This window comes from Primulina eburnea, chromosome 1 (assembly GCF_022965805.1).
Source record: "Primulina eburnea isolate SZY01 chromosome 1, ASM2296580v1, whole genome shotgun sequence".
Lineage (NCBI taxonomy): Eukaryota > Viridiplantae > Streptophyta > Magnoliopsida > Lamiales > Gesneriaceae > Primulina > Primulina eburnea.
In genome coordinates this window covers 1561388-1632356 of record NC_133101.1, presented here as the reverse complement: position 1 = coordinate 1632356, position 70969 = coordinate 1561388, and the positions used below count along the sequence as shown (strand labels likewise).

General features: G+C 33.4%; 9 protein-coding genes, 2 long non-coding RNA genes and 2 pseudogenes across 13 annotated transcripts; 6 read left to right on the top strand and 7 right to left on the bottom strand.

Annotated features, from left to right (window-relative positions):
- Nucleotides 1-622: 622 nt before the first annotated feature.
- LOC140810095 (1-aminocyclopropane-1-carboxylate synthase 3-like) lies at nucleotides 623-2384 on the bottom strand. Its single transcript, XM_073167906.1, has 4 exons — nucleotides 2241-2384; nucleotides 1962-2093; nucleotides 1693-1853; nucleotides 623-1604 (listed from the first exon to the last, which is right to left on the bottom strand). The coding sequence occupies exons 1-4, from the start codon at nucleotides 2382-2384 to the stop codon at nucleotides 623-625; spliced, it is 1419 nt and encodes a 472-aa protein (XP_073024007.1).
- Nucleotides 2385-3993: 1609 nt separating this feature from the next.
- On the bottom strand, nucleotides 3994-8988 carry LOC140814709 (putative pentatricopeptide repeat-containing protein At5g65820; annotated as a pseudogene).
- A 5295-nt stretch (nucleotides 8989-14283) lies between these two features.
- LOC140841664 (growth-regulating factor 1-like) lies at nucleotides 14284-17041 on the top strand. Of its 2 annotated transcripts, XM_073209364.1 has the most exons (5): nucleotides 14284-14395; nucleotides 14539-14913; nucleotides 15117-15308; nucleotides 15562-15916; nucleotides 16080-17041. In XM_073209364.1, exons 2-5 carry the CDS (start codon nucleotides 14553-14555, stop codon nucleotides 16774-16776), a joined length of 1605 nt encoding a protein of 534 aa, XP_073065465.1. In that variant the 5' UTR covers nucleotides 14284-14395; nucleotides 14539-14552; the 3' UTR covers nucleotides 16777-17041. The 2 variants fall into 2 exon arrangements, with proteins under 2 accessions (XP_073065465.1, XP_073065381.1); XM_073209280.1 differs by having other exon boundaries at nucleotides 14284-14913.
- A 2294-nt stretch (nucleotides 17042-19335) lies between these two features.
- LOC140841518 (large ribosomal subunit protein uL23-like) lies at nucleotides 19336-22281 on the top strand. Its single transcript, XM_073209048.1, has 2 exons — nucleotides 19336-19581; nucleotides 21548-22281. The coding sequence occupies exons 1-2, from the start codon at nucleotides 19480-19482 to the stop codon at nucleotides 22034-22036; spliced, it is 591 nt and encodes a 196-aa protein (XP_073065149.1). The 5' UTR covers nucleotides 19336-19479; the 3' UTR covers nucleotides 22037-22281.
- Nucleotides 22282-22476: 195 nt separating this feature from the next.
- On the bottom strand, nucleotides 22477-25068 carry LOC140841592 (ADP-ribosylation factor-like protein 2). The gene is made up of 6 exons (XM_073209161.1): nucleotides 24907-25068; nucleotides 24393-24503; nucleotides 24158-24268; nucleotides 23831-23993; nucleotides 23133-23213; nucleotides 22477-22745 (listed from the first exon to the last, which is right to left on the bottom strand). Exons 2-6 carry the CDS (start codon nucleotides 24455-24457, stop codon nucleotides 22608-22610), a joined length of 558 nt encoding a protein of 185 aa, XP_073065262.1. The 5' UTR covers nucleotides 24458-24503; nucleotides 24907-25068; the 3' UTR covers nucleotides 22477-22607.
- Nucleotides 25069-33109: 8041 nt separating this feature from the next.
- On the top strand, nucleotides 33110-33895 carry LOC140810090 (uncharacterized). Its single transcript, XR_012113238.1, has 2 exons — nucleotides 33110-33367; nucleotides 33661-33895. It is a non-coding gene; the product is annotated as an uncharacterized lncRNA (long non-coding RNA).
- Nucleotides 33896-36715: 2820 nt separating this feature from the next.
- On the top strand, nucleotides 36716-40763 carry LOC140841448 (ACT domain-containing protein ACR1-like; annotated as a pseudogene).
- A 4717-nt stretch (nucleotides 40764-45480) lies between these two features.
- Nucleotides 45481-45984, bottom strand: LOC140814701 (uncharacterized). The gene has a single exon (XM_073173773.1). It carries the CDS (start codon nucleotides 45982-45984, stop codon nucleotides 45481-45483), a length of 504 nt encoding a protein of 167 aa, XP_073029874.1.
- Nucleotides 45985-49422: 3438 nt separating this feature from the next.
- LOC140810083 (uncharacterized) lies at nucleotides 49423-51869 on the top strand. The gene is made up of 3 exons (XR_012113237.1): nucleotides 49423-50657; nucleotides 50735-50809; nucleotides 51184-51869. It is a non-coding gene; the product is annotated as an uncharacterized lncRNA (long non-coding RNA).
- A 702-nt stretch (nucleotides 51870-52571) lies between these two features.
- Nucleotides 52572-54949, bottom strand: LOC140841398 (uncharacterized). Its single transcript, XM_073208817.1, has 4 exons — nucleotides 54610-54949; nucleotides 53628-54164; nucleotides 53281-53506; nucleotides 52572-53165 (listed from the first exon to the last, which is right to left on the bottom strand). Exons 2-4 carry the CDS (start codon nucleotides 54150-54152, stop codon nucleotides 52729-52731), a joined length of 1188 nt encoding a protein of 395 aa, XP_073064918.1. The 5' UTR covers nucleotides 54153-54164; nucleotides 54610-54949; the 3' UTR covers nucleotides 52572-52728.
- Nucleotides 54950-59657: 4708 nt separating this feature from the next.
- LOC140841337 (uncharacterized) lies at nucleotides 59658-62198 on the top strand. Its single transcript, XM_073208702.1, has 2 exons — nucleotides 59658-60473; nucleotides 61223-62198. Exons 1-2 carry the CDS (start codon nucleotides 59725-59727, stop codon nucleotides 61875-61877), a joined length of 1404 nt encoding a protein of 467 aa, XP_073064803.1. The 5' UTR covers nucleotides 59658-59724; the 3' UTR covers nucleotides 61878-62198.
- Nucleotides 62199-63522: 1324 nt separating this feature from the next.
- Nucleotides 63523-65473, bottom strand: LOC140841270 (putative glycosyltransferase 7). The gene has a single exon (XM_073208591.1). The coding sequence runs from the start codon at nucleotides 65018-65020 to the stop codon at nucleotides 63647-63649; it is 1374 nt and encodes a 457-aa protein (XP_073064692.1). The 5' UTR covers nucleotides 65021-65473; the 3' UTR covers nucleotides 63523-63646.
- A 1443-nt stretch (nucleotides 65474-66916) lies between these two features.
- On the bottom strand, nucleotides 66917-70461 carry LOC140841143 (heptahelical transmembrane protein 4-like). 2 transcript variants are annotated; one of them, XM_073208394.1, is made up of 4 exons: nucleotides 70231-70461; nucleotides 69831-70093; nucleotides 68156-68471; nucleotides 66920-67780 (listed from the first exon to the last, which is right to left on the bottom strand). In XM_073208394.1, exons 2-4 carry the CDS (start codon nucleotides 70088-70090, stop codon nucleotides 67127-67129), a joined length of 1230 nt encoding a protein of 409 aa, XP_073064495.1. In that variant the 5' UTR covers nucleotides 70091-70093; nucleotides 70231-70461; the 3' UTR covers nucleotides 66920-67126. The 2 variants fall into 2 exon arrangements, with proteins under 2 accessions (XP_073064579.1, XP_073064495.1); XM_073208478.1 differs by lacking the exons at nucleotides 68156-68471; nucleotides 70231-70461 and having other exon boundaries at nucleotides 66917-67780; nucleotides 69831-69984.
- Nucleotides 70462-70969: the final 508 nt, after the last annotated feature.

Here is a 70969-nt window from a genome sequence, read left to right as displayed (position 1 = left end):
TTTTTCGTGTGAAAGTGGATTTGACAAACTTGCGAGCTTGGGGTTTCTTGGTTTCTTCCAGCAGCCGAAGAGGCAAGACTTTTGGCAACAACCCTAATTTAGAAAATTACATTCTTTGACTCGTACAACATTAATGCTAATTATCCGGGGCTCGGACAATGTTAAATAAAGTCCATCGGTTGACAAATATTATATACGTATATATATTTCATAAATCAGGGAATTCATGAAGTACAACGTCGGTAACAATGTATTTCTTCATGTCTTTTGCCGTTGATGTCGCCGATGCACTGACATAAAATAGTCTACAAATTAGATTATTCTAACAAATGAAGAAATTAATAAATTTATCAAGAACGATTTTGATTATTTCGAGAAGATTTTATGCACAATTAAAAAGGAGTTAATGAGATTATTTTATTGCGGAGGAAAATACTTTCAAGTTTCCAGTGGAATTAATGTGGAGCAAATCACTTCAAGTCCACATGATGGACCGAGTGCTCTCTTTACATGAAAGATAAATGGGAAAAAAAAGAAAAAAATTATACAAAATTAATTAACTCGTAACTCAACGTGAAAATATTGAGAGAAAAAAATCGAATCGACCGGCTGTTGACACAGACTATCGTTCACGTTCACATTCCCGTTCCCAATCGTTAAACGTTAGCCGAAAAACCCACTTGGCCAGTGACTTTCTTCTCGGATTCCTGCTTGAACTGTAAGAAAAGCCTTCGCTATTTTTACTTGAAGAAATGGTGTCAACGAATGATTTTATACGTCGGATTGCCAGGTCTAGTGTCTCCTCTGACATGTTGGCGAAACAAACCCGGAACCAGCCCGGTTCGTCGCAATGACATGAAGAACCGGGCGAGATATTCAACCCCACTTCGAAAACAATTTTCTTCCATAGATCCATTTCTGCTTCGAAGGTTTTGGAGCTTAAAAGATGCCTCAGGTCCACCCAGCAGAATAATCCGGCATTACTCTTCAAACACAAAATCCCGGAGGTTTTCAGGCCATTAACAAGCATTGCATGCCTGTTTTTAAGCCTTTTCTGATTCTCGACAATGTAAGTTTTGGTAAACTTCTTGTCTGAAAGCATGGCGGTCAGAAGATACTGAGTCTGCGACGAAACCAGCCCAAAACTCGACATTTTGGTGGCTGCCGCCACAACAAGCTGGTCATTGGAGTAGATGGCCCCGACGCGGAACCCCGGAAGGCCAAGATCTTTGGAGAGACTGTACACGATGTGAACCCGGTTCCAAACTTCTGTGTTGACGTAATTCCAGTCCACCAAAACCTCCATGATGCTGACAAAACTCGGCGAGTAAAAAACGGTCCCGGAATAAATCTCGTCGCTGATAAGATGGATTCCTTTCGTATCGATGAAGTTAACCAGGAGATTAAGCTCGTGGCGGGTCAGGGTTATCCCCAAAGGATTCGAGGGATTAGTCACTAATACTCCCTTAACTTTTAGATTACGTTTCTGGGCTAGTTGATACGCCTCTTCCAGTGCTGGTGCAGTGATTTTAAAGCCATTAGAGCTGGTGCAGTGAATCGGTACGATTTCGACTCCCGTTCGCCACTTGAGGTCTCTATCGAAACTGCATTAAATAACTTTAATCAGACTAAATTCGATGTACACTTAGATATCACTCATTAAACTGAGACTTCCATTAATTTTCTACGTACCCTGGATAATATGGAGTGGGGAGAAGAAAAGCCTCGCCTAGCTCTGCGAGGCAAAAAATGAGAGTTTCATTGGCGGACGTGGCGCCTGCGGTTAGTACAAGCTTGTTCGGCTCGAAGCTGACTTTGTTTCCTCTGAGTTCTGCCATAAATTGCACCATTGCCTGAAAAAATAATAATTAAAAAGAATTATACACGGAGTTTTATAATTAAGTATATATGATATATAATTAAATTTATATTTATTTTGTGCTACAGTATTGCATGCTTACATTCTTGAAAGCAGGAAGGCCATGATAATCTTGAAAGAGAGCAAGCTCCCTGAAAACGGATTCTCCATTTCTCTTGAATCCTGCTGCGTCCGGGTTTTCCGCCAGCCATGATTCGAGTAATTGGAAAGAGAGCTACAGAAACGTGAACAAAAACTTGTTCGAATCAACGTGCGGTATCCATAATATCAAGAAAAACAGTACCAAAATCAAAAGAAAATCTTGGTACAAGAACAAAATCCAAATCCCAGTTAAAAAAAAAAAAAAACACAAACATAGTACTTGATTCTCTGCAAGGCCCATCTGTATGATTCCATTGGGATTATTGACCTCATCGTATGGATTCTTCTCGTACTCCTGCCATCCCAGAAAGTAGGAGGAATCTTGGCCATGGGAATTACACGTGGCTTTGCTCGAGAGAGTCATTTTTTGTTTTCTCAACAAAGTGATCTTGAATATACCCTAAATTTACAAGTATGATACTGGAAAATCTTCACAAAATTAAAATTTTCCACCAAGTAATTAAAAGTTTTATACAGAAAGAGAGATGTTAATTAGAAGTGTTGTTTTGTGGTATGTTGCTATGTGGGCTTATATAGTTGTTGGGGGCAGTAAAGGAATGGACACGTCATGTGTCACCAACATGTTTTTGATCGAAGTGTTATTATGTCAATATAGCCCCCAGGGTTTGCTTTACTCTCACTTCATTAAACTGCATTTCTAGTAGTACGTGATTCGTTGCGCATCATTTGGTGTAAGTTTATTTTACCTTCTAACTTCACAGATTTTACCCACGTCTCGAATTCGAGGTCTTGTCTTATTTTGGAACAATAGAAACCCCTGGACCAAGAAATCTGTGATTTAGTGATTCATGGCATGTTTTGGTACGATGGTATGGATAAGTTTAGTGTTTAGAGACTTGATTTATAATGTTTTCAATGTGGGGATAAAAATATATAGGCAATAAATTTGTTTTCTTATATATATAATCCAATTTTTATTACGTCTCTGTTTAGATCAGCAATACTTAGACATGACAGCATTAATATCGATACCATGTCGGAATCCGATATGCTATAATGTTTTTTTTTTCACTTCAGTTATTGTAAACTATATAATTTTGTGGCGTGAATTTTGAAAATAAAATTGAGGTGTTAATTATATTTAATTTGCCATATTCACGCTTAATTTTACCAAATGTTGAAATGGAGAAAGCTCGACCGACAATGAATGAGCCGAGAAAAATACATAATCGGAAAAGTGGGACAAAGCCCATCTAAAATGGGAATTGGACTTGCAACCGTGGTTTGGTCCATAGCATACCCAACTAGGGTGGCCCATTGATCAGAGAGAAAACCGTTGTGCAGATTCTATACAAATTAAAAGAGTGAGCAGAACAAATTATGAAATATATACAAATTATATGTATCATATATGAAATCATTACTCACGATAAAAATAATGAAAAATAATAAAAATAATAACAAGAAGAGTGGTCGAGGTTTTCACTAAAAAAAATAAAAAAAAATAAGGAGAGTGAGTCGAGCTCTTCACAAACCAACACGTCGACCCACCTGGATCGAGCTTTTCACACTTGGGTCGAGCTCCACCCAAGTGTGAGCTGAGCTCTTCACAAAATGTGAAGAGCTCGACCCGAGCTCTGCACGCCTGCGTCTCAAGACAGTGTGAAACTCACGCTGGCTTGAAGAAATAATAAAAAAATTGCGATATCCAGTTACAAATTTGTAATCGGATATAGTTGTGGTACACAAATCAATTATGTGCAGTGGTGAATATTTAGACGGCGGATATTTAAATGATATGGCTTGAATTATAATCATCATTGTGAATGCCTTCAGAGAAGGCTACGAACATGTCATTTTCATTTCTACCAAAGTTAAAACTAACTTATTTTGCAAATTTGAGTTATAACGTGACTGAGACTCAAGCTTGGCAAATCTAAGCTCGAATCGACTCATTCTGGACCCATGCTCTCTCTGTTAAACTAACATAACTTGATTTCGAATTATTACGTCTAAACCCAGTTTATGTCAGGAAGTTGAGTACCGTTCTCCCGGATCATGAGAGGGCGTCTACGGGGCCATCTCTCTCTTCCACGTCTTTTTGCCTTAGCTCTCTCTTTCAAATCTCTTTCATCGCGTCTTTTATACATTTTTAAGGTCACTTCTTTCTGCAGCCATTTCCCTCACTTTCTCTGTAATCTCCGCTGCGAGTTGTCTATTATACAGCTTCCTCAGACCTCGCATAAGCTTTGCAAACGTATCCGGCTGAGGCATCAAGCCAGCATCCATCATATCCAAACAGTAAAAGCAAACGTTTTTCAAAAACAGAGCGTGAATCCAAATCGTCCATGTATACACATTCAGCTCGCATCTTCTACTAGTCATACAACACCATATATCTTTAGCCATTTGAATAATCTCTGCTCTCAAAAGGGAATTCAACAGGCCTTTCAAAGTTCCGTACTGGGGAGCGGCTAGAAGGCCCCTACTGACATTTTTTTGAAGTAATCACAAGATTCAACCAAGCATCCTTGCTCGACGAGCACATTAATCAAAGTGGCAAAGGTGTCAACTCCAGGGCCGAATCCATTTGTCTCTATTTCATTCATATATTTTATATCTTGTTCAGTCTCCCCAAGCTTGCATGCCAGTCGGATTATGATACCATAAATGGGCTACGTCAATCTCTCGCATCTCCTCCAAAAGCTCACGGCACTCCTCCAACTCTCACTTTTTTTCATGAGCTAACATGAAATGCGTATAAGTTGTCTGATTGGGTTCACGCCCTTTCTGTATCATACCATCTAAAAGCTCATACCCTTAATCGTTCTTGCGCCACTTATCAAAGTTGTGTACGTAATAATATCAGCTTCAGACCCAACCTTTTCCATATCCATATATGTTCTCATTGCCTCTACATTTTTTCTCGAGCACAAAGTACCTGAATCACAATGGTATATCAAGTTGCAGTGGGCTCGCATTTGTTCTAAACCACTATATGAGGCTCAGAACCTGCTTCCCTCATTTTCACCAGCACGAATTTTGCTTCTACTAGCTTTCCTTCTTTACACCAACCGTACAACAGAGATGTGAAGTGCTTGATAGTTGGCTTGAATCTAATCTTCATATCCTCGAACAGCAAAGCAGCTTCCTTTACACTGCTATTCTTGCACAAGGCATCCAACAAGCACCCAAAAACAAACTATCCGGCTATCTCCAACTCAAAACTTAATTTAAAATAATTTTATTTTAAAATAGTGGCACCAAATATAATATTTATCTCCAATCCATCTATTTCAAATCTTACTTTTAAAAAAAAATATTCTTGAAATATATTCTTTTTTATTTAATTTATTTAAATTTTTTCTTATTATTTATTAAATATTTATTTTTTAAATTAATGACATAATTATAATTATATTTTCTATTTGATATAATTAGCATTATATTGTTAATAATTACGATAATACTGTTAAATGATTAATTTAATTATTTTTTAAATATATTATTGAAATTTATATTATATAAATTGAAATAGAAAGAATTAAAATTGGTGAAATAAAATTAATACTTGACATTAAATTAAATAACATATTACAAATGCAACTTCAAACATTTGAACGATCATATTCAACCTATAAATTATCAATTAAAATATTTCGTAATATATAGTGAGCGTCTTTGGCTTTTATTTTTATATCGAGCGAGAAATTCACGAAATCTGATATGCTCATTGACAACTATTTCTACCATATTAGTGTCAGTGCTTCTCTAGCCAACTTGAATTGATGCACTAAGATCACGTTCATCTTCGATTATAATATTGTGCATTATAATACATGCTTTCATTATATCATTCAAATGATTTTTCTTCCAATCACGTGCTGGAGTTGTCACAATCGCAAAACGTGATTGAAGAACGCCAAATGCACGCTAAACATCTTTCCTGCATGCAGGGGCGGAGTCACCCTTGGGCTAGGGTGGGCTCCAGCCCCACCTAAATTTACAATTTTTTTTTAGTTTTTACTGTATTTTTTTTTTGCTTTATTTTTATGTTTTGTTACATTTACTTCATTGATGCAAATTTGAAGAATTTTTGTTAACCATGCGTAATTTTTTAAAATGATCTTCTGTAAATACCTATAATCAAATTTGACTTTTACTCGCATTTTACTCAAAAGGTTTAAGAACTTAATGTAAGTTGATTTTTAAAATTAGCTTTAAGTCCCAAATATATTTTTAGACTATATATACAATAGCACACAAATATATTAAATTTAGCTAATATGATAATACAATTATGCAGTTATTACATATTTTATTATATCTTTATTTAATTTCTATTAATACTAAAAGTTTTATAGAATTTTAATTTTTTTAATATGAACTAGTGTATGTTTATCAGAATTGATTTTGAGAAAAATAAACTAATGACTTTGAGAAATTACGCAAAATTTTCATGTGAATCATAGTATGTGATATTATATGATTTAGCAGTGATTTGAATTTTGTGCATAATGACTTAAATGATGTATCAAGTTTTTTGTTTTCTATTAATGTCCATATTATTCTTTGATGTTTGTCAATATTCATTATTTTTTTTTACTATTGGTTTTAAATGATGTGAACTGACTTAGGTTTTTGACCGGAATGATTCTTAAGAGTAAAAAATTTTAAAAATCTTTTTTTGGAATTAAGATAAGGCCATATGGGTGAACAAAATATCGATTTCAACCAATATAACTTATCGAGCTGAATTAATTTAAAAAATCATTTTGTTTAATTGGAATTTTGGTTTTAGTTTTTAAAATATGGTACAGGTCGTTCTTAACAAAAAATGATTCAATCACAGTTGAACACCACTATCGATTTAATGTATTTACAGCTGCAATAAATTTTCAAGTTGAAGATTTATAGTATGAAACGGAGCCAGCCCCAGGTAATTTTGAATTCTGGCTCCGCCCCTGCCTGCATGACTCTTGTTTCATCGCAAAATACTGCTTCTTTGGACTACGCGGATCATAGATAGTTTGCACAATAGTTGACCATTTCGGATAAATACTATCAGCTAAATAATACCATATATCATATTCTTTTGTTCCAATAATATAATGAGCTGGAGGAGCAATTCTTTGTACAAGATTGGAAAATAGACTGGAAGACTTTAAAAAAAATCCATGATTTCAGACTATGCTGCGATCTTTAAAAATCGGGTCGAACTCTTTGTTTGGATCTAACTCTTTGTTTGGATCGAGCTCCACCTACTCTTCATACCTGGGTCGAGGTGAGTGGGTCGATCTCTTGCCACGTTCATGTTTTTTTAAGTTTTTTTTAAATATATCTAATTATTAAATTAATATAATAATATCATATTATTACATAAATAATATTTATAATTATTAATATAAATATTAATAATTAAAAAAAGAAAAGAGAAAAAAAACTCGTCTGCAATTTGGCACAAAAGGAAATGGAGCTGTGCTATGTTGAAGGAAACCTTAACATCAAAATAGCGTTTGATGCTGGGTTTGGAGATGCTCATGTTCATACTTGGGCATCTCGTCCAAGACTTCAATTGCCTTTTTAACCATTCTTGCAGAAGCAAATCTCCTCCATCAGAACAAAAGAAACATCTGGAGACAAAAGCTAAGGATTTTCTTTCCTCATCTCCTCAATTAGAGCCCAAATTGCCTCACTTTCCCTAAACCTTTAATCATTGATTTGTACACGTCGTAGCTATGTCTATAGTACCTGGCTGCTAGGACGCCCACTCAAAGAATCTCTATCCTAAATTCCCAGCATCACCACAGCGGTTAAGAACCCTTTAAGTCAACCCAGCCCTGACCACTATACCAGATTCTTGCAAAGCAAGCTCCCATTTTGGGACTCTAGAGTTAAATTTCCGTAATCTTCTGTATATCTTTTCAACTTCAGCAGAATATTCATCCTCTGCCAAATTTAGCAAATTTAATTTTAGAATACAAATTCTAAATGGCAGTTCCATTTTTCTAATCGCTTCAATAATTATTATATAAAATTTTAAAGAAAAATAATAAATCTTGATAAGCCTTCCACATTCGAGGTATAAAATATTGTGCGAAAAAATCGAACAATATAAATTTTATTTAAATATTGTACGACAAAAAATTAGATATTAATTCTTTTTGCGAAATAATCAGTAAATATATCTTTTACTGCCGTATTGAGAGTGAGCACCATATAATAATTTGCTTTTCCTTTTACCAAGAAATAAGAAGACTAATATTATTTGAGAATTCATATATTTCCTTGATAGTAATATGTACCCAACAAGCAAAATAACAAAGACAGTTCAAGCAAAATGAAATGTCAAGTGCTCGCAAATCATTTGCAGTACTCCACAACATTGTATTATTGTTTCATTTACGTTTCACATATTTAGAACAATAATCAAAACTTTTTGATAATCTGGAGGATCGACTTCAATAGGGAGAAACAGGACCATTATGAATTCCCATATTTGGAATCTAGATTTCAGCGGTTAATTGAATCACCCAATTAATTAGTTGAAACCATTACATATGTCGAATGGATTATTTTATGTTACACCTGAAATATGTCTTCATCTATGATATGATCAAATTTCGACTCTTAGATCATCAACATATATGTCAATTTTCATAAAAATGTGAGAGATTTATATGATATAACGATATTGGAATATGAAGAGAAACACTCATAGTGTAACATAGACTAACCCGACTGATTTATAAATTCATAGTTTGCAATATAGACTTTCGTAGCAGATGTTACATATCTATCTTGATCATCGTTATATACACAAAAATAGTTAATTCAAATTGTCTAATACATAAGTTTAAACCGATAAGAGCAACTCCAACCATTCTCCATTTTGGAGAAAATCTCCAAAATGGAGTATCAATCTTGCTCCAACCATTCTCCATATACCTACTCCATTTTGAAGTGATGAATAGTGATTCTCCAAAAATGGAGAATCTCAACTCCATCTCCATATATTTTGGAGAATGGCATTATTTACGAAAATGTCATTCTCCAAAATTGCAAATACACCCTTTAATTTTTTTATTAATTTTATATATTTAAATGTTTATTTCAATACTTTTACTAAATTTTAATGATTTTTTGGTATTATTTAATTTATTTCAAGTTTTCTCATTTTTTATTATTTATTTATTTATTTATTGTAATTGAATTATTTTGATGAAAAAAACAAATGAAAATAATAATTAAATAAGATTGTGAAATGATACATTACATGTATTTTTTCAACACAAATCGAATTAGTTAACTTGAGATAAATTAAACATGCATACACATTAAAACATAAAAAACAGTTCACATTAAAACATATAAAATAGACGATCATAAAACAAACCAACAACTTAAAACAAACACTCACAAGCAATACACATTGACATATTTTTATTCCACTGCAATGATGACTAAACACTAGTACTCTCCTAGATCGGACCCGGATGGAGAAGTTCCGCCGAAGAACTGACCAAACAGATTAGAAGATCCGTTGGCTCCATCACCTTTTGCTGCTCTTTTCTGCCAAATGTTTTGTTGTTTTTTGAGCAAGTATGCACGGAATGATTCATCAACAGACATAGGGTTCATCCGGAATGATTCATCAACAGACATAAGATGTCAAAATAAATGAATTATGTTTTAAAAAAAATGAGTCACGTTTAATTTAATTTGTTTAATATCATATTACATAATTACTATTTTTATATTAAATAATTTGGAATAAAAAATATAAAAAATAAAAAATTTATAAAATTTAGAGAATATGGGTTGGAGAAGATTTTTTAAATAGAGAATGTAATACTCCATTTTGGAGTATAGAGAATGAAAAAATAGAGAATAGGGTTGAAGATGCCCTCAGAAACGTGAATATTACAATCAATCGTCGTTTAGGACATGGAGTCTTCGTCGTGATCTGAATAGATAGCTTTTGCAAGTTAAAGAGGTCGCGTCTGTTCATTTGAAATTTTAGGAGATTTTTTTATGGTCGGTCAAATAAAAAAAATGAGCGTAACAATTTAATGATAATATATCACTATCATTAAAATGGAGACATGAATAATAACTACTTCAACTACTTCTGTTCTGTTATGTCTTACCAATTTTGTTTCCCAAAATATCTCTTCCACATAAATATCATTATTTTTAAATAAAACAAAACACGATAAATTGGTGATTAAAAATCATAATAAATTATAAATTCAAACAATAATTATAAATAAAAATTACTCTAATATGATTATTTTTCATTTAAAATTTTAATTTATTTGCAGACATTGTGTCCAGTTTTCTAATAACGAAAACAATAAAGAATTGTGTCTATTTGAATATATGATATAAATTTCTTAAGTTTGAGACGAGATCTTAAATTCAAAACACAATTGTAATAAATTATTTTGTAGCTAAAAAACAAATAAATAAAAGTAGCATGAAGAATTAAAGATTTGTTTAAACGTTGTTATTGCTGAAATTAGTTAAGAACTAGTCCCACCAAGGGAGTCACGTGGTAGCATTTTAATTATGGTATCTTCTTGGCTGTCATAGATCTTTGTTCTTATTTTGACCAAATTAATGGTTTTGGATCATACAAAGTATGTACTGCTCGAACATGGCAATTTTTTGGTTATATATAACTTGATGCGTTAATTGGACTTTTAAAGCCAACTTGATGTTTAATTTCCCTAAATCTACAAAACCCCACAAATTAATGATTTCTCTAAATGTCTAGAGACATCCTATTTTTGTGAACATTAATTGACGTTCATGCTTCTTAACTCCTGGCCCAATTTTGTCCTTTTTCTTGCTTTCATCCCGTTTGTTAGTAAAATTATTTCTCAAACCACATAGAATAGTGTTAAATAGGATAAATAGATGGATATGAGTATTGGACAATGATAATGAGTTCGATTCTCCTTTTCAATATTTTATCAAATGAATCTATCATATAGAGTTTACTTAGAGCGGTTTACTTAGCGCTAGAACAGTTTGTAGATATTTACTCAATATATATATAAAGATAGCGATTGCGGATTCCATCGTATTTAAAAAAAAACATAGACTGTATTAACTTAATTAACGATATTTTAAGTTCTATGTTTTTAAAATCAAAGATAAAAACCCAACACTTGGGGACAAATAGTCAAATATGCTCTACTATATTTTAGTTTGTGTCAAATAAATTGCTTAACATTGAGACAAGGAAAAAAAAACTCTCAAATTAGTTTGATTTTTGATGGTTTAATTCCCAACAGATTTTAGACTTTTTTCTTTAAGAAGACACATAAAATGTTTACGGAAATTGAGAGTGGCGTCATGATGCAATTGTAACTAAATAACGCTTCCATAAATAAATAAATTTCAAGCCATAAAAAAATTCAAGTTAAGTGTTTTTGAGTTCTGTTCGTAGGTACGACAAGGGAAAACAAGAGCAAGAAACGTAGCAATTCGTGATGCAAGTTTTTGGAGGCAGTGAACCTAATTTGTCAATCTCAATATATATTACTTAAAATTGCATTCTTTACTAAATTCCATATTACAGAAAGATTATTTAATTCAGATGACTTTAATCAAACGGTCAAAATCACACTTAATTTATAATGTCCACATTCATATGATGTAGCCGATTTCGATGGCCCATCATTTCTTCTAAATCACGATCCAATAAATTTGATCACACTGGACTACTGAATACTGATTAGTGATAATGATAATACAATCAACTTACACACCAAATACATTATAAGTTGTTACACTCTATTGTTTTTTTGTTTTAAAATTAATACGAATATTTTAATATAATTTTTTTAAAAAAAATAAAACAAATTTAATGGAAAAAAATTAATTGTTGAATTTTTAAAAAAATAAAATTGAACGACTAATTGTCAGCTATTTTAATAAAATAAGCAAATATTCATATATAAATATTCATTATATTCAACAAAATAATTCAAACGTCCAAACACATTATTCTTCATCGGAAATCTTTCCAAAAATCTTCTCTTTACTATTTCCATCATCTCAATTTTATTTTAGTATTGATTTCTAAAATCCTATTTTATTCCAAAATAGATGAAAATAACCGATTTTTTTAGAAATTTCTTGAATTATCCAAAAATATAAGAAGAAAATGATTCTTCTCAAAATTCACAAATTCTACCAAATTATCCACATAACTCATGTCGACCAAATTATCCTATATAACTCATATCCACCAAATTATCTCTATAGTTTATATACACAAAATTATCCATATAATACATATCCACCAAATTATTCATCTAATTTTACATGCAACTGATATGCCTTTGCATCTTTGACGGGAATGACAATGTTGCAAGCTACTACAATGACAATCGTCCTGCACGTGTACCGAACAAAAACAAAAGTGTCATATGTACCAATAGCATCTATAATGTATATCGTAGCGGCCACAGTGATGCGAGATATGAAAAATATCGCTAGAAAAATAATGGTATCACATTTAATCTCGAGCATGTGTGGAAAACCATAAAATACTATGCAATGTTTACTCCACAGTCTGTCAATCACCTTGTTGGTACGAAGAAGGAAAGGACCTCAGAGTTGGGAGCAAGCAACACCTCATCCAACCAAGATGCAAGTCTACATGTAAACCTAAAGGAATAAAAATTCGTTCAATGGGTTAGAAAGCAGCAAAAAGAAAGGGAAAAAGCAAAACAAAATCGGACATGGAGCGTATGACGGTAAACTTGTACGGTATGTTTGCAAAGTTTACTGAGTATACAAGCATGAAAAAGATGAAGTTGAAATGGAACAAAAACAACTCGAAGTATTTTTAGCAAATGCAAAGAAAGTTATTATTTCGCATAGTTAACACATTTGTCAACACTACAAAAATGCACAGCTTCAATTCATCAATTGGCTTGTGGAGTCCCGACCGATCATCTTTACAAGTACATACGTATAAGTGAATCAACTGTCATCAAGTATCTTTTCAAATTCTGCGGATACGTGGTTGAATTATTTGGTGATTGATATTAGAGAAGGCCGAATGCTAATGATGTTTAACGTATTCTTCAAATGCATGATGAGAGGCACGACTTCCCTGGAATGTGAGGCAGTCTTTATTGTATGCACTTGGAACAGAAAAATTGGTCAGTTTCCTCAAGATGTTAGTTTACAATAGGCCATGTGTCGCCAAGAATCGTGCTTGAGGTAGTTTCGTCTCAAGACTTGTGGATATGACATGTATTTTTTGGTGTCTTTGTTCACACAATGATATTAACATGTTGTACGAATCTTCCATATTCATTAATTTCTTGCAATGAAATGCCTAGGAGATTAATTTCACGGTCAACGAGACTCAATATACGAAGGAGTAGTATCTAACAGATGAAATTTGAAATATATCCGGAATGAGCTACTTTAGCGAATGATTTTACTTGCTCGAAGGATCCCAAGAGGAAGTTTTTTAATGAAAGACAAAAGGCTGTAAGAAAAGATGTTGAAAGGGCATTTGGGGTGATCCAAGTTTGATAAGCAATTGTTAGAGATTCAGCTCGTTATTGTACATAAAAAATACATATTATGTTAGCATGTATTATTTTGCACAACATGATTGTTAAAGATGAAGGGTTACGTGACAAATTAGTACAACGATGAAGGTGACAAACCCGCACACAGCACAACCCATCCAGGGCTCAAATCGAGGATTTCATTATTATCTCCAGACAAATTCCGAAATACTTGACATTAATGCACATCTTCAACTTCGTATAGACTTAATTGAACATATTTGATCACAATACAACAATAATCTTTAAATTAATATTTTACAACTTCTCTTGACTTTTATCTTATGTGTTTTTTTTTAAAATTTTATACAATTATGATTTTTTTTATATTTCTTTTCCATTTCAAATTTACAATAAAATATTAATTTTAAATAAATGATACTCATAAAATAAAATACTTTTACATAATAAATATATTAAAAAATATTATTATTAAATAATAATCAATTCAATTATGTAAATAAATTTGAAATTGTATTTATTTAATATAAAATAAGAATAAAGATAAATAAATGAATACCAAGACCACCAAATAATGATAGTCAATGTGAAAATAAATGTGAAAATATATATGTGTTATTATAATGTGTATATAGTATGTAGACCTCAAGATTTTAAATGAGAGCAGATGTAATAACGTGAACAAATAGAAATGTCCTAATATATTTGCAAGGATTTTTTTTATTTTTTTTTTTTTTTTTGGAGAAGACTCTTACCAAGTCGAACTTGTGAGTGCATCTGATATCGGCAGCGTGGCATTTGCTCACACGCACTGCTATCAGCAAATTTTACACTCTTTTTGATCTCAAAGGTATCTGTTTTTGCCTCTCCTCTGTCTATAATTTCTAGGCCATGTCTCATGTTCCTTAAGCTTCGCTTTTCTTTCCTACGAAGTGACTTGCAATGAACTCATTCTCGTTCTCTTGTGGTTGGTTCTTGATATAAACTTCATAGCTTTTTCATGAGAGATGGATTTTGGGGTTGTAAGCCACAAGCCACCCGCTTCTAATACTCCTTGTGGGGGTTCGAATGAGCCCGGAAATGATAAGGGTCACGGATCTGTGAATTTTAAGCACCAAAGATCCGGGCTTGCTGACGATAACTGGAGGCTTACCCGAATGCTGAAGCCTGGTGAAGTTGATTTCAGCTCCAAGAACTGTACAAGTGAAACTTTTGCGGCTCTTGGAAGATCTAATCCGTGGGGATTAGGGGTTGAAGAAGGACAGCAAATGCTTTCATTTTCTCGCAATGGCGGGATGAGTAGCGATGATGCGAGTAGGAGCATTGCGTTTTCATTTTTTCCGGATGAGCCCCATAGTAGAACAGGAGGTAAGTTTTGTTCTGATAAGAAGTTCTCTTTCTGTTAATTTGAAGTTGATTTTTTTATTTTATTTTATCTGTTTCTGCCCCCACTTTTCTTAAGATGGTGATTAGTTTGTGGGAAAGTGAAGAACTGAATGATATGTTCAATACATGAGCACGCATACACAAACTTATGCCTAAATTTCTTGTTTTGGTTCTTGGTTGATCAGGTGGTTTAAATGAAAGCATGGGTGCGACTTTTGCTAGGCTGAAAGGGCCATTTACTCCTTCTCAATGGATGGAACTTGAACACCAGGCTTTGATCTTTAAACATATTGTGGCAAATGTTCCAGTTCCATCATATTTACTGGTGCCCATCAAGAAATCCCAATACTCAAATGGAAGTCATGCCTCTAATTTCTGTAAGCTTCAGATTAAACTGATAATGAACTGCTTTATTTCTGCGCCTCTTTTTTCGCTTCTGAGTTGTTGTCTTGTTCTGTAATTGGCAGTAAGTTTTTATGATGTTTTGCTAATGACCAATATCACGTTATCCCCGCTGCTATTTAAGGAATTAATTTATTAAAGTCATGAGTTGAACAACTGTATAGCACCCAATATACCTTTGCTTGTTTTGAGGTTTTAGGCTGTTTATCTCCTTTTTTGTGCATGCAGTGGGGTGGGGTCCTTTCCATCTTGGTTTTTCCGGAAGCAATGATCCCGAGCCTGGGAGGTGTAGGAGAACAGATGGAAAGAAGTGGCGATGCTCTAGAGATGCTGTACTTGATCAGAAATACTGTGAAAGGCACATTAACAGGGGTCGCCACCGTTCAAGAAAGCCTGTGGAAGGCCACACTGGCCATGCTGTCTCCGGATCCACTGCTTCAAATGTGGCACTGATTGCCTCTTCCTCATCAGCGCCAGTGATATCCAGCAGCAGCGCATCCAACAGCTTTGGTGTCATTCCACACCAAGTCAATTCCTGGCAGCCCAATCTTACCATTGCTTCTGCTGACAATTGTGATGACCGGTACATGGTGTAGTAGACATAGTTCCCTTGATCTTTAGAGAAGTATCACAAGAATATGCTTTTACATTGTTTCTTTTTTCATATCTTGAATGTAGGCTGAATTTGTTTTCTAGATACTTTCTCGTGTCGTTTTTCTTGACCAAAATGATGGAATTCTCTGCAGAACACAAGGGCTTCAAGGCTCATCTTTAATACCTTCTACTATCGATCTGAAGTCTAAAGATGTGCCATTCTCCATTGCAAAACAATTCATTCCACTTGAAAAATCACCTTACTTGGAGTTTGGATGGGTCACCTCCGATTCCCTTGTCAATCCTGCGGAAAGGATATCCTACATGACTACTAGAAACACTGATTCTTTCTTAAAATACACCGACAAAGAAACAATCAATCAACCTTCATCCCAACATTTTATCGATAATTGCCCAAAGAATCAGTCAAATAGTGGCACAGACTCCTGGCCCGAGGAACTGAACTCAGATTGGACCCAGCTTTCGATGTCCATACCAGTTGCTCCAGACTTTTCATCATCCTCTAGTTCTCCCATACAGAAGAAATCAACGATCTCAACTATTACGCCGTCGCAGGAGCTTAAGCCTATCAATATGAGCCTTGGTGTGAGTCACAATTTTGGTGAGCTAATGCAAAAGCAATCATGGGGTAGTAGTTCAATGGGTGGACCCTTAGGCGAGGTTTTGACAAGCACGACATCCTGTGCAGAAACGGGCCCAAACATGGATTCCTCTCCTACTGGTGTCCTGCAAGAATCTACTTTCATCACGCGTTCTAACAGCAGTTCAGGAAGCAGCCCACGAAGCGCCGACAAGAAAGCAATCCCAGCTCCTCTCGGGCACGAATGAGAAATGATAAAACAAGAGCAGAACACCTGGCCAGGTTAGGCGGCTAATTATTCACAAATCACATCGTAGCTAATTGGAATTTTATGTTTATTTCGAATCGGTTCGTATTTTCATGTCTTGCAACTGGTTTTGTAGTAGTGACGTGACGGACCTTGTTCATTTCAGCCTCGTACTCATATTTTATTAATCAATGTATTGTTTTCATTTCAAGTGTGAAATGTGTTTCTTGCTGCAAATGATTGCTGCATGAGCTAACCAGCAGCAAAATCTTCAGTGACAGAAACTCAGTAAATTTCTTTGCCGACACTACCCCATTAAAAGTTTTCCTCGCAAAAATTTCTTGAATTATCGAGTCTCGTACTGTTTTGGTATTATGAGATCAATTTTATGCTGCTTATTTCTCATACATACGGACATGAAGTTAGTGTATTTGGTAGTACAAGTAGAAACCACTTGACATAGTTGGTCCGATGTTTTTACTTTTTATCAGGTTTTTTTTTTTTTAACGTTGAATATAATTCGATATTCAAGATGATTTAGTTTTATCTTGGTTATTTGATTCGGCTTGATAATTTTTAATAGAATTAAAATATATTTCAATAATAATTTATCTTTTCGTTTTTTTTTCTTTTTTTTTTTATAAACCAAAACTTTTAAATTAGGAAAATTAATCAACTAAAATTAAAAATTGCTCGTATAAATATCATTTTTAAAATGTACGTTAAATAAATGTATATATAATTAAATTTGATTTTCGTTAAATTTGAATACGTATATAATCCAAAATAAACAATTAAACGGTTTTATATTTATCCATGTTAAAAAACTTGTATCTATTAATAAAAAAAATTGGTTTCGATTGTTCAATTTTATTTTTATTTATCGATTTTCGGTTTTTCAAATAAACGTAGTTGTGATACATGGTAAGTGAGTTACTGTTATAGAATTGTAACTATATAATACTGCATGAATATGTTAGAACAGTCCTGTAATTAAAAGTATCAATCATTCTTTTATCAATAAAAATTATTATGACAATCTATTTTAGTAAAATTCTAAAAATAACTATAAATATTTGCTAATTATGATCATTAACTTATTTTTTTTAAAAATAATTACATTAAAAATCTGTGCACGCAAATTATCGCATACGTAGATCGCTAATATATAAGAAATTGTATGTATTATATATATGTAATTATTGTTGTCATAACGACAATAAATAAATAAAAGAAGAGAGTGAATACGAGGTTTTTTTAAAAAAAGGAGGATTAGTCGTTCATTTGTCAAATACAAGTTTTTACTAAATTGTTGATATTAATTCACAATTTCCAAATATAATAAGACTGCCCTCCAAATAGCTTGTCAACGGAAATAAAATAACTGAGTTGACTCGTGAACCTTTTGAGTTTCTTAAAAAATATTTGATTAATATTTAAAATTATCGAATTTAAGTCAAACTCAACTAAATTTGAATTTTTTTTGAGCTGAACTCGACTCTAATTATTTTTTTCAATAGTTTTATGAGCTACTCGTGAAACTTAATATTATATTAATATAATATAGTTTTATATTAAACAAATATATCTCAAGCCTTCAAGTATTTATTATCAAATATTTTAAATAACTCGCGAATATATTTGAATATTTTAAATCAAAATCAAGCAAAAAATTAAACAATTAGATATTTGAATCAAATCCGAACCTTAAAATTTTCTTCATATTGTGTTATTTGCCTACCATTTTTTTTTTAATTTCTCCAACTATATTATCTTCAAATTTATCATAATTATTGAGACGTTAGTGACCGTATTCTCGCCAATACAGAGGCTATGAACAATCAATCCTTTTCAATGTTTGTTTTAGACTTTAGTGGCCAAAAATAGCTTTCGTTCTTGATAAAAACTTGTGTGAAACGATCTCACGGGTCATATTTGTGAGACTGATCTCTTATTTGGATCACTAATGAAAAAATATTATTTTTTATGCTAAAAGTATTACTTTTTATTCACAGATTATGATCTGTGAGACAGTCTCACATGAGACCCACTCCTCGTTCTTTATCGTGGCCAACTGGACATAGACTTGCATTATTTAAAATTGTTTTTTAATCATTGTTCTTTTTTGGTTTTAGTTCATATTCTAACGCCATAATTTTTTTTTTTTATGAAATAAACCCCATAATTTTAGTAGACAAACTTTTGCACATGAAATTATTTAAAATTAGTTGCCTAGTTTCAAAATCGTTTTAGGAACTTATCAGATGTGATTTATTATTTTAAAACTAATCTGTTTAAATATTTGAATAAAATACTACAATAAAATTTTAAGAATTTGACTTATTTGATATTATAATATTTTTTTTTTCATTAAATTAAAATCAAGCTGTCGCAATGTCGTGGTCCGGGTTTTCCCTTTTATGGGCTGATAGAAAGCTCCAAGGAAAAAGGCCCAATACTTCGTCATATGAAAATATATGATGTGGGCATACATTAAATATATGTTGGCCCAGCCCAGAAATAATCGATCGATTATTAATTGAGAAAGTTGGTGGAACAGAGCTCCGAAACTGCGGTTTCTGGTTCATCTTTTCCCTCTCCAAAGCCCCGTTTAAACCCTACTTCTTTGTTACCTAATCACCCATTTTCTTTTTCTTTTTATTTTATTTATTTCTCGTTTCTTTCTTTTTTCCTTCCGATTCAAATGATTACCTCTGCAATATCTTCATCGACAGCAGTCAGCCCTGCAAATTGGTTCGGTCAGCAGAAAGTATCATTTTCAGCTGGATCTTCGTTCAAGTTGAAGGTACTGGTTATTATTTATTTTGTTTTCTTTTGATTTTAAAAATCGGTATTGGCAGTTTGTGTCGAATTGGATCATGAATACTCTGATCTTCCAATAGTCGGGTTTCGCCTGTTCCGGTTGGTTTCAAGTGTACGCGACACATTTTTGCGTTGTTTTTTTTTTCCTGTTTGATTCGTTGATTACGCACACTCGGAGAACAGGATCTGTGACGAGCGGCGAGTTTTTTTCCAATATAGGTTTAAAAATTGAAACCTTTTTCATCTTAAGTGGGGCTTGCCTGGATCCTGCTGTGATTAGATGAATATAAGAATATGGGTGGCCCCGGCATAGACGAGTTGACTTGGGAATGTATCCACTGCGTTTTAAACCCGTTTTTCTACTATCATGCACGGTATCTGTATTTGAGATTCTGAGACATGGAGAACACAAAAAATGGTGCCCTCAAAGCTAGATATCATATATATTTTCATCGATGTTATACAAGAGTGTGTGTAACATGAAATTTAGAAATAAAATGTGGACAAAATATATCATTCAAAACAATATGTCATAATCAAATACTAATAAAACAAGACGATCCAAACAAAATATAAAATTTATGTTTCGAACCAGTACATAATCACTTAAATTAAGTATCTTCCTTTTGTTTTTTCTTCATTTTTTCTCCTCCAAACAATTGTTTTCTTGTAGGTGGCATGTGTGCTAAAACTCTAAATGTTAATCTGCAAAAAACAATTCATATATTAAAATATTTCTAACTTTTAAATGCAGAAAAAAAAAACACCAAAATCACAATACATGTAAATATCATCCCGCTAAATTAAAATCAACTAAAAAATTCAGGCAATATTTCTTCGAATTCAAAATATTTTCTGCAAGCATTCAAAGTAGAGAAGAAATATCCGATTTAATTTGAGATATTGAAAAAACAAACTCCGAATATGCTTGTTCTGTGGAAAGAGAAGATTTTTTTACTTCAATTACTTTCTTTTCTCTCGCCCCTCTGGAGTATTTGAATGACCTTTGTCCTCTGGTTTTGTTCAACGTGTGAAAGAAAGTTGAATTTGTCGATTTTGTTGAATCAACTTGTTTAAGAAATTAAAAGTGAACTCTATCCTGAATAGGTCATTAACATTATTCATGGGCTGACTGGATGGGCTCATGAGCATAACATATAATTAATTATTTTTAAGATTTTGGTCCCCAAAATTTGTAGGCTTGAGGCCCTTGCCTGCATTGTAGGTCCAGGCTTAATCAGTGGTAGTTTTGCCAGAGATTTTATTAGCTTCTAATCTTTGTGTATTATGCATTCCAACTTCCAAGATAATGTTTTTGGCTATGTTAAACCTTTTTCTAAAAGAAAAGATGTAAAAAAGTTGTGGATGTTTTAATGGAGAAGGATTTTCAAAATGCCGGAGGATATGGCTTCTGGGTACGCGTCTTAGTTTGTTTCATTAAAAAATTAAAAGATCTTTATTACAACTGCATCCAAACATTAAAATTGACGTTGCACTTCAAAAACAAAAGGCACTTGAAAAAGTTGAGCTCACTAAGGAAAAAGCAGTTAATGATTTCTGCGTCGAAACTGATCCTATGTAGCATGAAGAAAACAGATACCCATCCTTGAAATGTTGATATTTGTTTACGGAAACATGGTGGAGAAAATAAGAGGAACGCTTTCACTTTGTACTTGTATGGATTTTCCCTTTTTTGATTTTTCCTCTCTGAAAGAGAAATGGGACTAGGTGAATAGATTCTGGAATATGTTAATGGCGTATATTCATAATGTTGGGAGTAATATCATTAATTCGAAAGCTGGAGAAAGATGAGCAGTTCTGTTGCACGCTTTTGAAAGTAATTTTAAATGGTTGATTCTTTTTTTAGTTCACTCATTGTAAAATCAAAATTTATCGGAAAATATGCGACCATCTTACCATGCACTTTATTCTTTGCTTATTAATTGTAGGACCTAGCACCGAGCTTTGTATCATCGTCCTCTCACGTTCTAGGATGTTGTTTGGCGCACCCTGTGATGACCACAGCTGAAAGTACCAATGAATCTAATGTCTGGTCTCATTTATCGAAGAATATAGACTTCCCGGATTACTTAGATCCCGTGGCATCCTATCGAACAACATCAAAGAAGGAAAAGGATCCACGAAAACTTAGCAGTATGGCATCTCAGTTCAAGGAGCTCGACCATCATTTGGTTATTCAATATCCAATTATTACCGAGTCTGCAATGAAGGCGATGTTGGAGAACAACACTTTGGTTTTCATCGTGGACAAACGTGCTGACAAGAATGATGTCAAAGATGCTGTTAGGATTATGTTTCAGATCAAGGCCGAGAAGGTAAATACCTTGAACTTGCCCAATGGTGCGAAGAAAGCCTACGTCAAGCTCGGGCCAGGTTATAAAGCCATTGATGTTGCAAAGAAGATTAGAATCTTGTGAATACATGCCTGATTTTTCCTACATGTAGGCTTAAATATGCTGTTGGACTTAGGAAGGCTTTTCATTGTTTTCGCTAGGAATTGGAACGCCTGTCGCTAAAATATTTGGTTGGTAACATGTGCTAATCTTAAATATGTAGTTTGTAAAGATAAATAATCTCTCTTTATTTGCAACATCTTGACGCAAATAAAGCCAAATATAACTGTTACATGAGATAAGCATCAAACAGGCGATATTTCAATTCTCTTCCTAGTTTTCTTCTTTGGGGTATAGGTTCTGATGATTCCGAACGCGAAGATTAAATCAAAATTTACAACTGGAGAATTGCACACTGATATTTGAGTGAATTTTGGATTCTTGGCCTCTTTAGGGCAATACATGAAGCAGACGACATTTGGTTGCCACGGAAACCTTTCATAAAACATAGAATCTCAATCGAGTTAATTTCAGTAAACACAACACTCTCTAGTTTAGCAAAAATAGTTATAATGCAACACAGTGTGAAAGAGCCATGTTAATACATTTGGAAAACTCTTGGCAAATACATCTTCGGTCCAACTCCGAGCATCATTTAATCAAGTACGTAAATTCTCGAGGCAACATCTTGAACCAACCAATCAAATCCTTCAAGCAATCCTTCCCCAGTATATGCACTACATCCCACAATTCTCCAATGTCTGGTTTTGTCCATTGATTCCAAGTTGAGCACCTGAATGAAGGATATGTAGACTTAAATTAAATTTTATTTCATGCAGAAACTTAAAAGAATTTCATATAGTGAAGTAAAAAATTTGTTTCCATCGTGCCAGAGAGAAAACTATGCGAGTTGAATGAAAGGTCAATAGCAACGAGTTGAATGAAAGGTCAATAGCAACAAGAGCAGTATTGGGCAATAAAATATCTAATCCATTGTTTTATTTGTCGCATGATGGCATTAAAGCGAGGCTACACTTTACAAAAGAATTAATTTTCATCGAGACATTTCACAAGAAAAGTAGCACAACCTGTTTCATGTATGCAATAAACAAATCAACATTTCAAACAAATAAATAAATAACATACAATGAATTTAAATTTCAATACATCATCTCACTACCTTAGCTATCTCATCTGATGACAGAGAACCTTGTATATCCTGCTTATTAGCAAAAATCAACAATGATGCTCCTGATAGCCTCTGCAAATATCAGAAAATCAGGTGTTGAAGAAAAGAAGCTGGGGAAAGGGCGAAAGATTAAAATGCACTATCAAGGGAGCTCTTTCTTTAATTTTTAGAGGCTGTTCATCTCCATAGGATGTGAAACCTATTAACCAAACATCATAAACAAACTATGTGTATTGCATCAGCATCCAAGGATGTTTTTGATGAATAAACACAATCTCAAGAAATTATGCAAATCCAAAATATTTGCTGATTTGCATGGTTCAGTACATAAGCCATGATATTTCATGCAAATCGCTGTCACGTGCCAAAGGTAGCTATCTATCAACTCAAGCAGGCCTGCTATTGCATCCTTATAACATATTTACAATAGTTGTGCATCACTAGGAAGGCAACATGCGGCAATAGCTGTAATCCAACATCAGCAATACCAAGGTGCCATCAAGAATACCATAGTAGGGAAAAAATCTCATTTTTTGGGCGAATATTTGAAGAAAATGCCAATTTCCATAACTTTATGGACTTCAGTTACAAAAACAAGGGTGAAAACTAAAAAATGCAGGAACCAACCAAAATATAAAACCCAATATATCATCAGGACTAAAAGCCATCAAGTAATAGAGAGAACATACCTCTTCTTTCAAAAGATTATCCAACTCATATTTGCAATCATTCAGCCTTCTAATATCTGAACTATCAACCACCCAAATCAACCCATCAGTTTGCTCGAAATAGTTCCTCCAATAGGACCTAATGGTTTTCTGCCCACCTACATCCCATATATTTAAAGTGTACCTACAATTAACACCATGTTTGTCCATAAGCACATTAAATTTTAATCACACACTAAACCTTACCGTTTTCCTGGGGAACTAGCATCAAATGTAAGCAAAAATCAAAAGAATGCAATCAATCTAACATAAATTTTCAACAATTAACAGCTTACAATAAGAACATACTTCTGGTAATTGATGGTTTTAATGTTGAAGCCGAGTGTTGGGTTGATAACACTGGTGTCTTCACCGTTGATTTTCAAAACTATTGTTGTCTTTCCCGAATTGTCAAGACCCCTTCAGCAAGTGAACAAAACACAGAAACAAATAATCAGCATTAAGATCAAAAGATTAATAAAATAAACATACAATTCCCGAATAACCGATAAAAAAATGAAAAACGAGGGTTCAGAATTCATACACCATGAGAACGCGCATCTCCTTCTCTTTGCGCTTGATTTTGCGGATGATGCTGAGTAAACCCATTATTGCCTATCAAGTTGGTGAAGCAAAATTGAGCGGGACTCTGAATCTGAGCCACGTGCAAAACAAAAGGATCCAAGAGATTTATAATTAGGTCACAAAATGAATTCAGAGTAGGACCAACACAAATCAGCCCAATCAATGGGCAGGTCGAGTAATTGCACTTCTTTTCGCCATCTTCACAACCCCACCCCCCGCACAAATAGGCTACGCCTGCACATGGTCAAATTTATATGATCCCAAGTTTCGCATACAAGCATTTAATCAAACAGTTATTAGCTTCAAACCCATCACTCATGACCATAGGAACTAAACAGAAATGCAACATGACTAGTTCCTAATGAACACAAACAAATCAGAAAAAATTGGCGAACGCAACAACAGAATTTACAAACTCAGAGCTATCCGCATTGAAGCATGATAAGAATGATAGAAAAGTTTATGACTTTTACCGGAAAATTGCTCAATCAACGAACAAGCAAGCTGATCTCTCAGTCCCGAGAAATTACTCCGATACCGAGGACTGCTGATATTGTCTGAATCTTGCCGCCTTATATGGGTCGGATCTTTATTTTGGAATCCGGGTCGTGAAGCCTGATTGTCAAATTGGGCTTTTCTAATCATTTGGGTACCGGGAGTGAATTTGATCTGATTTTGTGTAGTTATTTTGGAACGACAAGAATTAATTAATTATATAATATATATATATATATATATATATATATATATATATATTATTTAATATTTGAGCCAAGTTTTATAAATTATTAATTATAATACTATGTCATATTAATTAGTCATTTTTTGGTGAGGAATTGTTGTGCATCCGACGTGACGTTGATGTGGTATATGTCACCTAAACATTCTACGAAGAAAAATATAAAAATTATCAAAAAAATAAATGATACATTATTAATATTAAATTTTTACAATAATACACAACATAGTTATAGACAGGTAAACATAGAGAGGGAGAAAAACAATTTAGTCCAATCAATTCAGATACAAATGAACTTTTGTGTGTGTGTGTGTGGATAATTTAGAGTGGAGTACAAGAAAGCGTCAACAAAACCACATCCTAGTAATGGTTCCATCCATGATTAATAATTATTAATCATGTAATAAAAAAAACACCCTATGGGATAAGACATATTATTCTATGCATTGATATTTTTTTCTATAACTTAAATTTAAATTTTATTTTTTCAAAAATAAAATTTCAGCCATTTAAATTTTAATTTGTATAGCATCCTTTCGTGTATCAATCTCTCCAATGATTTACCGATTTAAGGAAAAAAAATTATATTTTTGTTAAAATGGAATAGAATTCTATAAACATCAGAAACCCATTCACTTCATAAATGTACGGAATCATATAGCTAGTTATCATCATATATAACCCACTTCAACAATACAGTCCTCCTCCACACGGGCGGCCGTGCTTATGACGTCACTCCCCGGGAGTCCGATGTCACGAACCAACGGCGAGCCGCCACCATCCGTATCCACGTCTTTGGTAGCGACGTGGACACAAGAACACTGCTCTAATGAGGCGAAGAATGCAACCGAGACTCCGCTCAGCAACCATGTTGCCATCCTTTTCAAGGCCGTGCAACTGGTGGTTGACGATGGTCTAGCGCTGGCGGAAACCGGTTCGGTTGATGGATCTTTGAAATGGCAGCAGTACTTGATCATCATGCGCTTTATTAACAATTAATTAGAATAATTGAGTGAAACAATACATTATAAGAAAATAATAATTCTTAATTTCTTATTGTAAGACATTCCTTGCCCGTAAAATAATCTAGGAATCCGAGGTTCTGTATAAAGATGATTCTATATTGTGTATGATAATCTTTCTAACATTAATCTCGATGTAACACAAAATAAAATTTATGAGAGCGATCATCTAATTATATTTTTAATCATTTATTAAATCTAATTAACTACAAAAAATTGTTTTTTTTTTTCCTGAGAAATAATAGTTTTATATAAAAAAATTGATTAGATGTGGAATATTTTTCAAAATCAATATTAACAAAGATTAGAGAATCAATAGTTCACAAAATAATCAGATATCAGCCATTTGAAAATATAAATTAATTAACTTAAAGTTTTGTTGATAATTTAAGAATGTTCGAAGAGTCGTACAATGATAAAGATGTTGATGTGTACTATGTAAAAAATTGATAATTATACAAGCTTGTAAATATTTAAAGAATGTAACTAAAACGACTCATTTTGGTAAGCTTAAAAAATTCAGCTACCGACCCCTGTTCAGAAATAACCAGATCCAAGCCCCATAAATTCATTCTAGCCATGCATGTGCATATATTTAATCGGGCTACGTATATATTCCTATAAGTTGATTATTGTTTTTTCGTTTGAATTGTACATTGTTAAAGTTTAGTCTTACTCCAATAATTTGGTTTTTATTTTTACTTTTGCTCCGTTTTCACCGAATTTCGTAAAGTCGGAATTCATAATTTCCACAAAATCTATCCCATTTTTGCACAATAAAATCGAATAAAATTACTATTTAATGTTGCCTATGTGAATAAAATTGCTTGTGTGTAAATATTTTTTAGGTTTAATTTATTTATTAATTAACAATCAATGTTTTATGTTTAGGTGTAAATCAGATTATGTCACATATGCCATTTTCCCTCCAAAAATCCCAAAATGCCCAATTTATTAGTTCATTGGTATATCATGAGCGTTTAAATATTATATAATTTTTTATACCATTTGAGATTATATTCAAATATGAATAAGAATCATGCATTCAGATTGAATTATTATCACTGCACTCAATATATTGAATGAGTGGAACTGTTATTAATAAAAAATATTAAAAAACATATATTATTTGTTTATAAAAAAATTGAAAGAATAAATAACTATTTTTCACAAAATAAAAAAAAATTTACTCGATGAAATTTTTGATTAAAAAATTAACTCATTTTTTGAAAATTTAAAAAAATATTTATATTAAACTTCTAATAATAATAATAATAAATAAATAAATGAATATTTATATTACACTCAATTTTTTTAAAAAATATTTTTTATATTTCTTTCTTTTTAAAAAAAATTCTCTAATACATTTTCAAATGATTTTTTAAAATATTGACATAAATATATAATGTCTTTATACATTTTATTTTATTAAATATAAGAAGATATTAAAATTAATTCACAATATGAGACCGTCTCATGAGTCAATTTGTGAAGGAAATCTTCTACCCGGCCTGAATTATAAATAAATATTAATTTATACTTCATATAGATCCGTGAAATCATCTCACTCGTGACTTACTCAAAATATTTTAGGTATATTTTTTTTCTATCTTCATTAAATTTTCGTAAATATGTTCAAACAAATTAATTAGAATATTGATTTTTAAATTTTTTTATATATCGTAACACATTACTATAAAATAATAATGTTGTTAGTATTTTTTTTCTTCAAAAATAAATTGTACAGAATTTTAAGATATTTTATTTCTTTTCAAATAATAATTTATATTTATATTTATAATATTTATTTAGTTAATCTAATTAACTATAAAAAGAATTGTAAATACTTGAATAGTTCTTAATTATTGTGTATGTCATTGTAGATTAAACTTTCTCGAATAATTTTGATTTAGTGAAATAATAAATATTTGTATTTTTATCTTTTAATGTAAATTATTATTATAATTACATATATAAATTTATTTTTGTTTAATGTTATTTCAAAATCGATACGTTTAAATAAATATATAATACTATTGAAAATTATAACATCATTAAATATTTTATTAATTCATATTTATTTCTTTTTTTAGCATAAAGTTTGTGGCGAGAACCTACTATATATAACAATAATTTTACTTTTATATACATATAGAGATGTCAGCATGTGTGGTTGTCAAATAAACATTGTCCGGTTATTGACTAATTTTTCTGTAAAAAAAATTATTAAAATTGAAAAAAAAAAATAGAGCTAGGGTTTTAATACTATAAATTAAATTATTATAAGGAATTAAAACTGAAAAATACAGGACTAAAAGGTAATTTTCCAGACATGGAATCTGATTATCATTCACACGATGCTATAAGCTGTCCAAAGAAGGATGATCTGGAATAACGTTCTCGTGGGAATACTGAGGATTTGCTTCGTTGGAAGTCAAAAGGAATGCATCAAATTTTTGTTCGTTGACATTTGACAACTACGCTTTTCTTTTCAATTAATTAATCATATATATATATATATAATATTAAAAGATTACATTAAACTCTTCTCTATGATTCGATTATTCATTTTTTTGCTCTATTTCTTGTTCTTCCATCATTCAATTCTCAGGATTTCAGTGCTTTTCGAATTTGCTATGTATCAAAATCTCTCAAAACATTGCATCATGAAATAATTAAATTGAAACGTCAATTTATATGAAGTGTCCGGGATGCAAGAAACTCTAGAACCGTGAATAGCTGGACTCGCATCTACAAATGCATGTGGATGTGTATGTTCCCATATTAACAGGGTATTTTCTCTACACAGAAAAAGAAATAAACCTCAATAATTGGACCACAATTAGCCACAAGAAAGCGTCGTATGCACGAATAGATCGATCAGCAGTACGACGAGATTTCCGAATTTTATTCCAAAACACATTATAGATATTTTTAAAATGAGGAGCACCAATTTTCATTGGAATTTTTATCCCCCAGATTATGAGATCAGTGGTCATTCGATCACCAATCTCCCTTGGGGCTAGCCAATCTCAATCTTCCTTACTCAATAATAAATAAATGTATAGTATAGACTACATGTTACTTTACACGTGTATAGCCATACCAGTGTTCGATGGGACTTAAAGCAAAAATTTAAAAATGTGTTATCTTGTTGCTATAAATAATACTAAAATTCAGTTGGCAAATAATAAATATAATAAATACACAAGAAACAATATATTACACAAAAAAACAAGTCAATAAATATTTGAAATAATTACATAATAATAATTTCTAGGTATTTTAGAGGAAAATATATATCAAATTTGTATAATCCAGTTTTCGGATCATTTCTTTCTCAATTAACAGCATATCTATATCATTTAGTCTATTTTGTGACATTATTGATCGAAGATAAGTGTTTATTAACTTCAATTTCAATAAGCTTCTTTCTACTTATGCAACTGTTATTAGGATAGTTAACAAAATCGTATAGGTAATATAAGCATTTAGAAATAAATCATTCGATTTTGTCAAACAGTGTATCATCTTAAAAAAATTGTTGAAGTTATATACAATATTTCATCAAAATAGTTAAAGACTAACTCGTTAACTTTTTCAAACTCAACAAGTATCCCAAATCTCTTGATATTATTTAAATTGTTCAAACCGAATTGGAAAAAAAGATCGAGTTTAATCAAATATAAACAAAAAATAATTAGATTACTCTTCTTTTTATTTAATATTGGACAAAAAAAATTTATTTCAACAGGTCATCAACTCAAAATATATAAGTTGGACTACCTCAAAGACTGAACCCTGAGGTGGTGGTCTCCTTAACCTCATAAAAGGTACGACCTTGTTAACAAGTGTTGAATGTTTCATAAGACTCGTTTATTTAAATTTCCGAGTTTCTTTGTACTCAATCATGAGACGCAAGAAATATGTTCTAGAATCGTGATTAGTTGAACTTGCAAGTCGCATCTAGGAATGTGAACTTATTCTGTTCCTAGATTAACAATAAATTAAAATGTAAAATTTTAAAAAAATATATGAAAAATTAAACGTTGGTCCACAAATAACCCCAAGGAAACGTAACGTTTACTAGTTTACATGCTGATAGATACGTATACGAATGAATAGCCGTGAAACCAAAAATAGTCCCTCGTTCGATTCGAAATATTTTAGGTTCACTAGATATATTATAATGTAGTTTATGGTCAAACATTTTTTATTTAATTCCTCATATCCCTCTCTTCCAGAAAGTAATGTCAATCCGGCTGGAAAAATATAAAATGAATCCGGCTTGACCGAACGTTTCAGAATAAAGTGGACAAAAACTTAAATGCTATAAAAACTTCAGAGGAATGAAAGATATAATATTGTTATTTTTTTAATCATTTTTAATTCCTTTTACTGTACAAATAAAAAATTTATTGGGAAAACTATATCGTTTTAAAAACTTTTGCTCATTGCAGACAATCACGAGGACTGAATAAATTTTGATGCAACCTCTCATCAATCAAGACGCGTACGTACTATACAGTTCTAGAAGAATATAGTTATAGTAACATATTGAAAAATCAATGGGAATTTCATGACTTTTTCTCCTTATCGGAAGACTTTTAGCCACTGTGATCAGTGTACGCGTTCAAAATAAAAAAAAAACAAATACACTCAAATTGTATCAAAACCTATATCTCAATCTCGGAACTTTCGTATGAATATGGAAGGTTGACCAACAGTAAAGAATTGATTTCCATACTTTTCGATGTTATGTCGCACAAAATTGTGTTTACTAGACAGTGTTATTACATGTATTGGATAGTCTCAAGTTTATCCATGCTGCGAGGTACGTTATATTTTGTCCGAACAGTGAGAATCGAATTTTTCAGGAAATTCACAGTAATGCGGTTTTTTTGGGGGAGGAAGCGGCAGTGATATCTTTGTCTAAGAATTTGAACTTTTAGCCGAAAACAAAATCGTTCTTTGATCCCGTATTGGATTCCTTTTCGGCAGTGATATTTTCACTCGCTAAAATTCAAATATGCATAAACAACACAATAATTTATAATTTTAATCATCTGTAAAATTTGAACAGATCTTTAAATGAGATAAAATATATGTTAATAAACTGTTGCCTCGTCGTTCACACCAAAATTGGTAGGACAAAAAATTTGATCTACGTACCACAAAGTGGGAGTGTGTAATTACAAACATTTGACTATTGAACATTCCAATTGTTCCCGTAATATAAAGGCATGCATAAAGGTCAACAACTACACCGAAATTATTCAAAATAAACGGCTATATATACCACGTAATTCATATTTTATATATATATATATATATATATATATATATATATATATATATATATATATATATATATATATATATATTATATGTTACTAAAGATAGGTTTTCTACGTCATTCAGTGGCTACGTACTACATGACACACGAAAAACTAAAATGGTTTTGAATTATATCCACAAATCATGCAGATTAAACACATTTCAAATGATTCTAGAATGCTAATTACGCGTACAGCGTTTTTTTAAAATTTCATTAATTCCTGGTTAGTATAAGATCGCGTCGATTTCGAGCTAGTTATTTTAATCGGTATGACTAATATTGGTTGTTATTACTTCGTAGAATAAATTAAATAAAATTTTGAAAGGTGGTCGAAAGTTAAGCTTTAACACGTGCGCAATGGAGCTTCAAGAAACATAAGTTTTTTTCTTGAGTTAAACACGAATCAAGTTCGTGCTTAACTCAAGCCAAAACTTCGTTGAGTTTCGAATCGAGCTCATTATTAATACTCAATTAAAATATGTTTATATTTAAAAATACTAATAACATTTGTCAAAATCCCATTTGGTGGCACCGAGTCTTCTCCCATAATTAAGGTCTTTCCCACTTAAAAGTAAGAAAGTATTGAAAAGCAATTGTTCTTCATGACAATTCACATAAAGTGAATGTAAACCGAATTTTTGGCGAGATGGTAGCCCAGCTTGCTTGTTTTGGGGCACTTTTAAAGATCAAAATTGAAATATTTTTTCTTGACAATCCATTAAATATATATTCGAAATTAAAGGTTATTCTGAGGTTTTATTAAAGGGAGAGAAGTGAGAAAATATATTTTTGGTTTTATATTTGTTCTCTTTCTAACTTTGATCATATGTATAATCAAATTTCAGTCTTAGTACATCTTCTTTTTTTTTCAATTTGATCATTTTCCCAATGTAGCGGCGACATGATGTTCAAATGTATAGTGAGTCAACATTCTCGATGAAAAATGACTAAAATTACAAAAAAAAATCAAATATATATGACTAAAAACCAATTTTATCAACATAACAGAATATCCAAATTACAAAGAAACAAACATATATGACAAAAATTATAATTTTCTGGGAGAGAATTCCAATTGTGAAGCAACACATATGATCATATGTGGATATTGATATAAGACAACATAGATATGATAATTTTAACATATCACGTGAGAAAGTCCCTTTAGAATAATTAATTTTGGTGTTGATGGTGAAGTTTTTTTTTTATATATTTTATTTAACTAAACTATCCCCAAATTTTCATCGTCGATTTTCTGAATATTTCTATGGCAATACTTTACTAATATAAATTAATCCATATCGTATATATCATAAAAGAGCCGATGCCATTTACTGCGGTATCTTTATTTCATATGGTATATATACAAAGCAAAATGAATCTCATTGCAAAAATTTTGAATGACAAAATTGATAATAAAATATAAATAATCTTCATGTTTGTTACCCGAATCATTTCTTAATTGTCAAGCCAATAAATACAAAACTTTAATGTTTCTCTTCGGTCAAATTCACATTTATTTATTATTACATGAATCACCACCTCTTAAATACACAATAAATTAACATAATCTCCGATTGACCCCTCCAGATTCACACCCTTTCACATTTTTCAATCTTCCAAACTAGCAGAAGAACTCTATATAAATTGGCACCATATTTCTAATTCTCTCCGCATCCTATAAGTTATAACCCTCAAGAATCCGATTTAAATAAATGGCTAAAGCAACGACCATTTTCCTATTTGCCATCCTCCTGATCTCCACCTTCTCGGTATCCATGGCCGCTCGTCCCGAGCCAAAGCTTCATCAAAACCAAGTGGTAACCGAACAACAGGTAAAAAAACACAAGCCCTTTTAATTCTTTTTTCAGGCGTTAACGATTAACTGGTGTTCTAAAACCTCGCTTAAGCTTGAATACAGTCGATCGAGATCAAGCGTCGTCCCCTTTTTAGAACATGAAAATTTATTTATTTATAAATCTTAAATTTATGGTGTTTCTGTCATTTTATTTATTATTTGACTTAAAATTATTGTAAAATTGGCCAAGATGCTTCGTCGTGCTTTACGCTTTTTAGAAACTCGCAACTAAGGGCTTGTTCGGGTTTATATATAACTTGTTACGCGCAGGCTAAGTGGGAAGCGGGAAATAGCTGCCAAGGGATTGAAGACGAAGAGTGCTTGATGAGGAGGACCCTTGCTGCCCATATTGATTATATTTATACCCAAAAACAGAAACCATAAATAATGTTCTTTTATATTTATAATAAAAATAATTTAGACGCTGTGGTTGCTTTCTGATATTTTCTTGTTTGAGGTACAAGGTGTCACCACATATATAAATAGCAGCGCTGTTCTTTGTGCCTGTATTTTTCTTTATCTGGAGATTTCTTCTTATATTTCTGGAGTAAAATGAATGGATCGACAATTAATTAGACATATACACATGTTTATCATTATATATATTATAATATAATGAAATCATGTATAATATAACTGTAAAAAATGTCTACCATTTACATATACTATATTAATAATATGTTGCATGCATGTCCAATGACCTCTTGATTGATTCCTTGTCATAAACATTTACATACGAACATATACATATATAATATGAAAATAATAGATGGGAAATGTTTTCGGTAAATAAAAATAGTTTTTTCCCCAAAAAAAAGTTGTAAGAAGGTTGATGTACGTAGAAGCTGCTAATACATATCATTTTGTTTAAAATTAGTTTATCTTATTTTTTGAAAAAAAAATCTTTTCTGATGTGATGATCTCTCTTTTGAAGATCCAGTTGGAGTTGGCATGGTTTCCATCTGCCTTTGAACTTTCTCCAGTCCTGAAAACCTTATGATCGTCGTTGTTAGATATTGTTAGTGATGACTGATTCAGGTTAATTAATAATTATTGGGTCAAACGTAACGAAATAAAATGTTCTGATTTTGATTAATATATAATAGATAGTATTGAACTCGATCGAGTCAATACTCGATAAAAAGCCAGCTTCAGCATGCATAGCGTGTGTGTGTGTGTAATCATTTACAAATACAAGAAATATTAAAGTACGTACGTAAAACGCAGGGCTATTTAATGTATTCAAAGACAAACTCAGCCACACAGACAGTGGCAACTGCATAAGATCCACGATGAACACCATCAACGTAACACTTTTCTTTACGCAAGCATAATCTGATTAGAATAAAGATCTTTCCATTTCAATTGTCAAGAATGAAATCCGATAGAGAAGATCCGGTTGATCGGCTAATCAGGGCTGACCTGACAATTTTGTGACCTGAAACGGATTTTAAAACAGGACCCCCTCGAACACTGAAGTGCAATAATATTTTTTTATAAACGTACAAAAAATGTAAAATATAAACTCAATTATGTATTACCTTATAATAATCAAAATACATGTAACATAATGAAATACCTTAACAAAAACATTGTAGAGGTTGACCGACTTCTTTATTGTTATTATTTTTTATAGATTAATCAAGTTTCTTTATCCATGTTATCATTTTTTCTTCGATCAACATTTTGTTTGCAAAATGTTGATCAATATCTCTTGTCTGATTTTGAATTAAAGTTTTCACAAATATTTAGGAGACTTTGTTGACTAATTTATACCTAGCAAAATATTAAAAATATATTAGAATGCATTGTGTTGGGTTTCAGAATGCTAAAAATCTATATTTTATTATACAAGATTTGCTATTATGTTTCTGGCATATTTATTGAAGTTTTTATTTGTTAGTTAAATCTAGAAGTTTTGGATGCTGAGATCAGGAATCAGCAAACTGAAAATCTAGCAAGCATAAGTTTTTTGTAATGATATCTCATAGCTCGATGATTCAAATGATCAGCCGCTAAAACGGTTAAACAACCAACACAAAAAGCTACAAATCATATTCAGAAGTCAAGGTCTGAATCATAATTTAAGAGGACGAAAATGCACATTGAATTTACTGGTTCTGCACTCAAATTCAATAGAGCAAAATCTCTGGCACAGCTGTGTTTTCGAGCACAACACTTTTGTACGAGCTCTTAAATGAGTATTTTTTTTCTAGGAAAGATAAGAAAAAAGGCTACATCTTTCATGCCCATAATTTTGCCAGAAAAAAAAAATGAATCAAGAGTTATAAGCAAGAAACTTGGTTATTGAAATCATGAGTGCTGAAATTGTGAGTGTTGAAAAGCAGTAGATCGAAATGCAACAGAGTCCAAGCCAGTAGAGATGACTATTGAAAACCTATAGCCACTGTAACCAATAGCTGCTACAATCAGTAGCTGTTGTATCTAGTAAAAGCCCAAAATCAGCAGATTGAATTTAGCACGACAAAATTCAGCAGCGGTTAGAATTCAGCAACAGTCAAATTCGACAAATAGCCATCAACGAAAATATGATCGTTTCAATATAAAAAACAATACGTAAACTTTCTCAAATGTCATATTCTCGTTTCAAATGTTCATATTATTGTTGGAGGCTATAAATATAACAACTTGAAGACCAAATACAAGTTTTGGAAAGAGATTCAAAGCATGAGCATCCTACATGAAAAAGTAGCTAGAATGAGAGCAAACTCAAGTGTGATGATATGTTTGAGATATGCATACACCATAAAAGATTACAAAGACACGCATTTTTCTTTTGGCTACTTGTGAATCTACTCAATTTGCTTATTGCATAAGCTAAGTCTGGTCTTGTACAACTCATTAAGTACATCAGACTTCCAATGACTCGAAAGTATTCTAATTTAGATATACTCTCAGCTCGATTCTTTGATAGATGCTGAATGATATCTATCGGGGTTCTAACCAATGCAGAGTCATCTTTATTGAATTTCTCAAGTATTTTGATGATATCATATAACTTATATAACTAAATTGATTGTATTCCTTAATAATTATGGTATAGCACCCAATATTTCTAAATATAAACTTGAAGTCCATCGTCAAATTAAGTTTCTTAATAAAATTAAAATGTATAAGAAGAAAGGCAACCTAATCTAATATTCTGAAAAAATGTGAATTTTTTTTTTTCGTCAAAAAATTATAAACCACTCAAAATACCAAGAAACAAACCGAGAACATATTGCCAAATCTCACACTCCGAAAGCTCTTTCCTTAAACGACAAAACCTCTTCCAATTGTAGTTAACTTTTACTACGTAATATCTGCGGGCATTATCAGCCCCACAAATGATTTCATGAATTTGCTCAAAACAAACGTGTCCGATTTGCTAGACCGAGCCGCCGCATTCATGCGCCATCTCTCTTTTACGACGTGTCAAAATCGAGTTGTGAATCCTCCCCGTCACCCTCTTTTCCTTTGGCTCATCGACACAAAATGAAAATGGGTTCTTTTTCCAGCGAACTGATTTTAGGTTTCAACAAAACTCTAGATTTCACGTGTTCCATAAAAGTCTTGGTCCCGATTTCGTGACACACACGAGAGCAGCTTGGTGTTATTCAGAGGTAATTCGTGGTTGATTAACGTTAAAGTCGTTTCTTGGTTTGTTTCTCTAATGAATTTCTCTGAAAATTTCTTAGGTTGGTAGGTATAATTAAGTATATTTCTTGAGTTATAATAATCACATCCTTTGAAATGCGTTGATTTTTTCCTTTTACAATTTCTCATGTTGAGTATCTACCGTTGTTTCTTCAAATGAATTTTTCTGTTTTTCCGCCTAACTTTATGTCTATAGATTCCGATTTCTGCTTATATTGCTTACAATTCAAGAAGTATATTTCGTAAATATATGGTTCTACTCTAGGGATAAATCTTTGATTGTTCGGATTTTATAAATCCAAGTAAATTTAGAAAAATTCAAAGGAGGGATTGCTTTCAATTCAAGAAATCTTGTCACATTTCTATACGAGGATTGAATTGGATATTGCTGTTGTTTTCCAGAAAAGAAATAGGCGTGAAAAACAAGGAATACACTGCATCCTTATCCTCAAGGTATATTTGCTAATATAAATCATCGTTTGAAACTTAATTCTAACTTTCATCAATTTATTTAGTTTCTTCAGTGATCTATTGCTCGAAAAGTTATCTCGTGAAGATGGACATTACTTACGAACAAAGCATTCATCCCGAATTTGAAGAGCTCATGGAAAGAATACATCCACCAAGGTTATTGTAGCTTGCAGTATATTCAGAATGTATTCGCGAGACAATATTACAAGATTTGTTTATGCAATGTTCTGGCTTTGGGCTTTTCAGGGTTCGTATTGACAACTGACACTTTTCCAGATTTAACTCTTGTGAAGGTTAGTATTGGCAGTTACATGCGACCCAGTTTATAGGCTGTCTTTAGCTATTCTGTTCCTTCTTTATTGTCATAGGTTGATAGTACTAATAAGCACGGGATACTGCTGGAGATCGTCCAAATTTTGACGGATCTTGAACTTGTTATTTTGAAATCATACGTCTCGTCTGATGGCGGTTGGCTCATGGATGGTAAGTTAGATTGATCCACTCGTTATACATTTTCTTTTGTAAAAATCCAAATGTTATGAGTCTGGGATGTCGCGTAAATGTTTGTTTGTATTCATGTGTGTTTCCAAGTCTTCCATGTAACCGACCAGAAGGGGAAAAAGATTACGGACGAAAGTGACATACATCGCATCCATGAGGTTGGTTTTCGATTACTTATACATTAGCTCATTTTTAGCAGATAGGGCAGAACCAAAGATTGATAATTTTACAGGGCATCTGCGAGAGTAGGAAAGTTTCCAGGCCCCAGCAACTATGGATAGGACACACGGCTCTTGAGATAACTGGGATAGATAGGCCAGGTTTGATGTCCGAGATGTCGGCTGCGCTGGCTGAGCTAGGATGTGACGTCTCCGCAGCCATGGCATGGACTCACAACAACCGAGCAGCATGCATTATTTATGTAGACAATAGTTCTAAAGGTGGCTTCATGGACCCTAGTAGAGTGGCCCAAATGCAGACGCGACTTGAAAATGTCGTCGAAGCCCATCACTACAATGACGAGAGGCGTAGCGTTAGATTGGCTGCCCCGGATACATGTCAAACCCACACAGAGAGACGGCTCCACCAGCTGATGGCAGCTGATAGAGACTACGAGGAATGCTGTTCATGTTGTGGTAGTGGTAATGACGACGACGATGTTGATCAAGTGTACCAGGTATGAAGGGCAGAAGAAGAAAGAATGTGATGGCACGCATGTGAAAATTGACCAGTGTAAAGAAAATGGATATTCCGCTGTGACAATAAGGTGTAGAGATCGGCCTAAGTTGTTATATGACACGCTTTGTACTTTGACAGATCTGCACTATGTAGTCTTCCATGCAGCTATGAGCTCCAAGGAAGCTATTGCTTTCCAGGTAAAAATGTGTAATATTTTCTACCTTTTTGGTTTTAATAGGGCACCATTAGGTGATAAATCTTGAAATTCTTGCAGGAGTACTATGTAAGACATGAGAAAGGATACACTTTAGATTCCGAAGCTGAAAGGCTAAGGGTTACTCAGTGTTTGGTTGCCGCCACAGAAAGGAGAAATTCTCATGTATGTGGTCCAACAATTCTTTTGATATTGCATTTTCTATTTCACATTTTAGTTGGATAAATTCGATCCTAGCAGGTGGATACTACCTGCTATATCCAACGTCCCATGTGTTGCCAAATGGCCGTGGATTTTGTACCTTCGGGTACAGGATCGAATTTTCACTGACACAAGGATAACACAAAAAGTTTCTCTTTAACATGCGCACTACAAAAAAATTGATCTATAGTGACGAGAAATGTCGTCATTAAATGTCCAAAACTCGTCATAAATTAATTTTAATGACGAAAATAATCCCATCATATACCTTCATTACTGCCCTCCTAGGTAAAAGTGGCGGGATTAGTTATAAGTGGCGCCTAAAATCTATAATTGGTTGGAGGGAAATAATTTTATAAGTAATTGGTTGGAGGGAAATAATTTTATAAGTGACGCCTAAAATCTGTAGGCAATTATGAGAGGAATTTTTTTGTAATCAAATAATGACGGCATTAGTTATCTATAGCTACGAAATTGAGAATTCGTCACTAATAATTTAACTCTTTAATAATGGTTTTTTTTACCCTCATAAAAACTTCAAAAATTATGTTTTTAGTGACCCATTTTCATACCCTCATTAAATTTTTGTCATTATAACTCAATTTTCTTGTAGTGATGCGAAGTATCAAGATGTGTACCAAAACCCAAAAAAGCTATCCTCTACCTCCAAAACACATTAATCTTCTCCACAATTACTCATGGAATTGATATCGGAAATCAAGAAGCCAATTTCCCACCTGAGTACGCCCGGTTCGAACGGTTAATCCTCACCTATCATTGATGGAAGTATATTCAATCATAATGTGAAAATGGATAACATTACTGATACTAACTCTCAACGGTTGCTAATTCCAGATCATCTCTGATGTTCTGTCCATAATCAATATAGCACAATGTTAGATCACAAATGTCAAAGAAAAGAACTCAAACCTCAAAAAGCGACATATTAGAATGGATTATCACTCAAAACTTATTAGCATTTTCCAAGTGCTAGCCGAACCTATTCGAGTCGTTTTCTATATGCTAACAATTAGTTTGCTTGATAACTGGGCAGGGATTAAGACTGGATATTTGCGCAAGAAACAGAATGGGATTGCTATCGGACGTCACTCGAGTTTTCCGAGAGAGTGGATTATCAATAACTAGGGCTGAGATTGGCACTCAACGTGAAAAAGCGATCGGAACATTCTACGTGAAAGACATGTCGGGGCAAAAAGTAAATCCAGAAACCCTGGAAATGTTGACTCAAGAAATCGGAGGCTCCATTGTTGCCGTAAACACATCTTCTGAATCGTCCCCCGGGGCGACATCCCCAGAAACAAGCAGAAGCAATACCGGAAGAACACCACAATTTTCACTGGGAAACTTTCTGCGGGAACAGCTGGAGCGGCTTTCAAGCAATTTTAGACCCATAAAAGGTGAGCATTCACCAGTTGATGATCGGCAGTTACCAAGTAAAAATGGGCAGGCCAAGGTTTATTTATGAGGGATATTTTTTTTTTTACAAGCAATAATGTGTTCTCAAATAGCAATATACTGTATTTATTTTTGAACATATGTAATCCACTTTATTTGTCATTTTTTTCAACACTTTATTATCATTTTAATCAAATACAAAGTTGGGATTTGGAACATAAATAGGCCTCAGTCACTAATCTTTCTACTGAATTCGGTGAATTAACGATGAAGTTATTTAGTTTACTGATTTCCTGTGGTATACATTTTTTTTGTCCTATTTTAGGTTTGGATCAACTAAATATTTAAGGTTTGGTTTTGACACGGTGAGTTTGATTTTTGCTGGATTTTAATCATATTTATTTAGAATGCTGACGTCACATCAAAAATTGTTTATGTGGAGTTGAAAAATGCTGGCATGTCCGACGTCACATCAACAATTAGAACAAAATAAATGAAAATTAAAAACTGGTGCATCAAAATCAAATTTTGATAATTTAATAGACAGAAAGGATATTTCTCCTTTTAATAATGGAAAGTTAATTGACAAGCCTACGTTCATAGGCAAGAAAAATTATAAAATTCGCCTCGTATATTGGCTTATTTTAGTTTTGGTTTGCCAGTTAATTTTTTTTTCTTGATCCAATAAATTATTATTTTTCTACATTTAGTTTTTTTTGTCCATATATTGATATGATGTCGAATATTAATGATAAAATATTATATAGTATTGACATGACGACATTATATCATATATTGCAAATACAGTTGTTACCATGTCAACACTATTACAAAATTGATGAAAAGTTATATTAAAATTATTAATAAGAACAAAATTTCATTATTCTTAGGATGAGAGAAAAAATTAAAACAAAGTCATTAACATAAAAATTGATTCTAACTCCCGAATGAGATGATTTCATATATTTAAATTTGTGAAATAAATCGACTTGATCTATGCTCAAAATTAATATTTTTAATATAAAATTAATATTTTTTAATAGTTGGGTTGAATAGAGATGTATTTTACAAAATTGTGAGATGATTTCGTAATTTTTTTTATAAAATTAATATCGCTCCAAATTCTTATATAATTCTCTCACCTCAGCTGGCCCACTCCCAAAAGTGAAAAGTCAAAGTTTATACAATTAGACTGCACATTTTTATTATGTTTTATTAAATATTTTGTCATTTTTGATGTTAAGTATTTTAATTTACTTCTTTTTTCCCCTAATATGATATTGATTTAGATCTTATAAACGATGCTTCAAAATTTTGGTCAATGGGTAAGGTAAGATATTCGGAATCATAAATTGAAAGTTAATATTAAATAAAAAAAGTTTCAAAATTTTGGTCAAGGGTAAGAAATTCTGAAATCTGAATTATAATGAAATTTTTTAGAAACCGAAAAATGTTTTAATAATTTTGGATATTTACAAGAAATTACGGCGCAAAATTGTCACGCCCCGAGACCGGGGTTAGTCGACATCGGCGTTGCTCAACAATCACATAATCGTCAAACAACAAGCCTCGTAGCACAGTATATACCAAAACCAGTTTATTTCTCATAATCAACCAAAAAAACGTCTTTACAACTCAAATACCAAAATAAACTGATTAAATATGTTTTAAATAGTGCGGAAGCGATAAACATAAATAAAACTTAAAACTTCTGGAATAACTCGGGATCTTCTACCATCCCCAAAATTTCTCTTGCTCATCTTCATCCATTTGCTCTTCGTTCTTATCTGGGTGGAGAGGAAGTAAGGGGTGAGTATTTTGGGAAATACTCAGCAAGTGGGGGCCGTTCGAGACATGAAACAACATATACATATACTTGAATTCAAATTTTACATAGCATATCGTAACTTGAATCATAACGAATACTCATACTTCATAATCATAACATTTCATCACATATCATACTTGTATATCATACTTGTTTAACATACTCATATAGCACTGAAAGTCATCTCATTTACATGGTTTCCTGATATCAGTCTTCTATATGTTAATCCTCTAAGGAGTGAGGCCATGTCCAATATGTTAATCCTCTATGGAGTGAGGCCGTACAACGGTTACCATCCCACCGTATAAAGGTCATAGTTCGGAAATCCTTTCCCATATCCAATCGAATCCTAACAGTGCCTTGAACATAATAACTTGACAAATCTTGAAGAAAATATATCATGAACAAGGAATTATGCTCGAACGAATTTCAAAACTGAAGGGAGATTCGTACACAAACTATAATTTCTTTAAACACAAGCCCACTTCAAAGAACAAGTGTGGCGAACAAAATCTCAATTATGAAAGAATATATACATAACAAAAGCTCACTTACGAAGAACAAGTGTGCAAATTATAGTATAACAAAAACCCACTTACCTTGAATCTTGATGAAAAAACGTGTAAACTCCGGTGGCTAGACTGCGGCAGTGCTTCGCTGTGCTCGAAAATCCTAAGGAACTAGGGGAGGGGAACTCGAAAATATGGAGTAAAGAAATGGTGTGATTTTCGAGACACTGAGCCCTCTTATTTATAGGAGTTGGCTGCTATCTTGATCGTGTATCAAATCGCGTTTAAAATCAAATCTCCATCTAAATCGTGATCAAATCTACATTTAATCTTTATCCTAAATTTCGAAATCTATGTATATTTTCCAGGGATAATTTTCGAAATTATGCCTTGCCCAGTCTGTGAAATTTCGACTTTTGTGTCTAATTCCCAATATTCGGTAGATTTTTGACTTCCTAAAATAATAAAAATTATATTTCTTAAATCCCACAAATTTGCCTACTTAAATCCGAAATTTAGTGGTATTTTTCCACAAATAAGATTTGGATTATTTTCCTAAAATCTTGGTAGTTGAACTTTTAAATATTTACCAAGATTGCATTTATCGCGTAGACTGCTCTAAATCTAATGATATTTTCGAAAATCCCTAATAAAATCCTTCCAATATTTCGAAAATCCCATGGTATATTCTCAAGATTTTCAGTTCCAAGATTGGGTTATCTTCTTGCTTAAATCTTTATCCAGGTATTTCTGTACATCTCAAATTCAGAAAAATATACACTATATTATTCAAATTCTTGAGTTTAACATGATATTGTCCAATCTAAAATTTCAAATACTATCACGATCAAGAATTGAAATCTTGGATTTACAAAAATAGCATAAATAATATGAATTTTGAAAGGAGCTATAGAAGTGTGAGAAATTTATTGGATAAAATCAATCATTAATAAAGGCAAAAACTTGTGTGAGACGGTCTCACGGGTCGTATTTGTGAGACAGATCTCTTATTTGGATTATCCATGAAAAAGTATTACTTTTTATGCTAAGAGTATTACTTTTTATTGTGAATATGGGTAGGGTTGACCCGTCTTACAGATTAAGATCCGTGATACGATCTCACTTGAGACTCACTCATTAATAAATTAGAGTAGAATAAGATCAAAGGACAAATTTATTGGGTTAAATCTTAGTTTTATACATGAAGAGTCGTGGATATTATTTTCTTAGCTCAAAAATTTTAAATTAATAATTTCCTTGTAATGTTTATAGTATATTTATTTGAAAAGTTACATTTTTTTCTATTTTACATTACATTAAATTAACGTTGTTAATAAATTCAATTTTTTTTTTTTTACAATATAAACACAATGTAATGAATAGTCTCACTTTGTATGTCAATATATCATCAACTATATTTATATTTATACTTTATTTTGATACCTAATAATTTAAAAATAAATAAATTTCACCTCTAAAACTGAATGTTTTTGCTCCCACCCTGACTTTTATTATTAATTTGTTAATGTGATGTAAGATAACCGAGAGAGGAAGTTGTCATTTTGATTTTATATGTTTTTTTTTTGTGATCGTCATCATCTGTGTCATCTTTTAATTTATTTGAGTATATTTTAATATCTGACAATTTTAATCATTTTGCTTGCAAGAATATTAACAGGACATTAAATTCATCAACATTATGTGGCGCCACATCGATATCATATTAATGTATACGATCAATGTCACATCAGAGAAATATTAAAATTGCAACAACACGGAAAAACAAAGATAGAAGACAATTACTAAAATTCGATAACATAGAGACTGGAATAATTTAAAAAATACAATTTACCAAAATTGTGAAATATTCAAAATACGGTGTTGTAAGTTGATATAGAAAGAGTCTTGGTCCTCTAGTCAGTTAAAATTAATTTTAATACAATAAATTAGTTTACTTCATTTAATCCGATTTTGGGAAATTGAAAAGGAAAAATAGTTTTTGATTCACTAACATGATTAGTTTTTGGTTTAGCTCAAATAGGTTTTTAACATTTGGTTTTGGAACACTGTTTTTTAATTTTTTATTATTTTGCTTCTATCGCAATGTAACGCCGAAAATACTAACGTGACATAAAAATTGATAACTTGTCAGATGCAAGTTGATCAAAATAACCGAAAATTAAATTTTATTTTTCCAAAACTAAACTTTAACAACTTAATATTAGATCAAAAAATCATTTTCCTAATTGAAAAACCAAAAGTCTATGAATAGTTAGTTCATTTTGGAAAAAAACCCCATATGAACACGTCTTACAAATCAATTTCAAGATACGAATATCTTACCAACAAAATTTATAAAAATAATATTTTTTATATCAAAATTATTACTTTTTCTTGTGACAGAACACCTTCTTTTTTTTTATTTTTCTTCAAAGATGACCATCCTCGTAAATAAACATAAAATAAATAAGCACATTTTTTACGTCATAGTAACAGTTGCACTTGATTGACTTTCATTTCCACCACATCTGGACAGGGCAATGAAATAAATAGTTATAACAAATGCGATTTATATATTTTTTTATTATCTAAAAACGAGGAATCAAGAAACCAAATTATAGAACTGAATTTGGCTCCACAGAAGAAATCGTTGCCGGGCTGAAGATAAAAGACGAGCACCAATCAAGGGATGCAGGTGACAAGCTGAACCCAAGCGGACTGAGATCCCCAAAAGCATTATCAAATGATCTCCGTTGCGTTTCTTCCGACAATAATGGCACCACGCCCAGCCGATGAGCATGTCGCGGAGTGAGGCTGAGCGGGGGCGGCGCCACCTCCTGCAGCCGCGATGGCTGGAACTCCTGTGCACTCGTCAGCTTCTGAACGACATCCTTAAAGGCAAGGGGATCAACCTTGTAGATTTTTGGTGGGGTTGGCGGCAATGGTGCGATGGGTTTCTTCATGATATTCTTGGAGGGGTGCTTACGAACCGAATGGAGCGATGAACGGAAATCCGTCCTGAATTTTCTGGTCTTTCTTTCTTGTTCATGATATTGAGGGTTAAGTTGGACTGATGAAGAACTTGATGAATAAGAATCATACGAAGATGACGAATCCATTAATTGTTCTTACTCGAATTAAACTATGATATTGAGGGTTTACTTATTTAAAATATGTGTTTGATAAATCATAGAATTGATAATATTTGATGAAGTTTTCCAGATACTTCGGAGCTCTATATATAGTGCATGGATACATTATTCAATTCAATTATTTGACTTCAAATAAATGAAACAAATGGTATAAAGACAAAAATTGGCTCGGATTCAACTATTTAGTTTGTCTTAAGCGTCGGCGATTCGATTGCGAAATTTGACCAACACCGCTATTATTGAGACATTTATTGATGTGGTTGACGTTAGGTTTGTTGACAATTTCTTGATTTCTAGGCTTCGGTCGTGCATGAATTCTCATAATTCATATATTAATTATGGATGAATATGCTAACTTGTCAGATCTAAACATGTGGCTTCTAGAGCTTATATTCTCTCTTCCACAATATATACTACTTTGTCGAGGAGTTGAAACAAATTGAGATATTAATTAGGTTAATTGATCCGATAATACATTTAGCGTAAATTAGATTTCAAAAATGATTTTAATGCAATTTCTAGGTTTTCTTTTCCATTTTTTTGGCATTTTTCTCGGTGGAGCAACGAAAAATATATTACTGAATATTGTTACTATGGTGACGATCGTTGCTGGTAAGTCACTGAATATTTCTGCACTCCATCGACCGAACGGATTAATTGAGTGTAAAAGTGGAAATGAAACTAAGTTGTTACACTAAGACCTATCATTAATTATTAGAAGGGGGAAATGTATATTTTGTTGTGTAAGTTTATATTTTTTCCTATTTGGTCTTTATGTCATCAAATTTTAATCTTAGTCATATGTATCTTCTGGTTTTTTACTATTTTAGTCATTTTCATCGTGAGTATTGATATGACACTGAACATGTCAGTTCCACATCAGTGTCACGTCGAAAAAGAATAAAAATTACAAGGAAAAAAAACAAAGATAACAGGACTAAAACTGAAATTTGACAATATAGATAACCAAAATCACAAATACACATTTATTGCGAGCTGCCACATGTCATTTATAGGAGAACCCGCTTTCTAACCTTTTTTTTGGTAGAGAGATTTGAAGCAATGGATTTCATATTTATTTGATTATTTAAGTTAACTTATATTGCGTAAATTTCAAATCCACAAATTTGTTAATTTATGTTTATATAATGATAATTATGATAGATTTGAAATACATACAAAACAGGTGTTATTTCAAATCTATTTTTCAAACAATTTTCTCCAAATCAAATAATTTCATCCGAGCAAAACCTTAGAGAAAATCTTGACAACCGGTAAATGGATAATGATCTGGGGTATAAGTGTATTTAAATTTTTCTTTCGCTAAACATAATTAGGTAAATTACCAGAAACCTTCTCATAATTATATGTTATTAATAACTACTGGATAATATGCACACTTTAATTCTCCACTATATTTATAGTATATTTTTAAGTGCAAAACATCTGTAGAAGATATTAGATTATTGAAGAATATTGTATATCTGTCTTGATGATGACAAAATGGCCACAAATTGATTTGAAATTCTACCGAAAACATTATTATGTAAAACAAATTAAAAAATATAATCAAGTCGGTTGTGTCACATTACAAGTTGAAGGAATTCCCCACAACTTTTATTATTAAAGAATGCACTTTTAATTAAAAGATTAACGCTTTTAAATATTTTGGTTTATTGTTTCATGTGTTAAAGTTAGCACATCTATTTTAATTTAATGTACTTTTAAAAGTTATTTACACTTTTAAGTATTAAATTAGCACTTTTATAATCTGAATAAAAAGAAGAAAAACCCTATCCCAACCCCATAGCTCACGTAAAAAGTTTAGAAAAGGAAAGAGAGGAGAGGCTCCTAGGGCTTGGACGAGGATATATGGCTGGAATTTCGAGTTTTACATCGATGTTGATCATGATCGAGGTATCTTCCAAGTGACGTGATCGTCTTCGTACCATCTCAATGAAATGATAAGACAAATTTTAACTGTTCGTTTGACGTATTGATGAAAATGTATTATATCTTTGATTGATTCATGATTTTGTTTAAAGATTATGTTGTGATTTAAAAATTTTCAAAACAAGTATACACCCGTTTCTTGATGTATCGATGAAGTTTTATTAAGTCTTGATATATTTCTCACTAGATCTGTTATGCGAGGGATTTGAAGCATTTATTGGTGGGTTCTCCTCACGCCGAATGAACGAAGAGTTCAATCGTGACGTTTCGTCGCACTCTTGTGCTTTTTAAAACTTTGGTTATAAATGATTGTAGTATGTTAATAAATTATTTTCTTAGTGAAACAAATATATATTGCTACTTATCTGTGTATATAATATATGATGGAAACAAATTTCGTCTCCAAATCCAAATGCTTCCTTAATTTCCCTCCATAAAAAATAGCGATTCAGTATAATATATACTTTTGGGAAGTGGAAAGGAATAAAATATATACACATTCTTCCATCTTCTCCTTTTAAAAATCAAGACATATAATGCAATTGGTGGCATCACTTGATTAGATTTGACATAATAAATTCAAGTTAAGCCAATTCAATATATATATATATATATATATATATATATATATATATATATATATATATATATTATATATATATATATATATATATATATATATAATTTTGATATCTTGCACACCTACCGTGCACACTTTTGTGAGCACCGATGAGGTGTCACTCATCCATTGGATGCACAATTTTTCTATATCCATCGGTGCTCACAAAGGTGTGCACGGTAGGTGTGCAGGATATCAAAATTGTATATATATATATATATATATATATATATATATATATATATATATATATATATATATATATATAAGTGACACTCTGTACAGTTAATTCGCATTTGGATGGACAATGAATCACTAAAAAACTTGCATTGAAAACTTTAAATTATATAAAAAATTAAGATTTGCACTCACCTTCTGCCGTCATTCAAAACGCATTCTGACTTTCCATTTCCATTTGCTCTTATCTCTGCGGCATGCTATCAACATGAGCCCGTGATACAAATATTCGTAATTTAAGGCTGATTTAATTTTATGAAATTATATATCATTAATTGTTATTATTGTTTTAATTTATTTTTAAACTTGAAGGTTTGGAGATATAAATCATGATATTTTGGACTAACTAAAACATTGGAATTGCTATCTTTTTTTTTTAAAGATGGAAATGCCGACCGTATCATGCTCTAGTTATAAACGTTCTAGGCCAAAATGCAATATATTTGAATTTATAATAAAGTTACGGTCAAAATTTTACGCTCAAACAATATTATATTAATTATTGTTGTTATTATTTTATCCAAAAGATAAAAGTCCACGACAGATATAAATACAGCCTACTCCTCCGGTTTCTCCCCTCCGATTCCAAACTACACGATTCACTCCTTAATTCCTTGTAATTGGTTGAGAAAAAAAAAATATCTATGGGCATCAAGGGTCGGAAAGAGAGCAAGCTTATTCGAATCATCAAGGGGCCAATAAGAATTCTGGCCCGAGCCCGTCATTTGTACTTTCAAAACATGCCCAGCAGCGGCATGAGCTGCCCAACTCCTCAACTCGGGAATATCTCCAGAAACACCAGTGTGAGCTCGTCAAATTCGAGTCGTGCTACAAGTTTAGATGGGTACTCCAGAAGGTCAAGCCCGATGATAAGACGAGCACAGGCAGCGCCTGTGCCTCGCAGCCATTCGGTTCCGATTGGTCGGATTGATGAAGACAAGTGTTGCAATTTTGGGGTAGACGACAAGCCGGTGGTGGTTTATCCGAAAAGCAGAAGTTGCACACCTACCGGAAGAAGCAAGAATACGTATTGATGATTTTATGATGGATGGTAAATATCTTAGAATTTGTTGATAGAAATACATGTCGGACCAATAGTGAGTTTGTTGATATCCCACCCATCTCATGGCATAAAGGTATGAGTCTAAGGGGCGTGACTAATGTGTTACATCATGGGTATGCTTAATTTCTTGAAATTTGTCATGTTTTGCTTTACTTTAGTTCAAAAGTTTTGTGCAGTGGTGATTCATGCTCAAGAGGATGTTCGAATTGGTAAAATAACTGAGCATTTGATCATTAGTTAGGATTTCGATCTTGTCACACATGACTTACTCGATACGATTTACCTGGTTAATGTAATTTGCATGCTATTGTATTAACTCGAATGATTATTCAGTACAAACCGAAATATGGTTGCGAGTTCCCGAAAAAATAAATAAAACGCGGTCTCATTTACACTTCAAATCTCATGTTCACACCAAATTTAATGTTTATCATCTATATACATACTTGCACACAATTTCACCACACACAGGGTTCGCTTGGTATTTAGGATGTGATAATTGAATGATTGATAATCTGAATGATAAATATTTGATAGGATAAGATATGTAATTTGAGAGATATATAATATTATGTGTGGTGTGTTTTTAAGAAGAGGGATAAAATCATGGAAAATTAATTCTGACCAAATTACCCTTCATCTATTATTTTTATATTTCTCCCACGACTTTGTACTTATCCCCAAACCTAGCAGCGTGTTCGTCAAAAATAAAAGCCGTGCTGTGGAAACCCTCGCCATTTTCTTCATCCGGGAAGATCGAGAAACGCGGTGAGCTTCCATGTTATTCTGAACCGAACTTTTAACATAAAGCACGAACATCTTCTTCTGATTATTTGTATTTACAGGTTATCTGAGAAATTATAGATACAAAAGTCGTTCGAACCAGCGGAAGCAAGATCTGTCTGCGTCTTCAATTTCTTGTGAGTAATTTCCAAATTTATAAGTCGCGTATTATTTCATTACCGAGTTTCACTCAAACGGAACTGATATTTTTTTGCGCTTTGAACGCGTATTAAATTTCTTATGTTTCTGTTGAGTTAATTTTTTTAGTTTTGTTTCCGCGTAATTTGTTGTGTCAACAATGTTTGATGCATCGTTGACGATTCCCCAATAGTATTATGTAGAAAGATTACTGCTTGTGTTTCCAATTTGAGACTTGTTCGCACTATTTTCACGAATCCAATCTTTTCTCCAAACATAATGACAGACAAAGATGTACATAAACGTTACAGTGGAAATTTGGTCCCATTTGAGTAGAATTTGTTAATCTTTTTACGAATGTTTCAAATTTTAGGTACCGATTTATAGGTATCATGGAACTCAAGACACCACCACAGTGCGATTGTGGCACCAGGGTAATGATATTACGGAAAGCTGGGGATTACTCTACTCGTCCTGGTCACTATTACTATATTTGTCCCTCAGGTCTCAAACATCGAAACAGTTTCTCTTGGTATCTTGAGTACCATGGAAGGAATGTAACACCCACGTATGAACAGCCGTATAAATCAGAACATAAGTCAACTAATTTTGCAGATCATTCATCTAATACTAGTACCCAAACCTTTTGTAATGAGGAGTCAAGGAACTCATCGTCGGGGCCACATGTTCGTCAAGCGGAAGAAGCTCATCCACATGACAGCAATCAATATTCTAAGATGGACCGTGGCATCTCGCGTACAAGATATGAGTTACCAAATCCTGGCATGAAGAGCACACCATACTCACGTGATCATGTTTGTTGTTGTTTTGGGTTCATATGCGCGTTGATATGCGTTCTTTTGCTCCTTATTGTAGTCCTTCTATTTAAATTATGATCTACTACATTATTTGTATATGTTATTTTGGCGGCTTCAAACTGTTTTGTCTAAGTGTAACAAATGTAATTCCATATCTTTTGACGTATGAGACATATATGTGGTGTGTAATTTCTGAGTCTTTATATTGAGTTCTTTGTTTGCTAATATGAGCACCTACGTTATCACACTCGTACATACAACAGAATCATGTGAATGGGTAAGTTATTTATTAGCAAATATGTTTACATTGTTTTTCCATTTTACATCTCTGTGCTTTAATTACGAAATTTCTTGTAAATGCTTCAGATTTTCCTCGTCAATGTTGATCTGGTGAACAGCCTAAGTTTTGGGAGGGGCGCAATACTCGAACACTATTGTCAACCTGTAATATATTCGTCTTAACAACGTATACATATGAAATATAAAGTTACGATATGAAAAATAACTTTGTGACCTTTAGTATCGCGTCCCATGCCTCATTTGTAGCGTCAATCATGTTTTCTGTGTCATTCCAACCAATACCACTTCTTGCCAGCATTGATGTCAAGCATCCATAATGTTTCTTCCACACGTGTATTTTCGAAGTTATGTGGGGATGCCCACGTAAGTCCGAATCTTTGAATGCATTCCGCAGTGCAGATTCCAATAGAGGTAAATAGCCATTACGGAATCCGTTCTCCGTTTTATATCCCTTGCTTATTATATCTTTCAATGCGACAATTAAAACCTGTTCCTCAGGGGCTGTCCAACAACGTCGCAACTTATCTGCTTTTTTACCTTTCGATGTCACACTTGTGCTTTCCATTCTGTCAGATGTTTATTCTATATTAACCTGTTAAACATTATACGTGACAATTTATAGTCAGAGATGCAACATTACATTTGAAAATGTATAAACAAACTTCAGACCATAATTTGGATAACTATAATTCATCCAATACATAAGTCACAAAACAAATGTTTTCAAAGACAACAGTAGTATGTAACGATCAAAGACAATGAAGTTTGCAATCAAGATACAACAAAATATAACAATTGTCTTAGTTGTGGTACATCGACATTGAAAAGTTATCTCTCCACATATCCCATGCATCGGAGGAATTAAAATCATCAATAAAGTAATTGTCAGTAGGTGGCATTGGGCTTAATGTCTCGTCGCCGATCTCGTCAACAAGATTATCCGGCATTTGAGCTCGAACAAAGTTGTGTAACAAAATGCAAGCCATTATGATTCTGTTCTGAGTTTTAAGTGGGTAGAAAGAAGGACTTCGAAGAATGGCCCATCTTTTTTTAAGCAAGCCAAAAGCTCTTTCAATCACATTCCTAGCTTTGCTATGTCTCCAATTGAAGAGTTCTTTATAATTCTGGGGAGCAGTTGTGCGATTGCCCCAAGCATCCCTATGGTATGGTACTCTTCTGTACGGAGTCAAGAATCCTTGGACGTTTGCATATCCATTATCGCACAAATAGTAACAACCTACCATTGAAATGTTATAGTTTGTTAATAAATTACCATTTCAAACAATAATGAAAAGGGAATCCAAAAAGGAAAATTGGTGAAACAACATCACAATACAAAACAATATTTTTACCTCTTTCAACTTTTAGTCCGTCGTCACGTGATAAAGCATCACGAAGAACTCGAGCATCGGCTGCCGATCCTTCCCAACCACAGAGGGCATAAATGAAGTTCATATCTCGGTCGCACACTCCCAAAACATTCACGGCAATGGTTCCCTTTCTGGTTCTGTATTTTCCCTTCTCTGATACAGGCACATGAACATTAACATATGTACCATCCAACGCACCAACACAACCCTGAAAAATAAGTTACATAAATAGGATTAACATTTATCAGGACGATTACTGTAAGGTAGTGTACGAAGAACATTAATTATGACATTTGAAACAAGTAGTGTTGAGCAAATGTTCATATTACCTTGAACCATTTCCACGTCTCGTCGGTGCATGTTTCGTCGACTGGGGAAGGCTTAACGAGCAGTATAGTATGTAACTTCAATACTGACCCCAATACTTCATGGAAATGATTGCTGATTGTATGACCACTTCGTAAATAATCATGACCAATGACTCGGTTTTTTTTGTGATGCGCCAAAATAGACAAAAACATTGCGACTTTCTCTTCAACCCTAACATATCTAGAATGTTGAAGCCCGCCGACGTGGGTTACCAAGTAACATAGTTGTGCAAAAGAATTTCTATTCATCCTCAAATTCACCACACATTCAACATCTCCGGTTTCGATAATTCTTCTCAAATGGTTCATTTGTGCAGTGATTCTTCCTGTCATGCTGTATGAAGCGGCAGTTGTACGTGTTTGACGACGTCGTTTGGCGATACATCTCGTGCGATGGCGTATTAAAAGACATACCATAAAAGTAGTACGTACCACCATTTGGTGTAGCAGCAGGCAAATTCTAATGTTATCATGTCTACGATCCATTTTGCAGACTCACTTACCAAATGTAATAAAAGTTAGAACAAGAAAATACATAACATACGTAAAGTCACAAGCGTATTGAATAAACTAGTATCTCTTTTATATCAATTTCAGCTGTAGCATTAGAAAAAAAAGTTATACAAGCTTCAGAAAGTTTTTTTTTTTAACAAGAGCCAGATAAATAATTGACAACGAATTTCTCGAAAAATCTGAAATGAGCAAAATGTCGCAGGATTCAGGCCAAAATAAAATATACAGTATCAAAGAACATACCATCCAAACGACAGCACAAGATTACTCACTTTGTTACACACTTTTGTACCAAAAATCGAAAACACAAACCCACATTTATCATCACTGGACAGTTTTCATCACATGTATCAACGGGGAAAGAATTTATGCATCAGATACAAAATCAATACTCACACGTTGCTTAAAATGTGTTCGCCTGAAATTTTACCTTCGTAAAAGATTCAGATATACGCGGATCTGTCTTCACAAACGAGGAGCTACAGATCGGAACTTTCCTTTTCTTTACAAATGTGCATCGGTCGGCTTCATTCAAGAAATAAGGAAAATGATGGCAGCAGACCCACTTGCAATATATTAATGCACAATAGGGGGTATTGTTGTCATTAAACTTCAAAAGTGGAGAAGGATAATTGTTATCCTGCTTTATTTCATGGTTTTATTGTCAAACTCAAACAGTCAAATAGTCTAACAAATAATCAATGTAAAATTAAAAAAATAAAGCAAACAACAGATTAGTAAACAATCCATCTTTAGTCAAGCTTACCAAACTGGGCCACATGGTTTGTAAATAGAAATCATGGATAAAATACAAATTTACATGCACTAATGTAATAATATTTAAAAAATTTATGACCCGAATTTAAGTGGACAATGCAAGGCCTGGATTCTAACTTGTGGCCCAAAGCCCAACCTTTTCGTATCGTTACAAAATTTGAAGGTCGGTCATGGATATTACAATTGGAATTAAGATCATCATAAAAAAAAAAGCCATTTAACAAGGAATTTAAGTGTGAGATTGACTCTTCAAATTGGTACAAATGAAAAAAAAACATTACAAATATAGCAGCAAAAAATCTCAAAAGTTATATATTGCGGCTTATGCTCTGTTGCAGATTGCAACTTTTGGCTAAGAGAAGCAAATTTCGGCTCAGGCTCCTTTTTAGGTGCAGAGAAGTGCTGATTCACGGAGCTTTCTTCGTTCAGATCTCATCCTAAATTTTCTAAAAATATTTGAACTGCAAGAGTTGGTAGGATATTGTTTGAGATGGATGATGATTACCCGGGGAAACAGAAGCATGTATAAAATTATTTAAAATAATCCATCATGTATAATTTTATTTTATATTTTTTAGTAATTTTTTTCAGTTGTTTTAAAAATATCAATTAAAATATATAAAATTGTATTACATCAACTATTTTAGGTACACAACGTATGCAAATATACTTGTTTTAATTATGACCACTTATTAGTTATGACTGAATCTATCACCTTTATACCTTAAAAAATGATGGATTATTTTGATTACTTTAAAAAAATTAGTTTTTCCTTTAAATAAAATTTGGATGTTAGAAAGAGCGTGAGATTTTTATATACATTGTTCCATATATATATATATATATATATATATATATATATATATATATATATATATATATATATATATTATTGATGATGCTAATTTTCTTACATCAAGAGTTAATGCGCGGCTTCCATACTATCCAACACCGGCCCAGCAGTTAGAAATTAATAGGAAGATGACAAAATAAATAGGGTCCCCAAAATTCGACATATTTCTAATTATTTCCCTTGTTATTATTATTTTTTAAAATAACTTAATTATTGCCCTACAATTTGCTGAGTCGTATACACGATTTATAGTCATAGAATTATTGTGAAATTTGGATGGAAAATGAAACAATAAATAAGATATCCAAAACTAAAGTTGACCTTTGCCTTTGCACTCATTAATATAGGGTTTATTCTTTCCTACCCCTGCAGGCAGTGCCTGCAGGTGTACATCCAAGGGCCAGAATTTTTTCTGGCCCAATTTTTATTTTTTTTTAAAAAAATTTCCCCATGAAATGGAATCCAGCCATTGATCCTGGGTGTGGACACTGCCCCTACACCCAGAATCGAACTTGCCTATATATAGTTGGATATATACGTACGTTATATATCAACAAGCCAACTGTACAAATAATAAAAATTGAGATCCCTGAGTGTAGGAGCAGAAAAACAAAGTTGGGGGATAAAAAAATATATTAAAAATTTTAAAGAGGCAATAACAAATTTTAGAGAGGAAAAAAATAATAATAAAATTATTTATAACACCCTACCCTTTAAAAAAAATTGAGGAGGAGTTGCAGCCACCACCCCCCACTGCCTCAGTCTCTGTCTCCGTCTCCGTCTCCGTCCCTGTCTGATTATTAAAATTTTAAAATTAATCCCATTCCCATTGCACATGTAAAGAATTTTGTTAACGTTTCACGATCAAGAGTGCTGATAAGTAGTTTGACATGTAGTGGCGGACCTAAAAAAATTTATGTTTGAGAATTGAGATGTGTGGACAAAAAATGGTGCTCTCGAAGCATAATATTTATATATTTTTTATCGATAAATATGATAATATGAATAATATGAATTCTAGAAATAAAAGATAGACAAAATATATTTTACAAAATCAATATGTCATAAATAAATAGTAATAATCCAAAGACTATCTAAACAAAATATGAAATTCATGTTTCGAAAGAGTATATAGTCACTTCAATATTGCTAGCCTCCTACTTTTGGAAACGAAAGTATTGATTATGTTTATATAATCAGTTTCCTGGACATATTTTTCTTGATCGATGACATAACCAAGTCATTTTGTCATTCGTGTGACATAGTCAATCGGTGATAAAATTCGAACAACTTCAACTTGAAGTCATTTCGACATATATAACTTTTGATAAATCACAAAAATTATGCTTCCAAATGTGGAATAATCGCCTGAAACAGATCGATAGACAGACAAATCAAGTGATAACGAGCTTGATTGTCTTAGAATAATGAAAGATTTGTTTGTTTATGGGAACTTTATGATACATGTATTTCGTATTGATTACTATTCTTGTTGAATGTTTATGAGTGTGATTAAAAAAAGATAAATATACAGTGAGCGAGTTCAAATGGCCAGAAAGCACCCATTTTTCCCCTTTTCGGTCAAAATTTTAAATTTCATCTTACCACTTGTTCGAGATGATGCAAGATAAAACCCTATTAGTAAAATATATCATTGTTGGGAAGTATACATAAAATCTAGTCACAAATTTAAATGACAACAGGAACATCAATCACTTGTATATCATTCACTGCCAAAATCTTAAATTTGGCCTTAAGATGAAATATTGAATTAGAGATTTCATTGTGTTAAAATCTTTTTCCTAACTAAAAATAATAATAATAAATGGCAGAGGAACGTTAACAAAATAAATAAATAAGATGTTTATAATTTTCTCGATCCCATTTAAATATTTCACATTATATATATCGTGCTTCACAAATAAATAACAAATTACTTTTATCTATTTCAATTTTAAATATTCTGGGAAAATTTACAATTGCTATATTTTTTTCCTCCAATCACGTGATCCAAGCCATAAATAAAAATAATAGAAAAAAGAGAGTCAACTATAACGCCTTTATGGATGCGTTGCTCTGGCTCCTTTTTCAATAAATACATCCCTATCCCCGACATGTCTATGGTTGGTCCACAGGACCACAGGCACTTGCAAAATTGATAGTTATTATATTTATATTATAAATAAGAACCAATTCACTAAATATACTAATATTACTATTATTTTATACAAAGCACAAAGTTATGTGTTATAAATAACGTCTCCTCCTCCGGTTTCTCTCATTCAAATCACGCTACACCATCCACTCATTACCTAATCCAAAGGAAACAATTATGGGATTCAAAAAAAAGAGCAAGATGCTTCGATGCATGAAGGGGCAAATCAAGATCCTGACCCGAGCCCTTGATTTGTACGTCCGAAACATGTCCGGAAGCGGCGCGCATGTGTTCTACGGCAGCTCCATTAGCTGCCCGACTCCTCAGCTAGGAAGCCTGCCAAGAAACGTGGGCGTAAGCTCGTTCAATTCCAGTCACAGTACGACTTCAGACGAGTACCTGAGAAGGACAAACCCCATGAGTAGACAAGACATGGCATCTGCCGCGCCTCGCAGCCAGTTGGATCAGATTGGTCGGATCGACGAATACAAGTGTTGTGAATCGGAGGTGGTTCGTCCGAACGGTATATGCTCCACAGCAACTAGACGAAGAAAGATTGCGAGTGTTGATCGTGATATTACTACGAAAGTTAAATACAAAAAGATTGGATGAATGGGTATTTCATCTTTTCGGTTACGAGGCCAACAATCAATATTTATAGCAATGTTAAATTTTGAAATAAATATATATATATAATTGGCCTACTGCATATATGTTCGTGAAAATACTCAAAATAGTTTTATAAATTTGCTCATTTCGTCTTTTGGTCTTTGTCAGTATTCAGTTTTGGATTTTGGTCACTAAATTATGTTATGTTTTGGTTTAATTTTAGTTTTTTTAATGAAGTAATTACACGACGTCAGAAAATATTGATATAAGCTGACACTTCAAATATGAAAGCGATAAATGTTTACGTGTTTAATGTCAATACTCGATGAAAATTGATTAAAAAACCAAAACACAACATAATTTACATGAGCAAATACAAAATGAACGATCTTATAAAACTATTTGGACTATTATCCTTATATGGGAATTGTTGTATGCATGGATAGTTTGGTTAAATTGATTCAGATTAATGTACGGATACATGCAGCTGTGTGGTTTGTGATTTATCAGAGTTGCTCGAGTAAAATGATTAAATTATTTGCATATATATAAATTAGAAATATGTAAAAAAAACTAAAGTTAATTAAATTAATAATATATATGAAATACTTATAAAGAAATTCTAGAAATTTCGTAACAATTATTTACATTTATATAGAAAAATTGTTTTGATAAAAATATAATAAAATAGTGTAACACCTATTAGAATAAAACCTAAATCTCGTCTTAAATTTAAGACTTTGATGTCAGATGAGCCATAAGTCACCAGTAGGTATGATCCTTGATCTCACTTAATATTGCACATTATATTAAGGAAAAAATATTTGTTTTAAAAAAGTCAAATCTTAAATAACAAATTTTTGAAAAGTTAACTATTATGCATTTATGTATAGGTTTATATTATGCAATCGAATAGAGTGTCCTCACGAAAAAGAATTAAATAAGTCGAACGAACTTAACTGAACATTTGAACTAATGGGCCAGTTGGGCTCTTATATCATGGTGTGTCGGAAGCTGTTTGGGTTTCATAAGATGATAAATGGGCTTGTAATAGGCCATTTGGGCTTCTATATATACGTTTCTTGAAGACCAAAACCCTAAACCCCTGTCCTATCTCTCCCTCCCTCCTCCGGTACTGTACCATATTCGACATGGCGGAAATCAAGCTTTCCGAGATGCGAGATTTGACCCGAATTGAAAGAATCGGAGCTCATTCCCATATTCGAGGCCTGGGCCTCGACTCCGCCCTCGAACCACGATATTCCTCCGAGGGTATAGTCGGCCAGACATCCGCTCGTAAAGCTGCCGGAGTTATAGTTAAAATGGTGCAGGAAGGAAAAATTGCTGGCCGAGCTGTCCTTCTAGCTGGCCAGCCCGGTACTGGGAAGACCGCTATCGCCATGGGCATGGCCAAATCCCTTGGCCAAGAAACCCCTTTTGCTATGCTTGCTGGAAGTGAACTGTTTTCCCTCGAGATGTCGAAAACTGAGGCGCTGATGCAGGCCTTCAGGAAAGCTATCGGGGTTAGAATTAAGGAGGAAACTGAGGTGATTGAAGGTGAGGTGGTGGAGGTACAAATTGACCGCCCTGCGGTGGCGGGGGCCGCTTCGAAGACCGGGAAACTGACCCTAAAGACGACGGAGATGGAGACGGTGTATGATTTGGGGGTGAAGATGATCGAGGCGTTGGGGAAGGAGAAAGTGCAGAGTGGAGACGTGATTGCAATTGACAAGGCATCTGGGAAAATATCGAAGCTGGGTAGATCATTCTCGAGGTCGCGGGATTATGATGCCATGGGGGCGCAAACCAAGTTCGTGCAGTGCCCGGACGGGGAGCTGCAAAAGAGGAAGGAGGTTGTGCATTGCGTTACCCTTCACGAGATAGATGTAATCAACAGCAGGTAATGGAAATTAAATATTTATATGTTTAATGTCATGAAGTCACTGGCTCATTCTTATGTGCCTTGTTTGGTTGAGATTTTTCCTGTGTACATTGTTTCTAGCTTGTAAGTTGGATATGCGCTCTCCCTAGCGAAATATTACTGTACAAAGAGGAGTCCCCTTAGAAGTCACGTACTGTTAGTGTTACTTTATATCCGAGCTAAATTCTGAATTTAAGCTAAAGAAATTGTATGGAATTACTTGGTACACATCAACAGCTAGATTAGTCACATTCTTTGCGCAAATGTAATGGAATAGAACAAATAAAAAAAAATACATTGCTTTTAGCTGAGGATTTGGCATTAGCGTTAATTTTTGGGAAACTCAATCTGTGACATTTCATAAATTGGCTATTGGTTTTGCCTGCTTCACATGCTACTTTATGGCATATGCATGTGCACGAGCATAATACATTGGTTTCCATTGTGAAGTAGTTTACTTGGCTACCTTCATCAGTCTACTTTTTGGCATCTGCCACAGCTGCAGTTTGCCTGATTCCTGTGGTTAATATCTATCTGATTGTACCAGATAGCTTGTTAACTGGAACTAGACGTGCGTAGTGAACTCCATAAGCGAAAATGGTCCTCTCTTGCTCTTGTTTTAAGATTGTCACCAGTCTACTTTATCTTGAATAACTTGAGTTTGTTGTCTGTTTTATGATAATGGTCCTCTCTTGCTCTTAACCTCTAACAGTCCTCACGTAATTCAGAACTCAGGGTTTTTTAGCTTTGTTCACTGGTGATACCGGTGAAATTCGGGCTGAAGTTAGGGAACAAATCGATACAAAGGTTGCCGAGTGGAGGGAGGAAGGAAAAGCGGAAATTGTGCCAGGTGTACTTTTTATTGACGAAGTTCACATGCTTGACATTGAGTGCTTTTCCTTCTTGAACCGTGCATTGGAAAATGATATGGCACCTATAGTTGTTGTTGCCACCAACAGAGGGATTACCTCGATTCGAGGAACAAACTACAGATCCCCGCATGGTATTCCGATTGATTTTCTTGATCGCCTGTTAATCATCTCTACACAACCATATACGGCAGATGATATTCGAAAAATCTTGGACATCCGTTGTCAAGAGGAAGATGTAGAAATGTCAGAAGATGCTAAGGTTTTGTTGACGAAAATTGGAGAGAATACTTCTTTGAGATATGCTATTAACCTAATCACTTCCTCTGCGTTGGCCTGCCTAAAACGGAAGGGAAAGCTTGTAGAAATTGAAGACATTAGCAGAGTATACGAGCTATTTTTTGATGTCAAGAGGTCGACTCAATATTTAATGGAATATCAAAGTCAATACATGTTCAGTGAGGTGCCAGCAGCAGAGGGAGATGTAAATGAACCCAATGCCATGGTTTCATAATAACCGTTGATTGGCGCAAAACCGACTATTGTTGTGGTATATTCTGATCAGACATCATAATTTGGCCTGGGACATTCATGTCATCATTCTGAAATGATGATGTAGCTTGAATTAAAGCAATGTGGTCGATTTTTGTAAATTAAGGTGCTCAAAGAATTGAATACTCTGATACCAGGATCGTTATCTGTAGATTTCTCTCCTGAATTTTATGGTTTTCAATATTTTTCCATCTGTATCAATATCAAATTGTCTGTATCTTTGAGATGCTTGGTTTTGTGCTCGTCTGTGAAGGGGGGCAAATGAATGCTCTAAGTTTTAAGATCTTGCATTTCGCTCTCGCTTATATTCAATTTTTTGTTTCAAAATATGTGCCTTTTAGTATCTGGAAGCCACCATGCTTGTATAGAACATGTCTACGGAAGAGCCAAGTGTTTGATATGAATCTGATAATTTGATTCACGTGAGTCACAATGGTATTTTAAATTTTATAATCCCACCAGACACACGGGTGGTCACATTGAATTCACCACAGGGAACACTATCATTGACTCAAATGATTGGTTGGGAGTCTGTTGAAATTGTGCATGAACTTTGTTTATCTTCCAAATTCCAATCATGCAATACTCATACAGTATAGCACCAAAGATTCCAATAATGAGAATGTTAGTATAGCCATTCGGCTCATGTTGCAATAACATAAACATCTCTGAATATGGAAAATGCTTGGATTTGATTTGAAGTAATAGTTATTGGGAGACTTTGATTTGATTTTAAGTGTTGTCGAAAAACCTCACCCCATGTAATTAAAAAAAAACGGAAAATTGGCCTTCAGTCTCCAGTCGTCGATTTTTTTTTGTGTTCAGTCCCTGGGTATTTTTTTAGTACCACATTTCCACATGAAGTGTACCATATTTTGTATGACATAGTACCACATTTTTGTGGGTAGGAAGTGAAACCAAAGAAATGTTTTGATTTGAGATTTTTCACCAACTTCCTTTAAAAAAATGTTGTATAATTATATTTGTGGAAAATGATCATAATTGGAAAAAAAAAAAAAAAAAAAAAAACTTGGTTCACTCCCAATATTAGAGCTATATCGATTATAAATACAAAATAACCTATCCGCAAGAATTATATCATTTCAAAAAATCATCCACCACATTTATAAATACAAGTACTCAATTGATAGAAGATGAATTCAAAATTATCACGAATTAAATTTATACCTGAACTTCAGATACTTCCGCCTGTGTTAAATCGTTTTCGAATTGCAATAAAATATTTGAAATATTCAATTACGAAAAAGTATTTTAATTTACTTCTCTAAATTCACTGTTTAAGAAAATACCAAAGTTACCCTCGATACTTTCCTCAATTAATACTCTTCCTTCCGAGAAGTACAGAGGGTAACGTTTTTACATTTATTATTAAATCACATAAAGTTTATCTTTTTAAAACATTTCCCTCAAGAATTTGGATATTTCTCTACTAGCAGGTGGTTCTACACATATGCTAGCACTTGTTCATGAATTTGGATATAGTTCGATACTAGCAGGTGGTTAAGCGATCTGACCTGTGTCCAGATCTTTACATATAAATTCAATGAATTATATATATGCAATCAGAACGAGAAAATGACTAAATAAAATGTAACAAACACATGTATATATGTACGTATATTCTTATTTCTCAAACGAAATCATATATCATTTTCCCCTGAGAGGAAAAAAAAAAGAAAAATCAAACAAACTGGTAGATTTTCCACTAGCTCAAGCAGGGTAATCAAATGGCAGAGGATTCACCGCCGAGGGATCCAACAAATCCAAATGCACGAACCCGTAATTCCTCAGCACCTGATTATCTGCAAACAACAGAGCTTTCTGCATTGCATCAACGCAAGTCTGCCCAGAATACATCTGGTTATGATTCCCACTGCACGGCTGACACCCTGTGAAATGAGTGATGAACGGCCTTCTCCAACTTCCTCTTCCATATCCAGTTCCCTTGAGATACTCCTCCCACACAGTAGCATAAACTTCGCTCACTTTCTCTGCGTGTCTCCTCCTCAACAATGGCGACTCCTTCTCGATTTGTATATACTTTTCTGTGATATTCTCGAATGTGCCAAGAGTCTCCATCCAATACCCTTCGAAGTAATATTCATCCTCGACGTAGATTTTGCCTCCCCATTTCTCTTTCTCTTTCAATAGCAAGTAAACTAAGCCGGATTGATCATCGGATTCTCGAAAAATCTTGTCTTTGAAAAGAGTGCTCAGGGTTTCGCCCCATTTATCGTATTCAGGTGATTGTGGACCCATGCTGGCCCAGACATCCATGAAATCCATCGACCATTGGCAATTTCTGATGAGGAACACACCCGCGTTGATGCTGGTCCAGCTCTTCGTCTCGTAGATTAAATTAAGCCAGCCGTGGAGTACGAAGTTATGGTCCTTGTATCTTTCTAATGGGAGTTTGAAGTCCATGTCTGTTATGGCGGCATCGGAATCGACCCACCAGATCCATTCGGCTTCGGGATGGGCGAGCATTACGGCTTTAATGGTGGGGGTTTTGGCCCAGAAAGAGAACATCTTCGGCTGGAACAGCACGTTATTGTAGAAAATGTCGATGCCGTGCCGCCTGCAGTAATCCACCTTGTTCTTGAAGAGTTTCAGGAGTAAATAATCTCCGATGGGATTCTTACACGGCGTCGCTTGTGACCCGGTCACCATCAGAATCCGGTTCTGCACTCCGGCGGCGAACGTGGGGTGCTGCTTCAGCCACTCTATTCTCTTCTCGTCCCAGTTCTTAACCGGCGGCGAGTCTATTGTATATCTTATTGTAGGATCATCGTAGAAGTTCTGATCCGGCGGATCATGGCGGAGGTTAGGTCCCGAAACATAATCGACGCAGCTCACGGAAGAGGCAGCGGTGGAGGTGTGTGAAGCGTCTAAGTCAGCAGAGAAAGCCGGAGTCTGCTTTGCATTCGGGCTGAAGAAAGACCACAGTGCCCAGATGGTTAAGAGAGCCACCATGGAAGCGCCAACCATGAGAAATGTATCGGAAAGAAACGAAACGGCCCTGCTCCGAGCATTATACTTGGCCATGGAGAGATTATGGAGCTGTGAGACCTCCGAGGACACCATTATAAACCAATAAAAGCCACTGAATTTAAGCCCAATCCTCCAAAATACGCGTCATCGCGGTGAATTTCGTCTGTTAGCGATGAAACTCGGCTTGCCACCACCTTGAATTCTGAATCAAAGCGTCACCATCCCCTATATTCGCACAAAGATTTGTCCGAGCCTGTGTGTATAGTCTATGAATAGTTCCAAAACAGCTGAAGGGAACTTGAAACAAGTGGTATTTAACTGTGATCGGTGACGAAAGGAACTTGGAGATAGAAAGCTGGTGGTTGAAGGTTCTTTAATGGCGGTTGTTGCTTAGTGTAATATGAAGTACCGGAAATTGGGGCCGGTGAATTCAGATTTCAGTGCGCTGATGGACGTACGTTAGATCTTTGGAACCGACACCTCAAGCTTTGATCAGCAGGAATGAAATAAAGCAGAGTCATTTGTTCCTTCTCCCGATCTTGCAGAAATATAAAAGACACGTTACACACGGTCTCACGAATCTTTATTTATGAAACGGATCCGTTCTATCGATATTCACAATAAAAATTAATATTCTTAGCATAAAAAAGTAATATTTTTCATGGATGACTCAAATAAAAGATCCGTCTAACAAAATACGGCTTGTGAGACCTCATATTTATTTAATTCATTTAAAAAAAAGAAACTGAATTATATATTTGGAATACTGAAAGAAAAGAAACATATATAATTGAGACTAATAATGACATAATAAATATCACTAATTCTTAATTAATAAATCCAATGAACTGAAAAAATGAGCCTTCATAATCATATAATGCTATGTAACTTAAATGTGGCATTAAAATGGGTGGCCGAATGATTCAATAATTGAAAATAATAACACTGGCTTAACATACACGGTAATCGGGTAAATAGTATATATTATTAAGCACTTATTATTGAAATAATTCTTAGACCAACATTGGTTAATTGTAATTTTTTTCTGATTATACAATTTAATATATATATATATATATATATATATATATATATATATATATATATATATATATATATATATATATATATATATTATTAGCTTTGATATATAAATATATGAGAAATATTGGCCTATACAAAATAGGCAAGTAACTCTCTTGAAAATATGCATGCATCGGGTAGAGATGGAGTTGTTTTTTTGGAATTTTGTGATGGTCCAAAATCAAATAAAATAATATTGAAAGAGTGGAGTTTTAACTTATTTGTTAATTACTATTTTGTTTAAGCTTTATTAATAAGAAAATGCTTTGACGTTTCGTCAAACAGAACCCTTTCGAACCTATCCAAATGCTATTTGGACTCACCAGTGAAATTATTGTCCAGTTCCTTCTAATAAATAATTTGCATTAGGGTGGGAATGTTATTTTATTGGATTAAAATATTATCACCACAAACCAATAATTATATATATATAATGTAACCTCATAGTAATTTTTTTTAAAAAAATGCAGACTATGAGAACAATCGGAACAGAACTATTGAATTTTTGTCTGATTGTAAGAAATAGATTAATCTTACAAAATTATTATTAATCTGTTTCTGTACTTAGCTCACCTAATAATGGAACTAAGAAGGTAAAGGAATTAAACCAAGCAATCAGAAATGGGTATGTAATATCAAAACTTAGAGAATTAGATGTAATAGTTCTTATCAAATAAATGTTTGAATTTTATATACAGTTAATTTCTAATTAAAATCAATTTCATTTATCACAATTGATCGCATTTCGCCTAAGATAAATAGTATATTACACGCAAGACAGTCTCATAAGAGCGTTTACGTTAAATTATTATGTGATAAAATAATTACCTTGATAGATTTTAATGATTTTTTTAAGAAAAAAGGGAAATATTTAAATTAAAAGGCCGACTTTTGGATGAAATGACAGCCTAAGAAGCATTGGAGGTTAGCACTCATTACACCAACAATTTTCATTTGAAAAGACTGGAATTCTCCCATGATACTTGCTACAGGACTTGTTCTGTTTCATGGTTTAATTCTGTCATATGCTGCGATAGATTCACAAGAAATTGGACTTACGAGGTCATTACCAGCATTTGCCTTACATAAAACTTGAGACAGAATTGGGAAATTATATCAGCATCCTTCGAGATCGCGCCATCTGAGATAAACGAGCCCAGCACGATAATGTGTATAAGCACCAGCCACAACCATTATATGGAAAAGTTGGTGACTATGCCCGGCAATATCGAATTTTCCTGGCATCCACCTCTCTGGCACTCTCGTTGCATAGACAAGTGTTCCGATCCCATAGAATGTGCCCATCAAGGCTTCGTAAACTGTTGTATGGACCGCCTCCGGCTGGTTCCAGAACAAAATGATCTTGTGTAGAATAGGTGCTGCACCTGATAGACTCATCCCAACAAACAGCATGGTTCGGAAGTTACGGTACTCAGGGCTTTGGAAAACCGGAAGAAGGGATACCAATATCGTACCTATACCCAAAATTGTGATGAATCCTATGTACAGGTTGCAGAAGAGAGGATAGCACATGAACGAATAAAAGACAAGGGGATAAAAGGAGGTTGTTATAAGGGCGGATATTCCTGCATAATCAAATCTAAGCATGATGTAGGATAGGCGTTCGGAGTGACAACAGAGCAAGTGGCATGCACTGCTTGCTAACAAGCAAGACATCGCCCCGCACATGAAGGCGAAGAATGGCCACCGTGTGATTGGCCTTAACATCAATGGTGCTACTATGTTTGACACGTCATCCTTCATGCTACTCTGCAAAAGATTGAGCGAGCAAACATGTTTTTACGTGTTCTGAAATTATAATGTAAAGAATAATTTTCATTGTCAAGCAAACAGAGAGACTACATAATGCATGTTTCACTAATAACGACTTCGCATTTATGAAAATGGTTAGTCCAACTCAATAAAATTCATACTGTATCCACATAAAACTGCTATCAAATCCATCACACAAACTAATGTAGGACAAGGATATTAACTTCTGCTCTTTTGAACTTGAACCTAGGAAAATGTCAACATTGAACTAATCACACCAATTCACAACCCTATTTTGCCAAAATGACAGATGGAAAGAGAGTAAACCACGTGATGGAGAACAGTGAATTGGATAAAGGAACTGAGAAATACCAGAACACAAGTATCGGTGTGGTTACTGTGGGAAAGACGTTCTGGTAAACAGTTGCTGAGAAGTTCCATGATATGCAAATCAGTCAAGGATGGTATCAAGTCCATGGTATGCAAGGAAGTTTTTAACCCCTTTCGAAGTGTTTGGAAATCAGACATGTGTGGCAAGTATTGGATACAAGTTGTGAGCTCCATTCGTAATTGGTGAAACTCTGCTTTTTTGAGCACGTTGGGTAAGTTATGTAGGTCAACAACCTTTGGAACCATCATAGCAGTATAAATGGTCAGGGAAAGGAATAAGAAGAACCCTATCAAGTGCCTGCAGATGATGAATCATGCTTGCCAAGTTCAATATATATATAAAAATCACGACAATTAAATAAAGAATATATAAAATGGTCATTGTGAAAGTCGTCATCGCATGAGAAACAGATCGTAGAAGCGTGACTTCTGATAAGGTAAAGTATCATTTTGCTTATGATTTTCAAAATATTTAATCAAACTCATGCAAAGTTTTTAACCTCTCACTTTTAAGTTAGAGTTAATCAATACTTGATAGAAAACAACGGCCAAGAATAAAGTAACCTGTATACCAAGTGTACAGTTGCACCTTAACTACCCCACTAATCCTTTAGAAGTCACCTTGCATGCATTCTCCGTCACAGTTGCTCTCTCTTAAATACTACTTGCAGAACATATTTTTTAGTGAACCACGAGAAACAATTTTAGTAGCTATTGCTTACTATGTCGAAACTCGATTTCTTGATCTCAAACAGGGTGCGTCAAAACGTGAATAATTAGTTTCCTAACTACATGTCAGTGTTTTTTTTTGTTGGGAAAAAAAGAAAAAGAAAAAACAGTCATGTCCCCCAGTACTCGAGCTCGAGACTATATCATGACTACCTAACATGTCTAGCATTGAAGTGCACGTGATCACACCGAAAATGGCATTAGTTCTTGAAGGAGCATTGAATTGAGTAGGGCAATAGATTGTGGTCATTCCAAGCTAGATTTATTGGACTTAAATACTCCGTGTCATCTTTGAGCTACCCAAGAACTCTTAACAATTCCAGGACTTTTGTTTACTTCACTAATTGACGAAAATACTCACAACCACACAATCACGACCACACCTTCAGTTTCCCCCAATCTAGCAGAGAAAAGTATCATAATCCAAAGTTTCGTTACGAGGATGAGATGCAAATACTAAATATGGCCATGATAGATTGATCTTACAGTTTCAGTAAACATACAAATTGAAAAGACCATTAGTGGCTAGAGGATATGAGATCATGTGTGGCCATTAGTGACCTTTTCTAGTAAACAACCTGATTCTTACAAGCCAAGATTTTAGATCCCCTTATGCTTATTACCAAGCATGCACTTTTCCAAATAGTTATAATAAGATCGCTACCCTGACACTCTCTCAAGTCTCACTACTTATCCACAACTGTAAAATGGCTATAATCAAGTATACCGTTTGGGAAAAAGCAGGAGAAAGAAGAAAAATCAAATACAAAATCTTATTGCATTATAGGCGAAAAAAGAGAGAGAATTCAAATGTTACAAAATGGCATCTTTACACAACCAAAATCACCAAATCACAAAACAAGGTCACACTTATTCCACAGAAACAAAGATTAATGAATGGGAGCAAAAGCACAAAAGAAATGCTTACGTCCAAACATTGAGGGTCTCATTGTGAATGGTAAAAACACTGAGCAAGGCCTGCTTCATTGGCCATTCGGACCTGTAATGGCCCAGAATATACTCGTTGTCTTTCAAATACCCAGGCAAAGAATGATACTCCACCAACTGGTACTTCACTTTCCTCCACAATCTTTTTCCTTTCCCTTCTCTTGATTGAGAAGAAATGCTCTCATTCTCATTTGATTCACAGCAAGATTTCAATCCAAAATTCCTTTTGTTCTTGCCCATTCTCTGATTATCCCGCCGATCATCATACACAATGTAAGCATAAAATCACAAAATGACCATAGATTTAGACCAACAAATGGCCCTTTTTCATGCATGCGTATGTATGAACTATCATACAAAATCCAGTGACAGAGAAATACCTGATTAGAATAAGCACTCCGCCGCCAGGAAACGACCAAGAAATGTTATTATTGAAATGCAGAAAAGAACCGTATATTTATAAGAGCATTTCTTGGTCTTCTCGGCGGATCTAACAAGAACTAGAGGCCATTTATGAGCCAAGGAGCCGTCATTAATGTATAACAAGAGGCAATCTAGTGGACAATATTGTTTATGGCTGTATTTCTTTTTCTTTCTTTCATAGGTAAGAAAAAAAATAAAGTATTCATCGATTTAAAAGATGGAGAGACGAAGAAAAAGAGATGTATTGTGTCGATGCAGAGACGTTGAGATAAACTTTTTTTATTTTGCAAAAATTATTTATGCATGTTGGAACTGCAATCTTCATGTTCTTTGAGAATATAAGTTCCAATTACAATTAGCCTAGAGTTCAAAGTTTTTTATTACTCATAACTTAATTATATCAACTTGAGATATAATGATTTGAGCAATTCACTTTCTCTTTGTTGCTGTTTAACTTCATAATATATCCAAATACCTTTTTTTACAACTTTAATTCAAAGTATCAAATAGATAGTTTGAATTTAACTGCAAATTTTAATCAAGTTAAGCTCGAACATATTACTAATAACAATGAAAGTAAATTTTTTGTGCCACGGTCTCTAATCCGTGAGACAGATCAACTTCATCCATATTTATCATGAAAAATAATACTTTTAATGCAAAAAATAATATTTTGAATGAGTTAGATTGCGACAA

Bases quoted from the DNA above. Each gene is read 5' to 3' on its own strand.
- LOC140841337 (XM_073208702.1), top strand. From the start codon at position 59,725: ATGGCGGAAATCAAGCTTTCCGAGATGCGAGATTTGACCCGAATTGAA. The intron at 60,474-61,222 runs GTAATGGAAATT...CACGTAATTCAG, and splicing joins ATAGATGTAATCAACAGCAG to AACTCAGGGTTTTTTAGCTT.
- LOC140841270 (XM_073208591.1), bottom strand. From the start codon at position 65,020: ATGGTGTCCTCGGAGGTCTCACAGCTCCATAATCTCTCCATGGCCAAG.
- LOC140810095 (XM_073167906.1), bottom strand. From the start codon at position 2,384: ATGACTCTCTCGAGCAAAGCCACGTGTAATTCCCATGGCCAAGATTCC. The intron at 2,094-2,240 runs GTACTATGTTTG...ACGTTTCTGTAG, and splicing joins TGGGCCTTGCAGAGAATCAA to CTCTCTTTCCAATTACTCGA. The intron at 1,854-1,961 runs GTAAGCATGCAA...TTATTTTTTCAG, and splicing joins GCCTTCCTGCTTTCAAGAAT to GCAATGGTGCAATTTATGGC.
- LOC140841592 (XM_073209161.1), bottom strand. From the start codon at position 24,457: ATGGGTTTACTCAGCATCATCCGCAAAATCAAGCGCAAAGAGAAGGAG. The intron at 23,214-23,830 runs GTATGTTCTCTC...TGATATTTGCAG, and splicing joins ATAATCTTTTGAAAGAAGAG to AGGCTATCAGGAGCATCATT. The intron at 22,746-23,132 runs GTAGTGAGATGA...TCCTTCATTCAG, and splicing joins CATCAGATGAGATAGCTAAG to GTGCTCAACTTGGAATCAAT.
- LOC140841143 (XM_073208394.1), bottom strand. From the start codon at position 70,090: ATGGGCAAGAACAAAAGGAATTTTGGATTGAAATCTTGCTGTGAATCA. The intron at 68,472-69,830 runs GTAAGCATTTCT...CATCATCTGCAG, and splicing joins GAGACCCTCAATGTTTGGAC to GCACTTGATAGGGTTCTTCT. The intron at 67,781-68,155 runs GTATTTCTCAGT...AATCTTTTGCAG, and splicing joins ACACCGATACTTGTGTTCTG to AGTAGCATGAAGGATGACGT.
- LOC140814701 (XM_073173773.1), bottom strand. From the start codon at position 45,984: ATGGATTCGTCATCTTCGTATGATTCTTATTCATCAAGTTCTTCATCA.
- LOC140841518 (XM_073209048.1), top strand. From the start codon at position 19,480: ATGATTACCTCTGCAATATCTTCATCGACAGCAGTCAGCCCTGCAAAT. The intron at 19,582-21,547 runs GTACTGGTTATT...TATTAATTGTAG, and splicing joins GATCTTCGTTCAAGTTGAAG to GACCTAGCACCGAGCTTTGT.
- LOC140841664 (XM_073209364.1), top strand. From the start codon at position 14,553: ATGGATTTTGGGGTTGTAAGCCACAAGCCACCCGCTTCTAATACTCCT. The intron at 14,914-15,116 runs GTAAGTTTTGTT...TTGGTTGATCAG, and splicing joins GCCCCATAGTAGAACAGGAG to GTGGTTTAAATGAAAGCATG. The intron at 15,917-16,079 runs GTACATGGTGTA...AATTCTCTGCAG, and splicing joins GCTGACAATTGTGATGACCG to AACACAAGGGCTTCAAGGCT.
- LOC140841398 (XM_073208817.1), bottom strand. From the start codon at position 54,152: ATGGATCGTAGACATGATAACATTAGAATTTGCCTGCTGCTACACCAA. The intron at 53,507-53,627 runs GTAATATGAACA...CTTATTTTTCAG, and splicing joins AGACGTGGAAATGGTTCAAG to GGTTGTGTTGGTGCGTTGGA. The intron at 53,166-53,280 runs GTAAAAATATTG...TTTCAATGGTAG, and splicing joins CGGACTAAAAGTTGAAAGAG to GTTGTTACTATTTGTGCGAT.